Genomic DNA, 72,089 nt, shown 5'->3' on the forward strand with positions numbered 1-72,089 from the left:
ACTGCAGTGCCAGCAGGCCTGGATCTCCACGGGACTTGGTCCAGCTTGCTTTGCCTAATAGTGCCTGCCTGCCTTCGCTTTCTAATGCCTGCGACTGTGAGTCCACTGGACTTAGGAGGCAAGCCAAACAAATAAATAAGCTGGAGAAGAAATCATCTGGAAATTTAAAACAGCCTTTGTTGATTATTCGTTACTCGGTGTACATAGGCCTAATGTGATGATTTGTGGGGCGTGTATATGTCGGGGTGTGTGTGTTGGGGTTTGTGCACATAAACACATAATCTCCAACAGCAGTAGCTGGCAGGACTGGCGTGAAAATATTCCTCCACGTGTATCCATTAGGAAGATATTGGACTCCAAGGCTTCTCATGGGCCGTCCCCCACCAACTTCTTTTTGGTCCCCTTCGCTGTGGCTACACGCCGCTCACCTTGCTTTCTCACCCTTCTGCACCTTGCTCCTGCTGCTCCCTCTGCCTGGAGAGACTCCCTGTGCCTCATCCCCTTCTAGACCCTGATAATGTCTAAACACGTTTTGCATCTCAGCCCAGATGGCAGATCCTCTGGAAATCCCTCCCTGCCCACTTCTCAGCCAGACGCCCCTCCTCAACATCCCACAGTGCTCTGTCCATCTACACTGTGTCTGTTTGGATGCTCTGTCATCATTCATAATTCATCGTCTGTTTGTCTGTTTCTACCCAAACTGTGAGTTCCTTGAGGGTGGAGACTATACATATCACCTCTTATTCTCCAGCCCCTAGCACAATCCTTGGTGCATGATAAATATTTAATGGCTGGCTGGATGAATGAATGAATGAATGAATGAATTGATTGATTGATTGAAATGAAAAAATGAAATAAACAGTTGGAGGCAGAGCTTTCTTAATATGTACAATCTGGAAGTTTTGGAAGCCTCTTTATCTAAAAGCAGTACCAAAGTCCCTTACATATGGACAGATGCCCCCTAGATTCCAAGTTGAAAATGGTCTATGATCCCCAAGTTATTCTTGGGGCCAGATATTATTATAAAGTATAGCCCATTTCTCAGGATAATGCATCAATTGGTTTTTTCAATAAAAATCTGTTCTGTCAGTTAAAAATACTCAGTGGAGGTAACTATTGCACAAGCCACAGTGGAAAATAAAATTCAGTGCAGACTGCCAAAATTATAGCCTGCTAAGAAGAAATGGGCAATATACATAATATGTTCATTATTATGGTGCAGTGAAAAGTACACTGGAAGTAGAGCCAAAAGGCATAGGTTCAAACCTGGTCCTCACCGTTTGCTAGTTGGGTGGCACTGGGCAGTTCATGCTGTAAAGCTCACCTAACTTGATGGTCATCAAATGAAATGAAGCTCACTCAAGCTGCCTTATGAACTTGAAGTGCCATACCAGTATGGTGGGATGAAAATATATATTCCTTGAGGACCTACTATATGCCTGTCTTTCCATTTATTTATTTATTTTTCTATTTTTATTGATTTTAGAGAGGAAGGGAGAGGGAGCAAGAGATAGAAACATCAATGATGAGAGAGAATCATTAATCAGCTGCCTCCTGCACGTCCCACACTGGGAATCAAGCCTGAAACCTGGGCATGTGCCCTGACTGGAAATCAAACCATGACCTCCTGATTCATAGGTCAATGCTCAACCACTGAGCCACCACGGCCAGGCTGTCTTTCCATGTCAGCATATTAAGATTAATAAACCCAAAGGCAGATTCCCCCCAAAGTCACCCAGCATCTGCTTTTGTCTATTCCATCCCATTATCATTCTCAAATGTATGCTTTTACCAGTACAAATATCTTTTAGAAAATATTTCAAAATTCCCCAGAGAGTGACTGTTCCATGTCATTGTCACTGCTGTTATATCAACAGTTGTTCTGTATTATATAGACTGCTGTTATATAGACCACTCGCTATGAGATAGGATGATGTTGCTTACACCTCATCACCTTGTCAAGTGAGTAGATTTGCCAAAAAAGATACAAATGAGTGTTGTCTGGGTAACGTGTTCTACATGCCCGAACTCTTCAGAGCCCTGCTGGGATCTACACGGCAGCCATGCCCGCAGTCAGCCCATGCCCTTTTGTTGCCTTTGAATCAGCTGTGCGGGACGCTTGGCGTCACGGAGCCCAAACATTCAGATGTTGGACTCATTTTTTTTCATCTTCATATGGGTATCTGGCACCCGGAGAAACAGCTAACTTCAGCCTGGAATACAGCATCCAAGGATTGTTTAAACATGGGATTAGCCTGGGCTTTCTCGGGGGAAATGTGCTTTTCAACATCACTTTCTACAGCAGCGATCTGATCCTGTTTATGAACAACATTGTCAGTATTGTTAATAACAACCAGAATTCCTTCTCCTCTGTCGTAATCACACTCATCCCTCCACCCATCCCCCATTGCCCTAATTCACAATTCCTAATTCTGCTTTGGAATTCACTAACCCTTTGCCTGCCTCTGCCTTCCCCATGCCCATCTGCCCAGCACACTCTCACACTCCTGTCCCTGCAGGCTGTCCGTGGGAAAATGTGCAGAGGTTTCCTTTTGCCTCCACAATAGTTTCCATATATTCGGTCTCCCAGAATCTGGTGCATAGTATGGAGGGAAAAAGCACAAGGAAAAAAGTCAGGTGGTCTTTGTTCTGGTTCCCGTGGTGCTTGGATGGAGCCCTGCGTAGGAGGGAGCCCTGAGATCTAGGAAGAGTTGCTTTCCCTCCCTGGATCTTAGTTCCCTTGATTGTGAAGTGATTGGACAAGATCAGCGATGCCGGATGAGTGGCATCCGGGCACCATTTCTTTCCTGCAGTGCCCTGAGAACTCATTTTTTATTAATTCTGGGCTTTTCTCACTGAGCACTAATGAGCTGCACAATCATGCATGCAGTCACTCCCAGGCGACCAGACTTCACCCTGGAAATCAAAGCCCTTTGACCCCCTGGTTGGGTTGATCTCTGAGATTGCTCTCTGCTCTTATGTTCCCTAGTTCTACAATTTTCTTTCCATTTAACGTGTCTACTGCTCCCAACGCAGAGCCCACACTGTGGCCAACAGCATTTTAAACATTTCCTTCAAATGCATTTGGAACATTTTAAGCCACTGAAATGCCCTTTCACGTCACAATCTTCAATCAAAAATCCTACCCATCCTACAAAACTCAAGTGAGCTCCACTCTCCCGCGAAACCTTTGCCAGCAACCCCAGCTGGAAGTGATCATGCCCTCCACTCTTAAATCCCCACGATAGCTTTTCATTCAATTATAAGAATATATTGAGAACAAACTCTATCCCACCCCTCTGACCTTCTGGACTGCTGTCTTTAATGATATTTGTAGAGATCTCAGCCCTCTCCTACACCATAAACTCCTGTAATTTAAGAACAGACAACTTGTGTTCTGTTCATACACAAGTCCATACATGTGAGTCCATACACAAGTCATTGAATCTAATTCCTGAGAAGCCTCCACGGTGTACCAGCAACTAATGCAGTGTCTGGCACACCCTGGAAAATCAATAATTATTTAACAGAAGGAAGAAAGGAAGAAACAGATATATAGAGAGAAATCTACAAAGACAAAATGAGCTTAATGAATTGAATGAGCTTAGAATTAAATGAGAATATACATACACACACTCAAACATATACACACATAGCATTATATATACACACACACTATATATATATATATATATATATATATATATATATATATATATATATATATATATATATATATTTGAAAACCTTGGCTCAAATATCAAAAATGTAATGAAAAGATATGTTACCATTATTAGTAATAACAGATAAAACATTAATTGAGGGCCAGTTTTGTGACAAGAACTTTGTGTAATCTGGAAGCTGGCATTGTGTAAATCTTGTTCATAGCTCTACTCTTCCCCTTTTGGTGACTTTGGGTGAGTCACATGACTCTTCTGTACCTTCATTTTCTATATTAGGATAAAGTATACTATGGTGCAGTAACAACTCCCAAATCTCTCAGTGGTTTAACATGACAACAGTTTTTCACTCGCTCTACATATCCATTGTAGGCAAGCAGGTAGCTCTGCTCCATACAGTCATTCAGGGACCCGGCAGGGGATGGAGGCTCCACCATCCTGTAGCCCAGTCATCTGGAACACATGGAACCCCCAGTGCAATCGCAGGGGTAGAGAGTACAAGTTCTCACACCAGCACTTAATGCCCAACGCAGAAGTGGCCTGTGTGACTTATAGCCACAGACTCAACCTCTGTGGGCCTGGGAAGTGCAGCCTTCCAGAAACTCAGAAGGAGAAGTGACCCAGACATCAGTGACCATTAGAAATGTCTGATGAGGATAATAATGACTCCTCTGTAGGACTCTTGGGGAGAATTCAATGTAATAACCTCACCAAGCATACAGGACAGGCCTTCAGCAATTGTTGTGCCTTTCCCCTTTTCCTCCTGATGAACTGTGGCAAATTGAATATATATATTGTTATTCCTTTTCCATTTAAAACTTATGACTTTTCCCATAGTACTCAAGAAATATTTACTAAATCACTTTAGTAAGAAATGTGCAATTATATTTATAAGCTACCTTAAATGCACAGGAAATGTATTTTCCTGGTTATAGAGCAATAATCAGTTGCAAGGCTCATGTCACATTTTGAGTAATTGTTATAATCTAGAATGCACAGACATCAAAGCACTTGCTTTTGTCTTTTATTTGTTTGTTTTTGCTTCTTTACAAATATTTTCAGAATTCATAAAACATGTTCATAAGCTTATACTTCATTATCATTATTAGAAGGCATCTTGTTAGCAGGATAATCTTGGTTTTATACCGGCATCAACTTCTCTCTTCTTCCTGACTTGGTCACTGCCTTGTAGCCAGATGCCTGCGGCCAGCTGTGCTGCCCCAGCTCCAGAGGGGGCCTGCGGGATTGCTTTTTCCTGTGCCCCAACCTGCTCAGTGTAACAAGAGGGAAGTGTGCTGCGTGGCTAGTGCGGAAGATTTTCTCACTCTTGAGAGAGTCGCTGCCTATTTTTCCAATGACTGGGCTGGATGTGACTTGGGCTGAGGAGCAGAGAGACGCGAGGTCGACCAGCCAGCCCTGGAGCTCTTGCTCCCTGTTTCATGACATGATAAATTGCGTATTTTTTCAAGCTCATTTGAGTCAAGGTTTTTAATTACTTCCAGCTGAAAATAGTCTAATGAAAACCAATACCATCACATATTCAGATTTACTCATTCATGAAAGCAAAAGCACTGAGAGCCCACTAGGCAAGGTGTTTGGGGAAGAGCGATGAGAACGTGGAACCAGCAGCCACCCTCGTAGAGCCTGGAGGACCGAAGGGAATGCGCCATTCTCCAAAGGTCTGCCCTTGGAGTTCTGCCTGGTTCCGTAATGGTAGCACCATCTTCCAGCTGAACTGCTTGTAAACCTCGGAGTCATCTCATACTCCTCTCCATTTTACAATGTTTATTCAGCCTTTCACCAGGTGCAGTTGGCCATACCCTCAAAATCTATTTGGCCCTCACTGGTTTGGCTCAGTGGATAAAGCGTCAGCCTGCGGACTGAGGGTCCCAGGTTCAATTCTGGTCAAGGGCACGTGCCCGGGTTGTGGGCTTGATTCCCAGTAGGGGGCATGCAGGAGGCAGTCAATCATGATTCTCTCTCATCATTGATGTTTCTATCTCCCTCTCCCTCTCCCTGCCTCTTTGAAATCAGTAAACATATATTTAAAAAAAAAATCTATCCAGAGTTACTCCACCTCACGTGCTCTTCACTGTGACCCTCCTGGTCCAAGCTACTGTCATTTCTCAATGGTGAACTGCAAACTAGATCTCCCTGTGAGTAGAAATGGCAGTCGTCTGCCATGGTAGCCAGAGCTATGTCTTTACGGGGTGGAGGCCTGCTGGAGAGCTTGAGGAGTGAACAGGTACCTGGAGGTAGCAGACTGGAGACATTTGTGTCTAGAATTTTTGCTATGGAGAAAAAGAAATAGATGGTTACTTTGGGGGAATGGTGGTCTCAAGGGCGTCTTATTTGGTTTCAATTTTAATAGAGTAACAGCAGAGCCTGCTTGAAAATTATGGGGAATGACTCAGGAGAAAGGGGAGGGGGTGGAGATCCAGCGAGTGTGAACAAGCCATGGCTCCCTGAGAGAGAGGCGAGGGACGGAAGGCCTGGCCTTGCATCAGAGGAGGGCTGCGCTCTCCTTTGTAATAAAAGCAAAGCGGCAGAGGCAGAGTGTGGTTGGGAGTTTTGTGGACCCAGCAGGAGGGAAGAGCCTCCACTGGGAGTTTCTAATTTCTTTATGAAGGATGGGGGAGTGCGTCCACGGAGAGGGAGGAGGAAAGGATGGGAGGTTGCAGGGTGAGCGGGAGATTTGAGGAGAGCAGAAAAGTGAAACAACCACTGACTAGAGAAGCAGAGCCACTTCCTGGACCCCCCTGGGGACGTTGCCAAGCCTTGTTGAGAGCTCCTCGTGGGGGCGACGATAACAAATTGATGGAGAGGGGAGCTGCCCTGTGGTCCCTGCTCTGGGGGTGAGTATGTGCCCTGTTGGCAGCCTCGGTGCCGAACCCTGAAGGTACTTATGCTGGGAGGCAGCAGGGGAGAGTAGGGCTGCTCCATGAGGCCATGCTCAGTCATTCTGATAGAGTCGGCTCATTGATATTGGCCCGTCTAAGATCTCCTTGGAAGCTTAACTGCAGGAACTGTCTGATCAGGCCTGTCTGAAAAACCCATGTAGGTCAGCGCCAGCCATGCTGAGGAGATGAAACCCCCCTCTGGGTCCTGAGACTCTGGGATCTGTGCTCCTTCCTTGCTCCAACTTGAAAAACAAAAATGAAAGTATCTTTAAAAAATGATCTTGCAGGGCAAATACATCAGAGAGAACACCTGTTCATTCATTCACCCAACATGTATGGACCTCCTGCTATGTTCCAGGCGCAGCCGAAGGTTCCACGAGGAATAAGATGGGCTCCCGGTTCCTACAGGGCTACCTGCCCAGAGGTGGGAGAGATACCTAAGCAAATAATCACCAGTGCAAGTACAGGAGGAGGTGTAAGAGCTATGAGAACTTAGAGCAGTGGTCGGCAAACCGCGGCTCGCGAGCCACATGCGGCTTTTTGGCCCCTTGAGTGTGGCTCTTCCACAAAATCCCACGTGCAGGCGCGCACATACAGTGTGATTGAAGCTTCGTGGCCCATGCGCAGAAGTCGGTTTTCGGCCTGGGCGAGTCTATTTTGAAGAAGTGGCGTTAGAAGAAGTGGGGGGTGTCGGTCGGTCAGGCGGGCGAGGGGAGACATGGCGCAGGCGGGCGCAGGATACGCAGCGCGGGGGAGGTACATTGTTTTGAGGTACGTTCTCTGAGGTCGACCCCTTCCAACTCTCCCATCCACACTCGTCTATCTGAAACAAGTATACCAGACGAGCGTGGATGGGAGAGTTGGAAGGGGTCGACCTCAGTGAACATACCTCAATCAGATTGAGGATGTTTTTAGCAAAGTCCAGCTTAGGAGTACCCTAATTAAGTTAATAACAATGTACCTACTGATATAGTTTAAGTTTAAAAAATTTGGCTCTCAAAGGAAATTTCAATCGTTGTACTGTTGATATTTGGCTCTGTTGACTAATGAGTTTGCCGACCACTGACATAGAGGATAAGAGACAAAGTCTGCAGGAGGCAGAGAAGATGTGTGAGCTGGATGGGTCGTTGGAAACTGTAGGGCTTTGTATAAGGCCAGTCTTGCTGAAATGTCCTAAAACCATCATATCCCCATATATATATTTCTAGCTACCTTGCACCACCACACACACATCCCTGTTTCCTCATGCTGATGCCACTCGCTGGAAATAGGGATAGTTTCTCAGCTTATCTTCTGCAGTTGGAAGGGAGTAGAGAGCAGGGGGAGTTCCTGGGGACCAAGAGTTGTGAAACCCGAGAAAGATATTTTGAGGAGTAAGAAACTCAGTCCAAGCCCCTGAAGGAAGCAGGACTGTCACCAGGAAATGCACTTGAAGAGGCATAGCCTTGGGGGCTTCACTGTGAGGCCTCCTAGGAAGGGAGCAATACTCCAAGGCATTGCATTATGTCCCCCCCCCTACCAGCCCCCCGCACTCCGTGGTCTCTGTCCTTGTTGCCGCCTTCATTGGAGATGAGGGACTAGAGCAGGGGTCCTCAAACTATGGCCCACAGGCCACATGCAAATACAAATATTGTATTTGTTCCCGTTTTGGTTTTTTACTTCAAAATAAGATATGTGCTGTGTGCATAGGAATTTGTTCATAGTTTTTTTTAAACTGTAGTCCAGCCCTCCAACGGTCTGAGGGACAGTGAACTGGCCCCCTGTTTGAAAAGTTTGAGGACCCCTGGACTAGAGTCAGAGACTGGAGTGAGGTTGTGATTGATGCCAGGGAAAGAGCAATGTGCAGACAGAATCCTGTCTCCAGCATTGCTGCGCCTGGTGGACGGGCCAGGAGCCTGATCGTCCCTCTGACCTAAGCAGCACGCACCCCCCAGGAGGCTCTCTGCAAGCCAACTGTCTCCAGCCAAGGAGACAGCAGCAATGCAATGAGCAGCCGGGGGCGGTCCAGGAAGTTGTGTTGTTTATCCCCACACTAACCCTCCATTTGTGTGTAAATGAGTTGCATGATTCATTTTCCATAAACAGCGGAGTGAACAGAAGGGGAAAAAATCCAAAGGCTGGAGACTGGCATTTCACTTTGTGGAAATGGCCAAGGAAAAGTTATTTTCTTCATTTTGGCATCTGTCTGAGAGGAGGCCAAGTCTCTGAAACAAGAGGTCGTTGGCAGCTGGGTCACATCACCCTGAAGCTGCGTCTTCATGTGGACCCATTAAGACTGTCCAGGCTCAGACACCAGTGCAGATGAGAGGACAGGAAACCACGGGGTAAACATGAGATTGAAATGCAAAGTTTGCCCAGACCAGCACTTGAGGAGGAAACTCCTAGGAAGTTCTCTGCCCGGCTTGGCTATTTGTCACTCTTAGATTTCACCTCCTTGGTCAAGACCTTCCGGAATTTTACCCCCAGCATCCTTTTTCATTCGTTATTACCAGGAACAGTAAGCTGCTGTAACACAGTGTCATATCAATTTATTTCTCATAGTTCTAGAGGCTGGGAAGTCCGAGATCAAGATTCTGGCAGATTAGGTGACTGGGGAGGACCCCCTTCCTGGTTCCTAGACAGCCAGCTTATCCCTGTGTCCTCACCATGGCAGAAGGGGGACAGGATAACTCTCTGGGATCTCTTTTATAAGGGCACTAATTCCATTCCTGAGGGCTCCACCCTCATGCCCTAATAACCAAACCCAGCCTCCAGATACCATCTCAGTGGGTGTTAGGATTTAACATGGATTTGGAGGCAGACATGAATATACAGTCTATAGCAATAGCAAAAACAAACATGACTCTGATTTTAGTTGCATGCTTATGATGTTTTTGTCACATCCTGGTAGTTTATCTTGATTATCTATTTTGTCTTTTCTCGCCACTCTTCTGAAGCATAAGTGTTATTATCCTTATTTTACAAGTGAGAAAAACAGCTCTTCATGTGATGAAGTCCACTTAGCCGCTGATCACACCCTAAACATAGCAGAACTTGGTTTCAAAACCACATCTGTCTGATTAGAAAGAATGCATCCTGAGTAGACCATGCCATGCCATTCCTTCATTTACTCTTTAACTTTAGGGAGAAGGGTATACCCTCATTCTCTCCAAAACTACTGGCACTTCTATCCTCCCACCCTCTCACCCTCTCACTTATCTGATTCTTCATTAGCATCTTAATTATCAAGATGTGGTGCTGGAAGAATGGGATCCAACAGATTCCAGACCAGCAGCAAACATGTGACAAACTCAGATGAGAAAGGCAGGGCTGTGGAGGCGCCGAGGTCAGTGCTAGGAGGTGGCAGTGAGAAACAGGACAAGGCGGCTGCCAGCTCAGGACCCCAAGGCTGAGCCCAGGATGAGGGACCAGGTTGCTGCCGAGAAATTGGAGACAGGAGCATGGGGCACATCTGTTGGGACAAATGGTTTGGCCGGGCGGCTCCATCTGGGGTTTCTGGAGAGTGTGTGCGAGGGATTACCTTCTCAGCTGGCCCCTGTCCCATGCTGTCTCAAAGGCAGGACCCGACAGCAAACACTACCGGCCCGGCAAGGCCCACGGCAGGAAACTGGCCATCACCAGGCCAACGGAGAGGGACAGCTCCTTCCCCGAGCACTTTATAGCCTCTGTTGCCTGCAGCACACATTCAGCTCTTGGCCAGCGCTACGTGGTGCGGTGGGATTTCAGTCCCTGCCACTGTGAGGAAAGGTCCGCAGGGGCAGAGGCTGCCTCATTGCGGTTTCCATAGCCAGCATCTAGCCCGGAGCCTGTCCCAGAGCAAGAATCCCAATGACAAATGCTGATCAGCTTACTCTACCCATTTCCCTAAGCCTCCATCTGACCCCAAATGAAATCAGTGCAACGGGGGTCTTCACCAGAGCGGGCTGGGCAGTAGGCAGTGTCTGATCAGCAGCGCTAAGAACGCAGCTTTAGACTAGTGTCCTCCCAGGTTAGTGCGCCTGTGGGTCTGCCCCCTGCTACCCAGCGTGCTCACCTGCGAGCCTTCCCCATGGCTCCTGGACCAGCCATGGGCAAACTACGACCCACGGGCCGGATCCGGCCGGTTTGAAAGGAATAAAACTAAAAAAAAAAAAAAAGACCGTACCCTTTTATGTAATGATGTTTACTTTGAATTTATATTAGTTCACACAAACACTCCATCCATGCTTTTGTTCCGGCCCTCCGCTCCAGTTTAAGAACCCATTGTGGCCCTCGAGTCAAAAAGTTTGCCCACCCCTGCTCCTGGACTCTGCCAGGCTGCCACCTGGCTCTTCCTCCTGCTCACTCCTGCCTTGGGCCTTTGACTTTCTTATTCCCTTTGCGCAGAACCTAGTTCCCCCAGATATTGACTGGGCCCACTTCCTCACCATTTGTAAGTCTTTGCATAACAATTGCCTTGTCCATGAGGCTTTCTTTGACCTTCCTACTACCCTACCTCATACTGCACAGATCCCTGTCCTTCCCGGGTCTTTACAATCTCCCATAGAACTCAGCCCTTTCCAACTTGCCATGTACTTCACTCTCTCCTCTAGATTGTAGATCCCAGGAGGGCAAGGATCTTTGTCTGTTTTCCTTACTGCTGTGTCTCCAGCACCTGGGACAATGCCTAGCATAAAGGCACTCAATAGATATTTGGTGAATGAATAAATATATAAGAATGACCTGGGCCCTGGCCAGTTTGGCTCACTGGTTAGAGTATCAACCATCGGACTGAAGGGTTACAGGTTCCATTTCGGTCAAGGGCATGTACCTCAGTTGTAGGCTTGATTCCAAGCCCCTAAAAGAGCCATGTGTGTTAGGCAACCAATCAATGTGTCTCTCAATGTATATCTCTATGTTTTTCTCTATGTATATCTCCCTCTCCCTTCCACTCTCTCTAAAAAAAATCAATGGAGAAAAATATCCTCGGGTGAGGATTAACCAAAAAAGAAATAAAAATAATAAAAAAGCATGACCCGGGGAATGTAGAAATACAGATATCTGGGACCCACTGCAGGTATTCTTATCCCAGATGTTAATGACCTGCTGACATTCTCCACCACCTGCCCCAAATGCTCCTTTTTCTAGTAGACTCCTTCCTGCCTCCTTTCCCTTATATACCTGAGTCCTGGGGAAGAGCAGGTGAGCGAGCCGCTCTTTCTCTGTGCCACCTTCCAGGTTCTCTGTGCCCGCCCTGCTCTCTGGCTCAGATGCTGCCTTCCAAGGATCCTTGAGGCAGCCTGACCTTTGGGCAGTGCATTGGGGGTGGGGGGACTGCATTCCTTTCCTACAGGCATGTCTCTTTGCCTTCCTGGTCCACAGTGACCACAGGCAGCGGTCCTTCAAAGGCTTGGATGCCCCTCAGCCCTCCAGGGACACTTGTCCGCAGAGCCTTCTGGCAGCTCAGCCAGGGGACACTGGAGCTGACGCCACTTGGAATCCCCAGCAGGTGCGCAGGGCAGTCACATTCTGGGACGGCAGGATTAGAGACGGGGAGGAGAGGCTGAGGCTGGCTTCCAGGCTGCCTAAGGGAGCGATCTTGAGCCAATTGCTTGGGGCCTCTTTGGCTAGACCTCATGCCCTTGTGTGCATCCCCCCTCCTTAGGAGTGTCTCTGTGCCCTTGGGATGGCCTCTGCCCTTCTCGCCATCATCTTCGGTGATTCATGGTGGCTGTCTGCCCTGTGGATCAGCTGCTCATTCCTATTAAGGGGCCTATAATTAGACGGAGCACAAGACCTGCCACCCCTGGCTTAGATTTTGCCCAAAGGAGCCTCCAGGGGTGTTCAAACCCCTCCCAAATCTATTCATTTATTCCCAAATCAGAGAACAAGGATAACAAAGATTGATCTCCCCGGGTTGACTGTCCCCTTCATCCTTCCCTGCCCCCAGACTGAACGTCCACATCTGAAAGCCACGCTTAACGCTGCGGATTTAGCAGGTGGCGGCAGGAGCGGGTTGTACTCGGATCGAAATAAGTGTGAGACACATCAGCTCCCGTGGACCTTCTTGACTGTTCTTATTAAGTGAGGGGAGCTAGTTACCTCTCTGTGTGCCAGCGTTTCCTCTGCCAGGCCCTGGCAGCCCAGCCCACCTCTTACGGGGAGAGTCATGACAGAAAGAAGAGCTGTATCGCATTCATATTAGACAAGTATTTTCCCGTGTGCATACCCAGACTTCTTTCTACCATCGTTCTCTAAGGAAAGCTGAGGTCCCCTGCTGTCTGCAGGATTCTAGCTCCACAAAGAAAGCTGTCAAAATCGGTGCTCCATCATCGCTTTGCCCTTCATCTTGTCATTTTAAGTCTGAGAAAGGTGCTAAAGATATGGCAGGAAAGGAACTTTGAGTTCTAGTCTACTAAGTTTTTATTTTATAAGGAGGGAGTTTTAAAAAAAATACCTGGATATAACTTGCTGGGAGTGAAGACACTGCCACTCATGATTATTTGTACGTTTAAATTCCCTGCCCGAACTTTGTGGTGTCAAGAAGATGAGTGGCTGTTAGTTGGGTGCTGTGCGGGTAGGTTGGTTTGTTTGGGGGACTCGCTGCACACATTGTCATGGGTCATCCTCAGGGACAGATAGCTCAGTCCATGACGTCACAGAAAACCGGGCCAGTAGGCAAGGGTCAGAGCCCCACTGCACGCAACACCCTGTCACTGTCCATGTCCACCTTTCCCCACTCTCGGGCACCAGCTCCCACCTCCCTTCCCTCCTCCGGTCACTGGTCTCTGCCTGCTCCTGCTGCCCCAGCTGTAGAAGTTTCCAGCCCACGCGTTCAGTGATCAATCACCGGGGATCTCAGCTGCAGTGGGGCTGGAGCGGACAAACCAGCCTTTCTTTATGCCAACAGGGAATGCCTGGAATAACCAGACACACAACTCTGATTGATGCCACCCCGGCTCACACACCACACTTCAGACAGTCTGCAAGGGCTGGGATTAATAGCCTATTATTAGATAGCATGTGGAGGTGGGGGTGGGGAGCCAGGAGAAGGAGAGGCGAGGAAATACCTTTTTATGATCTTCTCATTTAAATCCATTTATTTGATTTTTGCAGGGTGTGATGTGACCGGCGGCGGGGAGAGCACACATGGTTGGGTGTGTGAGTGGGAGGGGGGTTGTTCTTACCACCCTGCTGGGAGTCCCCTGGGGGGACTCTAGCCGGCTTGGCACCAACCCACCCACCATATTTTTTCTATAAGTGATGCCAATCCGTGTGGTTGGACAGGGATGGGTTAAAGAGAGCAGGGTATGGGACTGCAGGGAGGGGGAGTGGAGGTGGTGAGGCTCACTTGCTCCCATGCCAGGTCAGCTAGCCAGCTGCAGAGAGGGGAAGTGCAGTTTAAAACCCCTGGTAAGACATTTTTCCTTGGTCTGAACATTGTTTAAATTCCTGAAGTGGGTGATCCCTGTAATAAATACCTTGGACTTTGCATGACAGATATATTTATTCAAGTTTAAAGTTTGGATGTGATGGATGTGTGCTTGGGAATGCATGGGACTGGAGTGTTTGTTACACGCTGGAACCCATTCAACATGCACAGGGCGCTAAGAGGACTCCATTTTTAGCCGAGCCGAATGTCTTTTGTTAACAGATGATAAAATTCTTTCAAAAAATGTTTTTCAATGACCACTGACATCAATATTATATTAGTTTCAGGTGTATAACATAATGATTAGATATTTATATAGCTAACAAATAGTCCAGTACCCAGTTGACACTGTACATAGTCATTACAATATTATTGACTACATTCCCTATGCTGTACTCTGCATCCCCGTGACCATTTTCATAACTGGCAATTTGCATGTCTTAATCCCCTCCCCTTTTGCACCCACCTCCTCTAACCCCCCACCAGTTTAATTAATTTGTTTGCTGTATCTATGAGTTTGTTTCTTTTTTGTTTGTTCATTTGTTTTGTGACTTAGATTCCACATATAAGTGAAATCATATGGTATTTATCTTTCTCTGTGAAAGTAGAATGTCTTAACCATTCTTTGCGGCCACTGTGTCAAAACCTGAGCTTCGTCTCATATTTGAAACATCATTGTCCCTCAGACGATATCAGATGGCAGGGATGAGGGGGCACTTTGGCCCAAGGTACCTTCTGTGCTCATGAAGCCCTGAACTAGATCACCTCTCTTCGCTAAGGAGAGAGTAGGAGAACTCAGCAAAGTATAGAGGCGGGACACAGAGTTGGAAAACTGACGTGCTCAAACGCTTGCCCTATGTGCCCATAAGGTTACTGTCATATTATATCTACCTCCTATCTTTGATATATGGATTTTCCCAGGACATGCCTCTTGCTCAGTATGGAACGCTTGATATTCCCCTAAATAATACCACCCCAACCTTCCACCCCTTGTGCAAAATGAGCAAGTTGAGTACTTCCAAGAAGACCAGCTGGGCGTCCCAGGGAATTCAGGCCCTACTTGCCTCCTTTGCCTAAGGAATTACAGATTTGCCCCTGCCCCCAGGTGAAATGGCCACCTGCCCTCCTCTCCTTGGTGAATGACAGTGTCATTCCAGAATGACTTTCAGAGCCAAGAGCTGACAGGCCACCCTGGAGCCCACTCAGCAGTTTGGTTTGGTTTTCCCAACGGGATCCCCATCCCCCACAGACCTGTGCCAGAGCTCCATGACCTTGCTGACCTGACGGGCCCCACGTTCAAGGGAGCCTGGCCCGGGGCCACCGTGTGCACTCTGCTGCTCCACAGCACAGCTGGGGTGGGTTTCCCAGCCGGGGAATAAGTTCCATCTTTTCATGGTGGGTATGTGTCCTGTGGAAAACCATTTCACCCGGGGCTTGACCTGACCCCGCAGAAGCAAGAGCCAAGAGTAAGTTGGCGATTCCTGAGAAAGGAAGTTACAAGGGGGTGTTTTTTAACATCTGCCTGCAATGAGTTTCCCTCTTTCGGCTGGTGCTCCAGCCCCAGGTGGGTGATTCCATCCTTGTGTCTGGACTTACTTGCTGCAATCAGAAGCTGCCTCCCAAGATAAAAGTCCGATAGAACAGTTGTTAAAGAAAGTGCTTTTTATAGGTTGCGGTACATGATGTTTGCAACAACAGGAATAAAGATGTGAAACTATTATTTTCTACAATGTTGGTGTTATTTTAGTCATTGCTGAAGCTCCTAATTTTAGCAGAGCTGCCAGTTCAGGTTCTGTTCTCGCTTTTGTTTTTCAGCTGCCAGGAATGTTTTTTTGAAGGGGGGCGTATGTTATTACTATGTACGTTACTCCCAAGGCAATATTTTCCAGTCAGGTTCAAGATTTAGTTGTGATTTCGTTGTCACTTAAGGAAGGTCACAGGGGGGTTAATTATAAACCAAACAACTAGTAAAGAAATTCCTACTTACAAGTTTGTCCGGGATGTCAGTGTAACCAGCCCTTAGTATTATCTGGTAACTGGTCTCTTGGGGGTGACAGGATGTCATCATACGTCCCCTGCAGGTGCTCGCCCACTTGGTTGTCACCAAGTAAAATGATCTGAAAGGTTGTAGGCGTCTTCAGAGGGAAAGATGCAGACTGAGGTGCCCTGGGCCTGGGTCCCAGCTGCCGAGACACAGCAGTCTGCACATTCCGGCCTCAGAGACCCTGGAATTGCGGAAGGCACCAAGAGAATCAGCAGAGCACCTCGAAAATGTAAAAGAAAGCTGTTGTTTGGAGGACAACCATTTCAACATGCCCCGCTATAAACCGTGTCATCGGGTATATAAATCGCCAACATCAGTAACTGACAGCATACTCCAGTTTTGCTGGTGTAAACACGTTTACAGTGCCCACTTGAGGTTTGTCTCTTAATTCAGCATTTGGTTATTAGAATGACCTATCAGCTGCTTAAAATATATGCTTAAGAAGGTGCTGAAAATTCTCTGGACTTCTCCTAAGTCACACTGGCTGAGGATGGGGTTGGGGAACTATGTGTTGTTGGAACTGGACCTTGAAGGACTGGAGGGATATTATCCTCAGAGTTGGTGGGAAAGCAATCCAGGGGCGGGGTGTTTGGTTTACTTGAAAGTCATGGGGTGAAGGGGATAAGGTGTTTTATTTGTTGTTTGCCTCAGAATGTCCCAAGCCTTTGATGTGCTGATGAGTGTCCTGCATCCTCATAGGGGCGATGTAACTGCACTTTGTGAGCTCTTAGTAACCCAGGGGAGTGGGAAGCAAACCCCCTGTGTTTCCTTAACCAGAAGCAGCAGGACAGCCTTCTGCAGGCCAGGGCGCCTCTGCCCTCTGGGTGCGGGCTGAGGAGGCCCTGGTCTAGTTGAAATGCTGCACTCGGTGGTCCTGGCAACTTGAAGGAGAGAAGCCAAGGCGGGGGTGGGGGGGATGGGTGGGAGAAACGGGCAAAAATTGAGACAAGAGACATTTATAGGGACAGGGGACAGAAGGATGGGCTTTGGTTGTGCCGCCACTACACCAGCTTGGGAACACACAGAAACCTGGAAGGAGCTGGAGGTGAAGAAGGGAGGCCCTCTGAGATTGGATTTTCATCTGCTCTGCCTCTTGCTCGCCCTGTGACCTTGGGCAAGTCACTTACCCAGCCTAATCTCAGTTGCTTCATTTGTAAAATCAGGTGACCTGCCTCCACGGGAATTGTCTAAGGAAAAAAATGAAACCACGTTTGTAAGAGGCCCAGTTCAGACACCAGTGCTTAGTGGATGGAGACTTACTAAGTTCAGAGACCAGTCCTTCCTTTCTCCCCACATCTAGAGATGACAGCACCTCCCCTGGCCTGGCCTCAGTTCGAGCAGCATTCACTGTGCACTCCATATAAAAGCCAGTGCACTGAGATCGTCCCATCGCATGATGCCTGACCAGAGAAGGCATCCAATAAAGAAATAGTTTTGTGTCACTGAATAGCTGTCTATGATTTTTTTAAAAAGAGGGAACTGTAATTCACAGAGGAAGAAGTGCTTAATATTGGATTCATGTAATCTTCTATTCTTCTCCTACATGCAGTGTTGGTGGGAATTGTTTTGACCTTTCTACATCCCTTATTTGACCTTCCCCAAGAGAGAAGGAAGGGTCCCTCTGATGGCTCCTCGGACCACCATTCCTATGGGGTATAGTCACTCCCCCACTCTGACAAGTAAAATAGGCAGAGCTAACTGAGCAGGACCGCCATCGTGGGCCTGCCTGCGACTAGGTGAGCGAGCTCATCTGTGGTCCTCATCCCTGCTTATGGGGGAGGAGATTCACAGTCTCCTCTGTAACCGCACTCCTATCTCTCCACAGAACCCAAATGTGCACACCCCATGATTCTGGTGAAACTCCAGGTCCGAGCCCCAGGCCTGCACAGGCAACTAAGCACTTACAGAGAACTTCATGGTAGAGATGACACTTTTGAAAATAGCCAGAGAACAGTAGTTAGCATCTAATTTAGGAAATGAAGCTATAGGCTCTCCCCGTATATAGTGTTTTAGTTGGTAAAACAATTCTACTGTTTTCAATCCTTATTAACTCTCCTACCAGCAACATTCATTCGTATCCCCCATGACAACATAATTAGTATTCTAAGGATATTTTTCACCAGCTGCTTATGTCTTCAAGTTAAAAGTCAACAGCTAAATATATAGCATGGCAAGAGCATAAACAGTGAAATTGATGTTAGCACTCAAAACGACTTGATTATCTATATTTATAGCTGTAATTAGAGAAAGGCTTAATGCCTGGTATAATCGGTTCTTTATTGAAAGTTTCACGACAGAGGACTTGATGCTAATTTACCTTGTAGCATCAAGGAACGCACGCCGATTTTTAAGCCACACTATTGGCTTTGGCTTCTGGGTTCATTAACTACGAAATACGTGGCCCTACATTACATAGAGCGCATTAAGGGCTCTTTATGGAGCAGCTTTCAAAGGAGTTTCTATTCCAATTTGCTAACATAATACATGCTTTCCCCCAGGGCCCGGTTGGTTATTTTAGTCTAGGGAACGAGTGATACTTTTTGTTGTTATTTAAAAATACCAGTAATGCTAATTCTGTGTGAAGTCGGTAACCCCTACAGCATGACATCACAAAGAATTTTCAGCTTTTCTACGTGAATGTCTTTTTATCTGGAAAGTTTTACACCCTATTTCTATTCTTTTGGTATCCTGGTCTCTGAAATAGGAGGATTCTTCTCAATGTTAAAAAAAAATTCCCATTAGAACAATATAGTTACCAGTTATTGAGCATTTACTGGGTGCCAGACCCTTTACAAAGGACTTTATATATGGTATCATTTCCTCTTTGCAGCAACCTCTTTGCAGACACTATTGTGTTTCCATTTCACAGATGATAGAATTGAGGCTGAGGGAGGGAGGTAAAATGACGCACCCAGGATGGCACAGCAGTCAGTTGTCCCTCAGGTAGTCTGGCTCCTCAGAATGATCTCCTAACGTCCATCATAGCTGTAGTCGTGTCAAATGGGACTCCCCTGCTCAGGCCATTGCCTGCTACCTTCCCATGGCTTCCTTTCTCTTGTATATGCATTTAGTTCTATATCACATATGTATATATATACAGGCATTCATATGCATGCATGTATACTACATGAAAGAACCTAAACAGTAACTTTGGTTTGGGTATTCTAAACACTTCACTAGATGTGTAGCTATAATTACTTAGGGGATATACTAATACACATGCTCCTTGGCGCGTCGATGTCATTTTAGAAAGTTTTTAAACATTTTCATATAAAGTGTCCTCATGATCCCCTTTGATGCTTAGATCAGCCCCGAGAGGTTGGCAGATGCCGTGTTCTTTGTCTCAGGTTGGCAGGGAAATGACCTGGCCCCTGGTGAGTATAGTAATAGTAACGATCCTCAAGTAAGAAACGTCACTTGCATCTCAGACACCGTGTTTGCTTAGCAGAGTTCCGTGGCTGAACTTGTCTTGTTTTGGGGACTCGGCCAGCTTTGTTTCCCTCAGTCCCTGTCCATGCAATGGACCATGCCTCCTTCGTACCTCTGTGGGGCCTGACCGGGACTCCAGTCCCAGTCGTCACCCAGGGTGCTCTGTGGCACATACATGTTGATGTGTGTGTTCACCTCTACCGTGCAATTTTCCCCACAGAGCCTGGCATGAGAAAGTGCCCACCTATTTAGCCCTTCATTTATTTGCTCTACATAAACATCTGCTGAATTTGCCATTGGCAATTGGAAAAGAGACAGGGAAAGAAAAGGGGGGAAAGATGTAGAGACATAAATCCCAGTTTTAACTATTTTGCCATAGGATAGGGTCCCCTGGCCCAAATACCAATCTTTGGAAAAATTCCTGGGAGCTCCACCTTCCAAGAACCAGCCAGGGCAGGGCTGGGGAGCCCCAGAAATGGCCGACAAAGAAGTTCTTTGGGGACTTAAGGTGCCCTCCAGAACAGCGGGCCTATAGAAGTCGGGGGAGGGAATTCTAGGGAGGAGACCAGCGTGGCCAAGCTAACAGCTTCCTCCCAGCACAGAGTTACAGACAATGTTCAGCCTTCAGGTTGTGGGGAAGAGAATGGTGAACTCATTCTCTGTCTGGCACAAGTCGCAGACTATTAAGTCGTTTGGGAAATGTGGACTTGTACCAATCTACAAGATTGGCCATGGCCATTTTAATATGTTTTTGAAAATCAGCGAGTGCTTAAAAACTTGTAGTAAAAGCCCTAATAAACTAAATTAGACCAGGACCCTGCCAGAATTGTATTTACCTCTTGAAGTCGAGGGTTAGGAAACCACCTTAAAAATTAAAGTGAAAAAAAGAGAGAGAGAGAGAGAGAGAGAGAGAGAGAGAGAGAGAGAAGAAAGGCCAATAGATCTGTGTGTGTAGGGAGTTGTTTGGGGAAAAGAATGAGCTGTCCCCTCTTGCTGAGCAGCTCATCAGCCAAGTGACAGGTGAGAGCTTTCCAGGACACACGGTCTCAGGACCAGTGCCACCCGCCATCCCCGTCCTTGCTTTTGTTTTGTTTTACGAGTCTTATTTGTTTTTTACAAGGGGACGTTTGGAGGGAGAGGGGCGTGTAGTTACTGTAGCCAGAAGAAGAATAAATGCTTTGTGCATTGTGCATACCCACATAGTATACTGAACAAGTACTAATAAGAATAAAATTATTGGAGCGAATAAAATCACATATGCTTTTGAGTCACCTGGGAGAGGGGCCGTGCCAGCCTTTTGGAGCGCATAAACGTAATCATTCTTCACATCTGAATAGCATTATAGAATTTATAAAGCCCCTTCACATATATTATACGTTTGATCCTCAACAACCTGGTGAGTCAGGACTGATCTGTGCTATTATCCCATTTTACAGTTCAGGAGAGGTTAAGTGGTTGGTCCAAACTGTGGCGCTACTAGGAGTCAGTCAGCACTTCCAACAGCATTCTGGCTCCACAGCATTCGGCTTCGCCCACTGGGGCGCGGGAGCGGTGGTACCAGTTTGAGCAAAAAACTCGAAGGTCACTGGGTCGAGGGAAAATAGTTGACATCGGATATGGACATACAACCAGGTTCCCTAGACCAGTGATGGCGAACCTATGACACGCGTGTCAGAGGTGACACGCAAACTCATTTTTTTGGTTGATTTTTCTTTGTTAAACGGCATTTAAATATATAAAATAAATATCAAAAATATAAAACTTTTTTATACTATGGTTGCAAATATCAAAAAATTTCTATATGTGACACGGCACCAGAGTTAAGTTAGGGTTTTTTCAAAATGCTGAGCTCAAGAGGTTCGCCATCACTGCCCTAGACATCAGAAAAATGGTTCAGGAGGGAAGCACAAAACTAAGGGCTCACATAGACCAGTTCTGACACAGCCCAGCTGTGTGTCCCCCTAAGACACATGCAAAATGAGGAGTCGTGTGGCATTGTCCTTTCTGAAGATGTCATCAAAGGTCCCATGAAACTGATGTAAGTGACAGTGCCTTCTGAGACTTCCTAAGAACTCACCGGCGTGGAGACCTCCTTTTCTGCCCACGAGGAGCCTGGTGCATTCGTTTCCGATTGTGGCTGTTACAAATAACCACAAACGCAGTGACTTAAAACAATGCAAATGCATTCGCTTACAGTTCTGGAGATCAGAAGTCTAAAATCAGGGTGTCACTAGGGTTGCATTCCTTCTGAGGACTGGCTTCTTCCAGCTTCTAGAGGCACCTGCATTCCTTGGCTTGTGGCCCCTTCTTTGTATCACTCCCATGATCACATTTCCTACTATATCAGGGGTGGGGAACCTTTTTTTCTGCCAAGGGCCTTTTGGATAGTTACAACATCATCCATAGGCCATACAAAATTATCATCCTAAAAATCAGCCTGCTAATTTTTGGTCAGACATTTCATTAACTCACTCCTAATGCCTTGGCAGGACCAGACCAAAGGATTTCACTGGCCTTGCCTGGCCCGTGGGACAGATGTTCCCTACCACTGTACTATATCCTCCTGCCTCTCTCTTATAAGAACCTTGTGATTCCACTGGGTCCACCTGCACAATCCAGCATGACTTAGCAAAGTTCCTTTGATGCTGGAAAGTAACATATCCCAGGTTCTAGGGATTCGAGCCTGGATATTTTGGGGGGAGCCATTATTCAGCCAACTACAGCTAGGATTAACAAAGGCTGAGATGGAATTTGTATTTTCTACTCTCTCATTCACAAGTAGAATGATGACACTCGGCAGTATAAACTAGGCATCCCTCCCCTCTTCCCTGTGGTCCCTGGTTGTCCTCTGTGAATACAGGTCATGCAGGCAGCTGATGACATTTCATGAGAGAAAGGAGCGAGACAGAAGACAACTTAGAAGCTTAGAGGCGGGCCCATGAGTTACATCTCCTAGCCTCTCTTTTTGTATTGGAACAAATATTTCATCAGTGCACGTCAACAGCCTACCCTGAGAGTGTTATGCAGCACTCCTTCGCCTTTCAGACTCCGTCACCGAGGTTGGCGTCCTCCTTCCATGCTCCCATGCACTTTGCTCCCAACGTAGATTGAGTACTTATCACTTTAAAAAACTGACTTGTCCTTTGGAAATCAGGTTTTTCTCCCTCACTAGACTCTGTGCTCATGAAAGGTCGTGTTTAGTTCATCTCTGTGTATTCAAGGATCCACCTGCCTCTTATAGATAAGCCCTCAAGAAATGTTGGGGGGAGGAGGAGTGAGAGTGTTTTTGAGGACTTTATTTTACATATTCATGATACTGGAGGAAAATTCAGTTCCTCCTGCCTGCCTTTCTTGGCCTCCTCCTCTAATTTCCTCATTTCCGCTGTATCATTATCTACTACCCTTTGCATCCTGGCAAACACCCAGTCTTTACTTAAACAACTGGCTCTGTATGAAGACCCCGAAGGAAGCACCCGCTTCTATGTTCAAAGCAAAAAGAGTAATTGTGAGCCTACGCCCCTCTCTCCACCAGGCAGACTGTGGGGTTATTCTCTTTGCTCTGTGAGTGCCTGTAGCTTTCGGCTTCCGGTCAACAGCAGGGCGTACCTCTCTACTGGTGGATGTTTCCAGGCACATCTTACTAAAATAAAGGGGGAAACAAAAACGCTCAGATGTTGCCTACAAAGAGTATGTAGATACATCACATTCGATTTTAATTAGTTCCTCCCTCCATGTCTTATTCACATAAAAATGGATGCTTAACAAGAAAAACTGGCATTGAGTAGGCCATCCCAAGTTTGTAATGATGACTCCATTTTGGGGGGCATGTAAGTGTAAAGAATGATTATTCCCTCCATATATTTAATCAAGAAATTGTTCTGCCCTAGCCATTTTTATTCAGTGAACAGAGCATTGGCCGGCGGACTGAAGGGTCCTGGGTTTGATTCCCGTCAAGGGCATGTTCCCCAGTTGCAAGCCCCAGCCCTGGCCAGGGCTCGTGTGGGAGGCAACCAACTGATGTGTCTCTCTCCCATTGATGTTTCTCTCTCTGTGTCTCTTCCTCTCCCTTCCACTCTCTCTAAAAACCAATGGAAAAATATCCTCTGGTGAGGATTAACAAAACAAGACAAAATTGTTCTAGGGAGTGAAGTGTGGGACCTTAAGGTTTAAATTTGTTTTTGTATTGATTGATTTGAAAGAGAGATAAACATTGGTTAGTTGTTCCACTTATTTATGCATTCATTGGTTGATTCTTGCATATGCCCTGACCTGGGATCGAACGCACAACCTCGCTGGGTCAGGATGATGCTCTAACCAATTGAGCTACTCAGCCAGGGCCCAGGACCTTAAGGATTCAACCAAGTCAGATCCAGTCTTTTTTCTTTTCTTTTCTTTTCTTTTAATATATTTTATTGATTTTCCACAGAGGAAGGGAGAGGGATAGAGAGTTAGAAACATCGATGAGAGAGAATCATCAATCAGCTGCCTCCTGCACACCCCCTACTGGGAATGTGCTCGCAACCATGGTACATGCCCTTGACCGGAATCGAACCTGGGACCTTTCAGTCCGCAGGCCAACACTCTATCCACTGAGCCAAACCAGTCAGGGCAGATCCAGTCTTACTGGACCAAGTGCCTTTCAGTTCTGAGTGGGAGAGCCCTGACACTCGTTTTCATGTTGAGCCATTGCTGCTCATAGATATTCAAGCCTCTAGCACCCTATGCCAATGGTGATGGTCTAATACACTGTTAAATACATCTGGAAGAAGTGGTGGACAATCAGCAGAGCCATGCATATTGTGTCACAAAAATTCCCCTTTCTAACCTGGCACTTTCAAATTCCGCAGCGAGCGGGCCACAGCGTGACGTGGTGGGACCTGGGAGGGTAGAAGTTCTGCCAGTGGTTGGCCAGCTACTCTGCCTTCGCAGGCCCCGCATGGCTGCGAAACACTCATATATGTTTGTCCAAATGAAAGAAGATTTGTCTCCCAGGAAAACCACTTACACATGTAGCGACTACAATCTCATTTTCGAAGATCGGGTTTCGTTTTATGGCCGATCATGCTGTTTCGTGCTGCGCATCTATATTTAAAAGCACGAACAAGTCTGCCTTGTTCGGTCCCGTTCCCGTCCCTCTCTAAGGTGCATTTATGAAAACACAGACAGATCTGCTTCCACACACACGGTACAATATTTTATCGATTACAGTGAAATGGACTTATATCGTATTTCCAGAGACTAAGAAAAGAAAACATAGCAAGTGGGAAACACTGACTCTGATTATGCTAGGCGTGGAGTTTAAAAGACCTGAATTGTGGGGAGGTCTTGTATGTGGGAATAATAAAATAGGTTTTATGAAGAAAAAAAAAAACACTACACTTTACAGAGATATCCCTGGCATATTCCTTTGTGTCTAGACGCATAGTATGCAGAGCACATTCCCAGGGAAGCTACTGTTAGTTTCTATATCCTTTTATAATCTCTCCCCATTGCCAAGCTTTAGTTAGACTCCTGAAATCTCTGGTCTGGATTATGCGGATGGTGATGGTCTAACTAGCCTCCAGGCGCTCTTTCCTCCTAGTTAGCAAACACTGTACAAAGGACAGTCTGCATTAAAAACCCCTAACGTCATCTGATTGGCTGGATTTACTGGCTCAAAGTCCTTTAGCCACATGGGGGAAATAATTAAAGCCCAAAGATCAGATACATATTTGCCCTCATTTTCTTCTGTTTGGTTTAATTTTCACATCTAAGTCTTTAACGCATCTGGAAATTACTGTTTTCAATGAGATGAAAATTATATCCCTCCCCCCGCCCCCCAAATAGATATCCAAGTTTCTAGCACCTTTTCTTGAGTGAGCCTCCTCTTTCCTGGTCTGTGTTTTCTCTCACATTTTCCTGCACAAGTAGGTGTTGGAGACACCAGGGTCTGTTTCTGGGCACTCAGTTACAATCCGTTGTCTTCTCTGCTTATTCCTTCCCCAAAACGCAACCAAGATGGAAGGAATGTTGCTTTTGGGATGTTTTAATGTCAGGTAGGGTTAACTACCCCCGTTGTTAATACTTTCTCTGAAATTTCCCTAGCTGTTCCTTTTTAAAAAATATATTTGTATTGATTTTAGAAAGGAAGGGAGAGGGAGAGAGAGATAGAAACATTAATGATAAGAGAGAATCATTGATTGGCTGCCTCCTGCATGCCCCCTGCAGGGGATCGAGCCCACAACCCGGGCATAAGCCTTGACTGGGAATCCAACAGTGACCTCCTGGTTCATAGGTCGAAGCTCAACCACTGAGCCATGCCAGCTGGGCCCTAGCTGTTCTTATTAGTTTATTCTTTCAGGTAAATGTTCGCATCCTTTTGAAGTTCCATGTATATCCTACAGAGATCTTGGTTCCAATTTCATTCATCCCATGAATAAATTTTGAGAAAATTTACCTCTTTATACTATTTGGTTTTTTCTCATAGGAATATGGCATGAGTCCGAGTCTTTCATCTGCTTTCATGTCTCTAATAGTGTTAACTTTGTTTTTTATGTCAGTCCAGCACATTTCATGGTTTTGCAGTTGCTTCATCTTTTTGATGGTACTCCAAAGGCAATCTTTTGCCATTATATTTTCTAGCTGCTTATTGCTGTTACAGAAGGCTACTGACTTTTTAATGTTCATTTCATACTTAATGATCTTACAGGACGCTCATCGATTCCAATATTTTTTGGCTGATTCTCATGGTGTGTTTTTTAAGACAATATTTCCTGAAAATAGTAATTTTTTTTCTCTTTTCCAATAGGCAGAGATCATTCTCCTCATTTATGTTCTGGTTCCCATTACATTGGCTTTAACTTCCAGAAAAATGTGAAATCACAAATTCAGTTTTGATTCCCCAACTTTGATGCACCTCTTTCCATACCCTTACTTCCAAATATCCTCGTTTTTTCTGGCATTTTTGCTCACCTCTTCTTCACAAACTCCAACATCTCCTGACGCCTTGGTAACTTTCCCACACTGACCCCGCGGAACTTCATCTACTAATTACTTCCGGTGCAGCGGCCAGGATGGCCAAATAAAATAGAGGACAGCAAGTAAATGTGAATTTCAGATAAACAACAAAAACATTTTTAGTGTAAGTATGTCTCATGGAATATCTGAGATACACATATAGTAAAACAATGATTTGTTGTTTACCTGAAATTCAGATTTAACCGGGTGCCCTGTGTTTTTATTTGGTAAATCTCACAACTCGAGTGCCAGGTCCAATGATTAAACCAACGAAGCCGTGTTCACTTCTGTGATCCCACAGCTCTATACACATACATCCTTTAATATTCTGTTCTAATTATGTGTTTACAAGGTCCTTCAGATCCCTACAACCTAGTAGTGGCTGACATATCAGAAGCATTTAATAGATGTTTTTCAAGGGAATTTTTTTTAAAAAAAGAATGAATAATGGCTAGAAGATCATCAGGTATTTATTGAGCATGGACTGTGAACAGTTTTGAATTTAAGTAAAGGAACAACCCGGTGTGTGGTTCTGCTCAGTGCTAAAGCCTCCAGGGGAAAGAGAGTCGTACGGCCACTTTTCCAGAGTTTCAGAACCGGAATGTTTCCACTCTAGCAGATAAGCGAATATATCACTTTACTTCTGTTAGTAGGAAGAGCCCCAAGTACTGACGTGGAGTCGAGAGAACCCTGGATCTAATTCTGACCCTATCACAAAGTGGCTGTTTGACCAGGGCAAGTCACTCCTCTTTCCTGGGCCTCAGTTTCTTCATCCGTGAAATTACCCAGCTGGAGTAGAAGTGGTTGTCAAACTTCTTTAGTGATGAAGTCATTTAAAAAGGAAAGATTTCATGGAACCCCAATATCTAGTGCAAATAATGGTGGAACTGATGAGGTTGAAGATGTAGTAGGTCCTCCTTGCCCTTCTGAGTGGCCCCTTAAGGAATCCTGTAAAACACTGAGCACCATTGGGCTAGCCAGACATCAAGGCCAACATCCCATCCTCCTTTAACTTTATTATGCATGGATTACTGTAGTACAGTGTCCAGGTACAGATTACCTGAGAGGGTATATGTGCACCATGTATAGAAAGTAACCTTGCAAGTAACTCATGCTTAACTTCCACAACCTTCTTTGATGAAAAGGAGGAAAACTACTAACTTGAAGCCATCCCTGTCTTCTAGTATAGTAGTGTCTTCTATAGCTACAGTCTCATCCAATGAGGATAGATAGTCATGATGTGATCTGGGATCATGAGCAGATTCTGAAAGATTAACCTCTGTTGTATATGCTGTACTTCCCCTTGCACCTCTTCATAGCAGCCCCGGTGTGTGAAATGGACTGCAGAAATCACCTCCTAATGGGTCTACCTCTGTATCCAGCGGGCCCTCACAACCCATTTTCCCAGCCTCCTCAAGAATACACACCTCCTAAATACACACCTGGTCATGCTTTCCCTCAACTACTGTTGCCAAATTGCCTTCAACGACGTCCCATTGCTCTTAGTATAAACAATTCTCAGTGAAACCTACCACATCCTGCCTACCATCCACTTTCTCTCTCTTCAAACCCACAGCCTTCCTCCCATCAGCAGGTCATTGCACATGCTGTTCCTCTGCCCAGAAGACTTTTCCTTCCCTCTTTCCCTTGTCAGCACATGCTCATCTTTCGGATCTCTGCTTTCTCAGCTCTAAGGCCATCCCTCTGTCATGAGCTGTCATAGAGTTCCATACCCTCCTCTTCGTCTCTCACCATCATTGTAAACCTACGTGTGTGTGTGTGTGTGTGTGTGTGTGTGTGTGTGTGTGTGTGTGATTATTTGATCAACATCTGTTTTCCTTACCAAATTGTAAACACCATCCATGTAAGGTCTATGTCCAGCACAGGGCCAGACATAGAACATACTTATAATAAATATCTGTTGATTAAATTACTAATAAACTAGGAAAGTAAATATGGTCATACTTTTCACCAAAACTTGCCGCAAGAGTTAAGAATTTATGAGTGCTTTGGTTCATCAAAAGTTACTCGTGGAACACAAAAACTTAACTAATCAGGATATATATATATATATATATATATATATATATATATATATATATATATATATATATATGATAGTTGTGACATGATGTTTTATTCATATTGGCCAGGAGTAGGGGTTAAACTACTCTAGGATTTTTAACACAGAGAATTGATTAAGGGAATGGTTTTCACAGGGATAAAACTGCTAAAACTAGAGCTAGTCACATGACCTCATGCATCCACAAAAGAGCCAGGAAGGCAACCCTCCATGTGCTTAGGAGGTGGAGAGCAAGAAATATTTCTAAGAGCGTGAGTAGGTACCATGGGGTACAATAAAAGCTGGATATTGATGCCCTGGCCAATGTAGCTCAGTTGGTTGAGCGTCATCCCATGCACCAAAAGGTCACCAGTTTGACTCCCAGTCAGGGCACATGCCCAGGTTGTGGGCTCAATCCCTGGCAGGAGTACATGCGGGAGGCAGCCAATCCATGTTTCTCTCCTACATCAATGTATTTATTTTCTCTCTCTCTCTCTCTCTCCATCTCCCTCTCCCTCTCCCTCTCCCTCTCTCTCTCTCTTTCTAAAAAATCAATAAAAACATATTTTTTTACAAAAAATTGGATATTGGTTTAGAATACAAGATAAAAACAACCTAGCCAGTGATATTTATCCTATCTAATAAAAGAGAAACATGGTAATTAGCCGTACGTCCGCTACCCTTCCCATTGGCTAATCAGAGCGATATGCAAATTAACTGCCAGCCAAGATGGCAGCCGGCAGCCAGGCAGCTTGAAGCTAACATGAGGCTTGCTTGCTTCAGTGACAGAGGAAACCAACGTTCCTGCCTGCCTTGCTGGCCTCTGAGCTTGCAGTTTGAAACATTGTTACAAATATGGAAACTAAACAAAACCCCAGAAACCTGCTTTCAGCCTGCCGGGATCTCAGAGCTGGAGTTGATACAGTGTTTCGATTATAGAACCCAAACAAACCAGATACCTGCTTTCAGCAGCAGAGGCCTCAGAGCTGGAGCCAGAACTAAAGCTGGCCCAGAATTTAAAAAAAAGAAAGAAAAAAAAGGAGCGGTTGGGAGCTTCAGTCACCCGCCAGCCTGAAAACAGCCCTCAGCCCCTCACCCAGACTGGCCAGGCACCCCAGTGGGGACCCCAACCCTGATCCAGGACACCCTTCAGGGCAAACCAGCCGGCCCCCACCCATGCACCAGGACTCTATCCTATATAATAAAAGGGTAGTATGCCTTCCAGCACCAGGATCAGCGGAGCCACGAGGCCTCCCAGCACCAGGATCAGCGGAGCCACGAGGCCTCCCAGCACCAGGATCAGCGGAGCCGAGAGGCCTCCCGGCACCGGGATCAGCGTGACAGGGGGCAGCACCCAAACCCCCTGATCGCCCTGCGGCTCTGTGTGTGACAGGGGGCAGGGCCACAACCTCCCTATCCGCCCTGCTCTGTTCGTGACAGGGGAAGGCGCCCCAACCCCCTGATAGCCCTGAGGCTCTGTGTTTGACAGGGTGCGGCGCCCCAACCCCCTGATCGCCCTGAGGCTCTGTGTGTGACAGGGTGTGGCGCCCCAACACACCCCCCCCCCCACCACAGGCCCTGCTCTGTGTGTGACAGGGGGCAGGGCCACAACCTCCCTATCCGCCCTGCTCTGTTCGTGACAGGGGAAGGCGCCCCAACCCCCTGATCGGCCCTGCTCTGTGGGTGATAGAGGGCAGCGCCCCAACCCCCCCGCCCCCCACAGGCCCTGCTCTGTGTGTGATGGAGTAGAGCCATAACCTCCCCATTGGCCCTGCCCTGAGTGTGACAGTGGTGGTGCCCCAACCTCCTGAACTGCCCTGCTCTGTGTGTGACAAGGGGTGGTGCCCCAACTCCCCTATCGGCCCTACTCTGTGAGTGACAGGGGGGAGCTCTTCAACCCCTGATCGGCCCTGCTCTGTGTGTGACAGGGGGGAGCTCCCCAACCCCCTGATTGACCCTGCTCTGTGCGTGACAGGGTACGGAGCCCCAGCCCCCCTGATGGGCCCTGCTCTGTGCGTGACAGGGGGTGGCACTGCAACCTCCCCATGGACCCTGCCTTGAGTGTGACAGGGGGCAGTGCCCCAACCCCCCAATCGGCCCTACCCTGAGCATGACTGAGGGTGGCATCGCAACCTCCCAATCCGCCCTGCTCCGTGCATGACAGGGGGCGGCGCCCCAACTCCCCAATCAGCCTCAGCCCTGCTCTGAGCCCGACCAGGGGCTGCACCTAGGGATTGGGCCTGCCCTCTGCCACCTGGGACCAGGCCTAAGCCAGCAGGTCATTATCTCCCGAGGGGTCCCAGACTGCGAGAGGGCACAGGCCAGGCTGAGGGATCCCCTTCCCTCCCAGTGCACAAATTTTTGCGCACCGGGCCTCTAGTTTTTAAATAAAAGTATATCACTCGCAAAGGAATCAGATAGATATACTTGGGCAGGGAAAAGGCCAAGCAATGGGTGAGCTTTATACTTTGCCTCACTTCTTCTCTGAAATGATACCTAAGGTGTCCTTCCCAGAAAACCAGGCACTGCTTATGATCACACATAACTTCTTGGAAACCACTGCCATGACCTAGACATTTCAAAGCCAATGGCCAACACCCCATGTGAGCTTTGTCCCTTTCTCTCCTCCCTACCCACTGTCCTAGCACCACTTGTTTTGACAATTTAATATTACACCCTCTCTGGCTGCATTCTCCTGGACCAAGAGATCCTTGGCTGCAGCAGGAGGTTCTCACAAGCCACTATTTTTGTGACTGAATAAAGAGTTTATTTCTCCAAGGTACAAAGGAGTGACTACCCAGAGGCTTAACCTAAAAGCACTGTTATGATCAAAGACCTTCGCTGAGCTACCGAAGTGTTAATTGGCCAAGTGCAATTGTCAAAAATTCATTTCTATGGGAACCAATTAAAACAAGATAATTGGGCGTTGTCAGCACTTTTAAATATTTATACCAGTTGATGCAAATATTTATTTACATAGCATCTGTTTGCAATTTCTTATCACGTCTGCTTTCTGAAGAGCTGCTCAGACTCTGTTAGATCATTTCTCGCGATGCTTCCATTAAAAGCTAAACGTATTCTAGTCGACTGACAGAAAGCTAAAATATTTTTGTTCAAATTCACGTGACATTGTGTATTTTTGACAATGTTTATATTCCTAATTTCCAATGGAAAGTGATACTATAGCCATCCTTTCAAAGGGAGATTTCTGATTTTTTTTTTTTATATAGCTGATTCATTCTGTTTTCCCATGTGGTATTCATTAAAACAATTCCCAGCTTTGTAGATTTTCATTTTACCTATAGAGTGTTAAAACTTTCACACTTCTGCAATCGGTTAGCAGTATCAGCCAGCTTTGCTTGACATCTTTTTTATTACTCTACATCAAATATATGCTAGTCTTGAAATATCAAAAAATGTCGGTCTCTTGGCTAATGACTCCTCCCCTATTGGAGGACTAACCCTCTCCCCCCCCCTCCTCCTTGTAAATTCTCCCTCCAGTCGCAAGTCTCTTAACCATCTCAAAGCACATCTCCACCCACACCATCACCCTCTCCAAATCTGTTTACCTATCTTCTTTTCCTGTCTTTTAGAAATAAGGCTCTCCATGACTTTCTTATAGTAATAACACTTGCATTAAAAAAAAACTTAAAATTGATAGTTTATGATTCCTGTTATATATGATATTCGAGTTAGTAACGAAAAACTTCAGAGAAAATTCCCACTATTTAAGAACAGCCCAGTGGGTATTTTAATGCATTTCCAGCTAGTTTCATCTGTACGTAGTCCTTTACTTGTTTTTATGTTTTCATGTAATTGTGATACTATATGTATCTTCACTTTAATTTTTTTATGTTCAGTGACCATTTTATGATAAGCATTTCCTCCATGTAATTACAGTTCTTCATAAAGTTTTTTTTTTAATGGGTACATGATAGTCCCTTAGTAGGTAATGGATCATGGTTTACTGGGTTGGAGAAACGTAGGCCTGAGTGTGGTGCCTGAATCTGACTATTCAATTCCTCTTCCTCCTGACAGAAAATATGCACAGTGAACAATAAAGAGGCAGATGGGATGCAAAGTGCCAAGCCCCCGTGGTGCTAATCAGCCATGGATCATAGCAGAGTGCGGAGTGTTATCTGGGGAGAGGGGCTGATGGGAAAAGTTGGAGGGGGAAAAAAATGTTCTTGGTTTCAGCTTTGTGAGAATGGCTACCAAGGATCCATGACCTGGGAGCATAAACAGTTGAGTGTAGAAAATTTGTGCCGAGAGATGTGGAGTTCCCTGTACCCCGTTCTTCCATGTACTTTGGGAATCTGTGCGTCCTGTTTCCTCTCTCAGAGACTGGCATTTGAGACACTCCTGCTCTTGCAAAATTAAGAAATGTCAATGCTGGGCCTCATCTTCAGATCTCCTTGTGGCTTGGTTCTACGCTGCATATTTTCATCTTTTCCATTTCTATCACAGGTGTGAGCCTGGCCTTTTGCCCCTCTCCCCAGTGCTCAATCCTGGTTGGGCTCATTTTTTTGTTTGTTTCTTTGTTTGTTTGTTGTTATTGTTTTTGTTAATCCTCACCTGAGGATATTTTCCCCATTGACTTTTAAGAGTGGAAGGGAGGGAGGGAGCAGAGAGAGAGAGAGAAAGGAACTTCAATGTGAGAGAGACACATTGACTGGTTGCCTCCTGCATGCTCCCTGACTGGGGCTGGGGAATGAAACTGCAACCCAGGTATGTGCCCTTGACTGGGAATGGAACCCATGACCCTTCGGTGCGAGGGCCGATGCTCTAACACTGAGCCACACTGGCCAGGGCCTGCTGGGACTCTTTACTATCACTCAGCTTCCTCTCCTGCTTGGACCAGGGTACTCTGGAGGGCGAGGCACCTGTCCAAGAAGGTTCACGCTCATGCCTTCCCCAGAGTCTCAATGTCTTGCTCTACTTTTTTGTGTGTCTCCACCTGTCACGGGATCCCAGGAGGCAGTGTCTACTGTCTCTGCTTCCTACACTGGAATTCTGTAGACCAGTGATTCTCCAAATGGGGTGGCACCTGGGAGCTTAGTCAAAATGCAGATACTCAAGCTCCACCCAGATCTATTGCATCAGAAATCCTGGGGGTGGGACCCGGGAATCTGGGTCCTGATGGCTTTCTGGGTGAGTCTAATGCCTGTGAGTTTGAGAAGCACTGCTGTCGACCTATCTCTGAGTGACGTAGCTCCTTTGCTTGCATATTTAGCTCAGTGGGCACCTGTCCTCAGCCGACCTGCACCAAAGCTCTTGATAATGCAGCTGCAGCTTGCCTGCTCAGATGGGAAATGCAGTCTTTACCTTGTGCTCTTCCCCCCAAACTTGCCTTGCTTGATTTTTAAATCTCCAGACCTTGAGTGAATTACGCTACTTCATGAGTAGCAAGAGCATTCATCTCTGCCACCTCCATCCCCTATTGCGTTAGCAAATGCTCCTAGTGTTCCCTTTGCCTCTCTTCTTCCCCAGTCTTCTCAAGCAAACTCAGCAGTTTTCGGAAGTATGCTCCACCTCCTGACTCGGCTCCCTCCCTTTTTCATATGTGGGCGCTAACCCCCTTGGCTGGAACCCAGAGCCTGCCTTCCTCTTCCTCTTTGCTCCCAGTCCCAGTCATTTGTTCTCTTCCTGACGTTGTTCCAGATTTGGTCCTTCGAGATCCTCCTTAGGAAGAGATGTGAAGTCAGCAATTTCAGAAGCTGCCAAACTATCCACCGTTCAAACACATCTTGTCCATGTCTCGTTGTCCAAGTTGGATAACTCTCCATCTGGACTCAATGTTGTAGCCCAGCCTGGCTTTTCCCTGAGGCAGTTTCTCAATCTCAGCACAATTGACATTTCAGACTGGATAATGCTTTGTTGTGGGGCTGACCTGTGCGTTGTCAGATGTTTAGTAACCAGTAGCACCCCCTTCCCAAATCATGATCATCAAAACATGTCCCTAGGCCATTGCCTATGTTCCCCTGGGGCGTGGGGTGCAGCTCACTTAGGCTGGCTGCTCATTCTCCATGGGCGGTCCAAGGCCTGACACAGGCCATCCCTCACGGCAGTCCCCTGAGTCTGCTGCATTGCCGCAATCGCCGTGTTATCTTGGCACGAGAGAAGTAATCCCTGAAGGATTCCACCCTAAAATCTTCCTATTCCTCCCTCAATGAGGCCCAGAAATCAGGATGTTAAAAAGATTCCCAGGTGATTCTAATGTGCAGCCAAGGTTGAGAACCACTGCTCTAGGGCAAGCATGTCAAACTCAAAGGCTAGCATGGGCCAAATAAGGCTTAAGTTTAGGTGGGCCACAAAGGAACAAAAGCTTCAATTTCAAGAAACGTAGGTTTATTGCGATAGAGACACGCTGAATACAAAGGGCTGAAATAAATGAGTAATCGTTAACATAAGATAATAGGACATTTTATAAAAATTAATATTTTTTCTTGAACATTAACTTACCAGACACTGAGTAACTGCACAAATTAATAAGCGTAATGCAAATAAACCTATTTTTCTTGTTCTTCTGAAGTGAAATATTTCCTGTTGCACACACCATACAAGTCAGTACAAGACTAATGACATGGCAATCGGTTGCTAAAGTATTCGCTGCTAGTATTAGTGGAGAGAAATGGTGTGCCTGCATGTAAGGTGAGTAAGGGAAATGAATGCAACACAATTATAGTAATCAGTCGTTAGTGAACATTGTAGTTCGTTATTAATAATTATGTATAACAGGATATTGTAAAAATTAAGTTACAAAATTTTTATTAAAGCGTTTCTTACATACCGTTACATTGGCTGGGCCGCAACAATATTTGTTGTGGGCCGCATGCTGCCTGCGGACTGCAAGTTTGACATGCTTGCTCTAAGGCAGTGGTTCTCAACCTTCTGGCCCTTTAAATACAGTTCCTCATGTTGTGACCCAACCATAAAATTATTTTCGTTGCTACTTCATAATTGTAATGTTGCTACTGTTATGAATTGTAATGTAAATATCTGATATGCAGGATGGTCTTAGGGGACCCTGTGAAAGGGTCGTTCGACCGCCAAAGGAGTCGCGACCCACAGGTTGAGAACCGCTGCTCTAGGGCATTGGTCTCTTTGGTTTTCTTCCTTTGATTTTGTTGAATTTTTAAAAGCCTCATCATGCCTTTTTTCAAACTTCAAGAGCATTCAAAACATTTTAAGTCCCTATCTGTCCAACCTCACCTCTCAAATCTCACCATTTCTCTGAACGAAATTCTTTCCTTCTCCTAGCCCTATGCCTAGACTCTAGGCCCTAGAGATAATGAAACCATTCCTCTTTAACTGATATCTGGGTCAGAGTTCCTTAAATCCATATCATGAAAGATATGGCTGTAAGAAATCATATTTTATTTCAGAAATAAGCTTTATGGAAGAAAGCCCTTTTGGGACCATTGGCAGGGAGCCCCGAGCCTGAGGGGCAGGCTGTAGGAGTCAGGAATTTAGTCTTCCCACAGCCCCTTGGGTCTGTGCAATTCCAAACCAGATACAGGGTCCCAGGTTGGATCAGCTAAGCTAGAGTTCTCAGTGTCTGGCAATAAACCTGATGGCCAAACCCTCACCTTTCTTCACTCTACTCTGGATGGAATCTAGCAGGATTTTTCATTTTTAAAAATTCTCCACCTTATCTTCCTCTCCCCCTCATCTTCCCCTTCCCCTCATCTTCCCCTCCCCCTCATCTTCCCCTTCCCCTCACCTTCCCTTCCCCCTCACCTTTCCCTCCCCCTCCCCTTCCCCCTCCCCTCCCCCTCACCTTCCGCTCCAAAAACCTGCTTCTGCTCTCTTTCAGTCCGCAGGCCAATGCTCTATCCACTGAGCTAAACCAATCTGCGCTCTTCTCCTCTTTTTTTTTTAGGGCATAAGGTAGAGGGTTTTAAAGCCATACCAAATGGAGGGATAAAAAACTCTACTTCTCTACTTGGACACAGCACAGTCCAAGTAAGACCCCACAGGCTTGAAATACTGTACAAGTTGGGGAATTATGATGTGTTCCAAACATAGAGTGAAAGAAAGGATGGAAGGAGATGAGGTTGGAGAAAGGGCTCCCAGGCTGTCCTCACATGGAAGTCATTACCAAGCCTCTCTTTCCTGCACTCCCTCTTCACTCTCTTTCTCCCTTTCACCAGGTTCACCTATTTGCTTTAAAAGAACCCCTCAATTGAAAATTGAAAACAATTCAGGCCTTAGTCAGGATTTTCACCTTTATCCTGAGAACAATAGGAAACCATTTGGCTGACTTAATTAAATGAGTGGTCAGAGCAGGTTTCCTTTTTAAGTTTATTCTCGTTGCTGCATTGAGAATGGTCTGAGAAGGAATGGACAAGAAAGATTTGGACAGAGCAGTCAGGTGGTGATAGGTAAGAGAGATCATGGTGAACTGAAGTGGTGGTAGCAGTAAGATAGAAGGAGGATTGGACAGGTGTGGAAAGTATTTCTAAGGTAGAATGGATAGGTCTTGCTGATGGGTTGAATGATCTTTTACCCGCTCTGCATCCACCCCCTTGGGCATTTAACTTTGAAGTGTCCTCTGCCTCTGTCTCTGGACTTGACCATGTGCCTGGCTTTGGGTAATAGAATGAAGCAGAAGTGCAAGTAAGGTGCTTCTAAGTCTACAACTCGAGAGGCCTTGCTCTTTCTTGTGTTTCTGTCATCTCCATGAGGACCTTCCTGAGGTAGCCTACTGGCATGGGACAGATACGTGGCAGAGACTTGAAGTGCCCAGTCAGCCCAGGTGAGACTCGTCTAGGAAGTCATCCTCTTCCTGGATACAGGGGAAAGTAAGGGAGTGGAGAGAGAGGCCAGGTGTGCTCAGTCTATACCCATCACTCATGGGTATGGGTGTAGATGCTGCCTCCACCGAGAAAACACGAAGGCAGAAGAGATTTCTCTTCTCTACAGTGACTGTGTAGACTATCTATACCTTCTCCCTGTGTTAAGCAAGCGCTTAAGTGCTTCCCTGTGTGCCAGGCGCTATTTTAAGTGCTCTCTGTACAGGAACATTTAATCTTTCCAGCAATCCTAGGGGAAGGCTAATGTAATTGCTGATTTGCAGAGGAGGAAATTGAGGCTGAAGTCAATAAGTTAGGATTTGAACCCAGGTAATTCATCTCATTGTATTCTTACTCAGTGGCTTTCTTTTAGGTTTTCAAACAAGACATGCTCTTCTCTACCTGAGGAGCTTGGTACAAGCGGTGCCTTCTTGCCTACAATGACCTTCCCTCCCCTTCGATGAGCTTCTCCATCCCAGCTTTCTGTTTAAATAGCACTCCCTGGCACACAGCCCTAATCTGGTGCCCCAGACAAAATCCATACCCTCTATTTTTGTGGATAGGACTCATCACAAACTCTTACAGTTTCAATTTTCTATGCATAGAAAAAAAGACTAGGGGCAATGGTTAAAACTGTAATAGGACTGTGGGTTCTTTTTCTGTTTGGTTGGTTGGTTTGTTGTTATTTGTTTGCTTTTGCTTTTTGTATTGTTCAAGCTGTCCAGTGGTTAGAATGTACATCTTTTAAGTGGAGTAGTTCCAGGTAACAATGCCATTTGAAGTATGCCAGGGAGCGACTGGAGGGAGTGGAAATGAAGATCAGTGGCTGTGTGGAGATCATTGCACTGCAGGGTCAGCGTGCCAGAGTGGTCATCAATGCAAACGTGACAATGACCAAGAAAGGTGGGAGAGGAGAGGCAATCTGAGGGCTGCATGCCAGAGGCAGAGGGAGGCAGAAGAAAGCCACGTGAGCAGTGGATGCGGAAAAGGAGGTGCAATTAAGTACGTGGGCAAGAGCAACATAACGTGGTCTGGAAGGATCGCTGGGACTCAAGCACGGAGAGATCCTGCACCTTTATGCAGTTGTGTTTTGGAAGTAGATACAATAGTGGTGTGTCCTTGGAGAGAACTGTGCAGATGGGAAAGCCTCTTCTCCATTCTGGCGAGGAGAAGGACTGAGGAGGAGACAGAGGTGAGCTCTCACCTTAGAACAGGGTCCAGAAAGCACAACAAAAGGGACAAAGACAAGGAGGATGGAAGGGCATGGACCCAAGAAGAAGGGGTCTTGTTGAGACAGGAAAGAAGTGGCCAAGGACAGCGTAAGTATGGCTTTTCGGTTGGCACAGGCACAATTAGCAGGCATCAAGGAATCAGAAGGCTAGGACGCTGGCTGGGCACAGACAGGACCAGCTCCGTGGGCAGGCACCTGAAGCTGTCTTGCAAGACCCTGTGCTTAGTTTCATGCTCTGTCGTCACTGTCTTGAAGTTCTTAGTAATTTCAAAGCAAGAGGCCTCGCCTTTTCATTGTAGACTGAGCCCCACAAATTCCATAGCTGGTCTTGGACATGGGTATGGGTGAGAGGCAGTGTCCGTGTGGATAGCTGCTGAGTGGACAGAATCCGGTTGCTGGAGAAAGATGAAGGTGTATCTCTTTAATTGCCATCTACTGGTGAGCCACTGGGTTGAGTATTTTGTTAGATGCTGCAGAGATAAATCCTATATAATAAAACTCTAATATTCAAATCTACCGAACAGTGGAATGACTGGTTGCTATGACACGCCCTGACCACCAGGAGGCAGATGCTCATTGCAGGAGCTTCCCCCTGGTGGTCAGTGTGCTTCCATAAGGGGAGCGCTGCTCAGCCAGAACCCAGGCTCACAGCAGGTGAGCTCAGAGGCAATAGCAGGAGCCTCTCTTGCCTCCGCAGCAACACTAAGGACACCTCGCCGGACATCCCCTAAGGGATCCCAGATTGTGAGAGGGTGTAGGGTGGGCTGAGGGGGCCTCCCCCCCCCCCACAACCCCCCAGTGCACAAATGTTGTGCACCGGGCCTCTAGTAGGTGAATAAGAAGTTGCCTGAGCTCATGCTCTGATTCATGTAGAATTTGAGCCACTGCTCTTCTGTTGGAAGAGTTTTAGAGCAACATCAACTGAGGCCACCTTTTGTGAGATGGAACTTCAGTGTGATTTTCAGATTTTATGTATAGGGATTTCATCAGTTTTTGTAAGTGACTTAAAAGGAAATTATTTATTAAAATTGATGGCTAGGTAAGCACTGGCCAACGATCAGCTTTCATATTATCTGCAGCAGATTTGAAAGATACTCTGTTCCTTGCCAAAACCCATCTCTTTGACATTTGAATAATTAATTCTTAAAAATCTATGATTTAATTATAAAGATTTGGACAGTTGCCTATGAGGCATGAAAGCGTTTTATGAGTCTCTAGACAGATGATAGAAATTGGAAAAGAAATGTTTGGAAGTAGAAAATATTTGGAACCAGATAATATTTGAATGATGTTGTGGAGGAAAGAGTTGAGTATAAGTCAGCAATAGCGAACCTTTTGAGTTCCACGTGTCAGCATTTTGAGAAACCCTAACTTAACTCTGGTGCTGTGTCACATATAGAAATTTTTTGATATTTGCAACCATAGTAAAACAAAGACTTATATTTTTGGTATTTATTTTATATATTTAAATGCCATTTAACAAAGAAAAATCGACCAAAAAAATGAGTTCGCGTGTCACCTCTGACACGCATGTCATAGGTTCGCCATCACTGGTATAAGTGGAGCCTTAAGATATCCTCGGAGTGAACCTTAGCTATGTAGCTTTATTTTATTTCATTTATTTAATTTATTTATTTTACATATATATTTTTTTTATTTCAGAGAGGAAGGGAGAGGGAGAGAGATAGAAACATCAATAATAACAGAGAATCATTGATCAGCTGCCTCCTGCACACCCCCTACTGTGGAGCCTGCAATCCAGGCATGTGCCCAGACCTGGAATTGAACCATGACTTCTTGGTCCCTGGGTCCGTGCTTAACCACTGAGAAACACCAGCTAGGCTGTAGCTTTTATTCTGTTTTTTTCTTTTCTTTTTTTAATTCCAGCAGGATTATTTCCTGAAAGCTGCTGGCACAGGAATCAGAGACCTTTCTGGACACTAGTGTCAGCCAATCAGAGAGAGGTGGTTTCCTCAGCAGCACTCTCTTAGGAAAGCACAGAACTAAGAGCCAAAAGGTCTAATTCTGCTCCTAGAACAAAGCACTGTGGCCCTCGAGCCTCAGTTTACCCATCTGCAAACAAAGACATCAGGTGAGAAGGATGTTAATGATGCAGAATTCCGCCTAGTCTGGCCTAAAATGCGTCTTTGGCCTCTTACTACTTCAGAAATTCAGCATCCCACTGGGAAGTTAAGCTTACTGGCAATTCCTATGCAAGATATTAACACCCCCCCCCCCAAAAAAATGGTTTTTATTACAAGATGTGAAAGGAAAGGGAAAAATAGGGACCTATAAGAAGAAAAGTGGATGACAATGGTGAGGACAGTGACAAAGCTTTAAAATTTCTGCAGAATCCTGGCAGATAACCCTCCCACAGAGTCATCTGGCTTGAGGTCCCCCTTTAGGACTTGAGGACAATGGAGGCATCTTCTACCACAGCCCAGTAAATAGCTCAGGGTTAAACGTGGAGCTTGTAGTCGGAGGCCCCCTCCTCCCAGCCACCAGGAATCTTTCCTGCCCTCCTTTCTGTAACATGGCCTTCCTCCTGCTCAACCAGCTCCCTTGGCTTTATTTGAGGAATTCACTTCCTCCTACAGCAGAGTCTCTCCCACACCATGCACTCCCAGTCCAGGCCATCGTTGCATTTCCAAATACTCATGAATATATCCTGCTAAACAAAAGGCCACCCCCTCTGGGTTCCACCCTTTAGTGGCACAAAGGAATTAGTAGAGCTGTTCCAAATTCCACCACATACGACATTATGCCAAAGGGAAAGCACAGGGGCGGGGAGGGGGGTGGGCGGGCAGGCAGAGGTGCACTCAGGGCAATGGCGATGTTTGGAGATAGTTTGGTTGTCGCGACTGGGGAGTGGGAGGGAGGGTGGGTGTGTAATACTGTCATCTAGTGGGTAGAGGCCGGGGATGCTGCTAAACATCCTAGAATGCCCAGGGCCATCTGCACAGCAAAGAATTATCTGCCACCAAATGTCAATGGTATGAAGACTGAGAAACCTTGATATAGAGATTTATTTTCCCACTGATGCACATAATTCATCCCCCTGTAGAAGGCAGTTTGGATTTTAAATAATATTTTTTTCACCATGTGATGTTTGTTTAAAATTAATCCATACTTATCTTTGTCAGTTGAGGGAGTTTGGGTATAGAACTTCTAAATAGGACCTGTATTTCCTGAGGAATAATTACTCCGCTGTTCTCTCTAATAGATTTACCTATTAGGGTCTTAACAGTTACACATCCTAACAGCTCTTCAAATTCAATGCCTAAATGTTGGCTACAGCTTTGGGTTAGGCCTACATCTCTTCTTGCCTGAATTCTACCCCCTAGACTGCAGTGATGGCGAACCTATGACACCTCTGACACGCGAACTCATTTTTTGGGTTTATTTTTCTTTGTTAAATGACATTTAAATATATAAAATAAATATCAAAAATATAAGTCTTTGTTTTACTATGGTTGCAAATATCAAAAAATTTCTATATGTGACACGGCACCAGAGTTAAGTTAGGGTTTTTCAAAATGCTGACACGCCGAGCTCAAAAGTTTCGCCATCACTGGGCTAGAGAGTCATTAGGTTCAATTCACATACATTTGGAATGTTACCCCCTCTCTGGAATTTTTAATAAATAGTAGACTATTAAAAGCTCTGCAAAAATGTTATAAGAAAAAGAACAATTGAACTATCTTTAGTGTTTCACAAACTTACTTGATTATTTAACTTCTTCACAACCTCATTACCAGCCTTCTTTGAACAAATCTACTTAAGCTGATTGAGGAAAAACATCTATTTTCCTGATACTGTCCCAGGTGTAGCACTGCCATAGTACTTACTGCATGTTCTTGGAAATTTGGAGTCAGTCATTTTCTTAAAATACTATTAAGAGAATAAGTTTCTCATGCAATAGACAGACTGCAAACATCTCGGTGGTAAAATAATCACCACATTTTGTTATATGTCTAACACCTGGAACACATTTTCAATATGATATGTACTTGATAAGTAAATACATTATTGGCCAAAAGAGTACCTACCATCTACTTTATTTGCTATTGATAATTAACATATTATTTGAATAGTGTGCACAATAAAATTATTTTGCCAAAATATCCCCATATGAAAGACAGAATACAATTCATAAGATTCCTGACATGCTTTCTGGGGGAGCCACGCTTTTGGGGTTTCTTAGTGTCCTCGTCCTAAAGACTAGAGCAGGGGTGGGCAAACTTTTTGACTCGAGGGCCACAATGGGTTCTTACACTGGACCGGAGGTCCGGAACAAAAGCATGGATGGAGTGTTTGTGTGAACTAATATAAATTCAAAGTAAACATCATTACATAAAAGGGTACGGTCTTTTTCCCCCAATAGTTTTATTCATTTCAAACTGGCCGGATCCGGCCCGTGGGCCGTAGTTTGCCCACAGCTGGACTAGAGTCTGTGCTTGCTCTGGCGTGTCAACTGGGGGTCAGTATGGACACTTGTTTCTTGATTTGGGAGTCATTTTTTGGACTCGCTGCTGTTGCTTTGTGTTTGGCGTTTGAGAAGGCCATAACTAATGAATACATCAATTGTCTGTAAGTTGAAGAGAGAGCTTACACTCTGTATTTGCTGGGAGGATTCAGAGAACTTGGAGGCCTCCCTCATTCCACTCAGTTGAAGGGTCCTGGCCAGTGGTCGGCAAACTCATTAGTCAACAGAGCCAAATATCAACAGTACGATGATTGAAATTTCTTTTGAGAGCCAAATTTTTTAAACTTAAACTATATAGGTAGGTACATTGTTATTAACTTAATTAGGGTACTCCTAAGGCTTAGGAAGAGCCACATTCAAGGGGCCAAAGAGCCGCATGTGGCTCGCGAGCCACAGTTTGCCGACCATGGACCTAGCCTATCAGTCCATTCACCAAGGAAAGAGCCTCCCTTTACTGTTCACCTCTTGCAGACCCACTACTACTTAGGAGACCCCAACAGCCTACCTGCATATGAGCTGAGGACCCCTCCTCTCTTACGAGTCAGGAGATCTGGGTGTGTGCAGACAAGTAGCCATGGGGAAGAGAAAATGCACAAAGCATTATAGGAGAGTCGGCAGACTGAAGGAGGAAACAGCAACATAATCAGAACAGATGACTCTTGTGAGTACCCTTAAGGGAAGAAATAAAAAGAACGCTAAAAGAAAATAATGTGAGTTCCTAGGGAGACCAGAGAACTTATTACAAAGGAGCAATCTGAGAAAAAGAAAGAGTTCTTGGAACTCAAAAACATTGTTGGAAATGGAATTGAGTGTCCTGAAGCTCAGATGGAAGAATTATGCCATAAAGAGGAAAATCTCAAAGCAATGTAAATTATGAGTGCAAAGCAAAAAATAGATGTGGAAGATGCATCTTATTGTTGTTAGAGGATAAATGAGTTTGACCTTCTTGAAGAGTAATTTGGACTCTCCATCTAGTAATAAGCTGTATACACCCTATTATAAAGTTCTCAGCATTCTAAGAAATACCCTACAGTGTAAGAGCGTGAGTCCAAAAAAAAATGTTCAATATGCTTTCTGCAAACTCGTTGAATAGCAAAAATTCACAAGCAACTCAAATGTTCATCAATATGGCTGGGTTCAATACATTAGGGCATGTCCATGAATGGATTCTACTTAGCCCCTAAAGAAAGAGGAGATCCATAAATAACAATTTTGAATGCATGGCCATGAAAATATCAAGAGAATAATTTCTATATTATAGAAAATCATATAGCATGACCTTGTTTTGTTGAAAAAATTTTAATATATGAATATGTACAAAAGTGTATGCATACATGTGTGTTTTCATAAGCTTAAACAACAATTGCAGTCAGCAATGTTAGCTGTTTTTATTGTTAAACATGAATTTTTCTTCCAATATTATCCCAATACTGCCCCAGTTAGACTTCCCAGAATTCGTTTTCTAGATTGGAACATCAAAAACCACCTTCCCTCCTCACTGACCACCTTGTAATTTTGTATTAAATCATCATGTGCTCTGCCCTGGCCAGTGTGGTTCAGTTGGGTGTTGTCCTGTGCACTGAAAGGTTACTGATTCCAGTCCCATTCAGGGCATATGTCCGGGTTGCAAGCTCAGTTTGGTAGGGGGCATGCAGGAGGCACCAACAGATGTTATGCTCTCACAACTCTCTCTCTCTCTCTCTCTCTCTCTCTCTCTCTCTCTCTCTCTTCCTCCCTCCCTTTCTCTCTCTCACCTTCCTTCCTTTCCCTCTAAAAGTCAATAAAAAAATCTTAAATAAGTAAGTAAATCATATGCTCCCTCCAAATTGTCTACAGGTCTCTCCAACCAGACAGGCATTATCCTGAGGGCAGGGAATGAATGTATTATTCGGGTCTTGCTCAATGTCCTCCGCATACCAGGCACTCAATACACATTTAGCAGATGAGTTAGTAAGTTTAAGGACCCTCTTTCTCCTTTAAGAATTCAGGCTTTTCTTTTTCTAATGTAGAAAGAAGCCTAGAAGAGCAAAGGTGAGTTTTTCTGTCCCTCTATACCCTGTGAGACCTCACCACCCCATTGTCCGTAATGGCTTTATTTATTTTGTGACCCAAGAAAAATCGGTACCAGCGCATTTAGCTACATGATGCAGTCTCAAGGGCAGTGCTGAGTAGTGTTCAAAGTAATCAATGATAGTGCGGTGAAACTTGCCCCAGTGAAGAGCTCTTGTCCAATGAATTTGTGGATGGATAACAGACGGTTTTCTTTGTTAATACTTTCATGGCTACAGAAGAACCGGCTATCGGAGGCAGTAGTGAAAACTTTCCTTAGGTGAGAGCATTCTACATTTGTTTCCTAGCAACAAGTCCCTCCAGGGAGCCAAAGGGTCCACAATTTCAGAGGAGTTTGGAGGGGCGAGTGGGAGGGCTGTGTATATCCTGCAGGGAGGTCAGACCGATGTTCCAAATTTCTTCCAGTCAGTGCCGCATAGAACACCTTGCTAAGCCACACCATAGGATTCAGCTAAAAAGGTCAGCTCGATAGAAATGTATCCAAGTGAAGAACTTGTGTAAAATACTGTGAAAGAAAAATTACCCCTTTTCTTCCTGGGCCCAGCAGTTCCGTAATTTGGCAGTTGGTAAGTCTAGGAGCCTCACCCCCAACCGTGTCCGTGGATAGTAAATGAGGAGCCACGTGGCTTGTGAAAGCATTTAGGGACTTTTCCCATGTGGGATGATGCTCTGACTCAATTATACTCAGCAGTGGGAGGCATGGAGATGAGAGGTAGGCAATCTGGGAGAGAAATGTGGGACAATATTAGGGCTTTGGCTGCCAAGAGTGGAGATTCCTTACCCAAGCAAGACTCTCTCCATAGCCACCTTCCTAGCTCCAGTGTCATAGACTTATCTTCTTATTTGGTTTTTCCAAACTGGCCTTCTGATAGTAAGAATAACAAGAACAGTAGCAACACCAGGAAGCATTTACCCAGTCCCCACTGTGAGCCAACTTATGCCACTACTTTACACATATTATCTTCTTTAACCCTTCCGTGATTCTTTGAAGTAGCCACCAACATAATTTCTATCGATGTGCTGGTCACACTATTACTACAAATAGCAGAGTTTGGAAAAATATTGCCCGCCGAAGTGACCAAGCTGACTTATCCAGACCCATGTGGGTCCCATGACAAGAACTTTTTCTAGGTCTGAGGACCCTGTGACCGAGTGTTCAGTCCTGGAGATGACCTGAAATTGTCTGAGTTCACACCAATCATGGGGACTTACCTGACATCCCCCGTTAGACCTACTCCCCTGAAAAGCACTCCTTTGGATATAACTGTGGTAGATTTAAAAAAAATAATGGATTTGGAAGCAAGTGGAGTTGTGGTGGGATAACGCCACACTGAATAATTGCCTACACCAGTGGTAGGCAAACCGTGGCTCACGAGCCACATGTGGCTCTTTGGCCCCTTGAGTGTGGCTCTTCCACAAAATACCACGTGCGGGCATGCAGGTACAGTGCGACTGAAACTTCATGGCCCATGCGCAGAAGTCGGTTTTCGGCCTGGGCGAGTCTATTTTGAAGAAGTGGCATTAGAAGAAGTGGGGGTACATTCGCTGAGGTCGACCCCTCAGATTGAGGACTTTTTAGCAAAGGCCAGCTTAGGAGCACCCTAATTAAGTTAATAACAATGTACCTACCTATCTAGTTTAAATTTCAAAAATGTGGCTCTCAAAAGAAATTTCAGTCGTTTTACTGTTGATATTTGGCTCTATCGACTAATGAGTTTGCCGAACACTGGCCTACAAAATTGGCAAGTGCCTCTCAAGCACAGACAGTCTAATTGTTTCTCTCTTTTCACTGCCTTCTGGAAACACCACTCCCCAGAAACACTCTCTGTTTCTTGGAAAAGAAACTTGTCCACTTATCCCAACAAGCATGAATTGAGAAAATCATAGCCTTTAGGAGGAGTTTCATATAGTGGAACAATGTGTTAGAACTGGGCCTACAAGAACATGTCCAATGTCCGTGTGAACCAGAAGCAAGAGAAGGATGATTCTAAGCCAGCGGTCGACAACTGGTGGTCCGTGAGGTCCAAAAGGTTGGAGACTGCTGCTTTAAGCCATTGAATGGGGCCCTAGGCTCTCAGGTTTCCTCTTGCCAGGATCGCACCTGGGACACAACATCAGCCTCGAGTGATCTTGAAATTCTAGGATGTGCTGGGCAGGTAGCTGAGCATGAAATGAGATGCTACCATTACTCCCGTGTTTTCTCTCTGGGCTAAAGCTTCTTGTACCTCTAAGAAGTTTCCCATTAAATATGTTTTCATCTCTAGATTTCTCATTTTTCTCAATCAGTGGCTGGACCTTCAAGGGCAATTCACTCTTTTTCATTTTGAGGTGGTGACTGTACAATTTTTAATGCACTTTTCTCTCTCTGTTTCAGAGGCTACCCTTCAAAGACAGACACTTCACCTGCAGCAAAATGTAAGTACATTTCCTCCTTGCAATGTCTACTTCTCCACTATCATCCTGAAAACCTCCCAATCATTAAGGCTCCCTCTCACATTGTTCCACTTGTGAAGTCCGACTTCACAAACACGGCCACGATTGGAACTACCTTCCCTACCCTTGACCTGTAGAGCACTGCAGAGCATTTTATAAACTGTTTGAGAAGCAAATTGCACTTGATCAGGGCTGCGCCTATACTGCATCTAAAAAGCTAGTAAAAAGTGCAGAGGAGCCCTAGCCAGTTTGGCTCAGTGGATAGAGTGTTGGCCTATGGACTGAAGGGTCACAGGTTCGATTTCGGTCAAGGGCACATGCCTGGGCTGTGGGCTTGATCCCTAGTAGGGGGTGTGCAGGAGGCAGCCAATCAATGATTTTCTCTCATCATTGATGTGATGTTTCTATCTCTCCCTCTCCCTTTCTCTCTGAAATCAATAAAAATAATTTTAAAAATATTTTTTAGATAAAGTGCAGAGGACAAATTAGGCAATATTCTTTTAGACATTATGACCCTCGGACAGCAAACATTTGAACATGCAGGTTCTCTCCCATGGCTGCCGAATTTATTACTCTCTGCCCAGCTGCTCCTCGCAGTCACAGGCTGTTTCAGGTTGAATAGCATTGTCGGTATCTTGATAAATCCTTCCCGTGGGTATTGCATTGAGGCTGCTCTGTAAACCAGTGTTCTTTCTAGAACGAAACTATTATGTTGCTTTACTCTTGGCATTGCCAGTGTCCGTACCCAAATTCCAAACTTCCTCTATTCTAAAGACCCAATAAAATGACACCGGGTTTGAGCAGGGAGTTTTGAGCATTTTAGAGGTTGGTCTACGTGATTGGAAATAATTGGGAATGAGTATGAGAATGTTTCTTGCCTCTTTTTAATAAAAATAAAGTTTATATTCTCTCTAGAATAAATTGATCCCAGTGCTACAGACAGATATTCAAACATCAGCACAAGAAACATTCATCCTTAAAACCACTCAAATATTACATCAAAGTATTAAGCATTCACAGGGATATTTTGGAAAGTCAGTCTCTGCATGATATTGCTGTGGTCTGTATTGCATTGTCAAGACACCTGCATGTTATGAATATTTTAAGCGGCTTTCATGGATGGAGTCATGTTAGACTTTTATGAGCAGCACTATCATGAGTATTTTATTTGTACAAGTGTTAACCTTTGACCATATTTTCTCTTTTGAATGTGGAAACTGTTCAGGAGAAAATGTCTGTGTTTACTTTGTTTATTTCGTAGCTCTTTCATCACACAGTTTCTGCTTATGTAGGTTTACCACTGCTTTTTAAGGATTTAATTTTAAATCCTAAAAATAGTTGCTATGTGTTCACGGCGAACATTAGGTGGATGGCAATTTAAAGCAGCATTTTAAATCATTCTATGCAAATATGCAACTAGAAACACATTTAGGACAATTACCTCAAGATCTCTTTGTCACAATTTCAGTCGAAAACACCTTTATTGTCCTGGATTTGAGGGGTGGGGAGGGGAGAAGGCCAGCCATTTCACCTTAGAGAGGTGAATTTGTGATTGCTTTATTTTCACATTTTTTTCTCAGGGAAATGCAAAGTGGTTGGTGACCTCTTATACTAGTGAATATTCTGAGAAGAACATGTGGGCTAGGAGTTTACACTATCCAGACAAAATGGGTCAACATACCTCTTTCTCATCATCTCTGCACAACTGGTAGAAACTTGGTCTGAGCCGTGGCATCATGGAAACACATTCAAATCACCACGCAATTGTGACTTGGGTTCGTTTTGGCAACCGGACTGGATCAGCCCCTTCTGGGGGTGACATTATTCCAAATGATGATTGCATTAGACAACCAATGCAAGTGTTAACAGCCTCATCAGCGCCCCATTCAGACGAGCCCTCATCTAGGTGAATGGCTGGAAGCTTTCAAAGTAATTGCCCTAACCGGTTTGGCTCAGTGGATAGAGCGTTAGCCTGCGGACTCAAAGGTCCCAGGTTCGATTCCGGTCAAGGGCATGTTCCTTGGCTGCGGGCACATACCCAGTGGGGAGTGTGCAGGAGGCAGCTGATCGATATTTCTAACTCTCTATCCCTCTCCCTTCCTCTCTGTAAAAAATCAATAAAATATATTAAAAAACAAAAACACACAAAAAAACAAAGTAAAGGCCCTGGAAAAGTATACGGGCCCCATAAAACCCCGAGGCCACTGAGGGAGGATAATCTTAGCCAAGTCAGGAAGGAATAGATATAGAGCAGCGGTTCTCAACCTGTGGGTCAAGACCCCTTTGGGGGTCGAACAACCCTTTCACAGGGGTCGCCTAAGACCATCAGAAAACACATATTGAATATATAATTACATATTGTTTTTGTGATTAATCACTATGCTTTAATTATGTTCAGTTTGTAACCATGAAAATACATCGTGCTTATCAGATATTTACATGACGATTCATAACAGTAGCAAAATTACAGTTATGAAGTAGCAACGAAAATAATTTTATGGTTGGGGATCACCACAACATGAGGAACTGTATTGAAGGGTGGCGGCATTTGGAAGGTTGAGAACCACTGATATAGATGTACCTCCAGAGAGAAAGAGGGCGGGTGATGGAAGGAAACTCATGACCAAACAACAAAAGGCTCCTGTCTGAGTCCCTGATCAACCCCTTAGAAACTGGATGCTTTGGGGGAATGTTACTAACCCCTTCGTTTCTAAGAGTCTTCATTATGGGTGGGAGGAGGGGAAAGGAAAAGGCTGGTCCTGCTTCCATCGAAGGGTTGCTGTGATGATCTCATCAGATGATGTTTCCGAAAGATTTTCCCATCCAACGATGTTTTGTATCTTTTAGGGATTTTTGATCAGATTACTGGAGGCTCCCTCTGTTTTAGTGGGAGTCCCTGGGACTCTGAGGGCAAACGTTGGGCCTTAACATTAATACTGCATCATAGAAGAAAATAGAACCGCACTGGGCCACATTGGGCCCCTGGAAAGACTCGAGCCCACATTTTTTTGTTTCTTTTCAACCACACATAGTCTTTGGGGCCACGGCCTCTGGTGGAGGAGGATTGTCTTCTGGGTGGTAGGGGTGAGAAAGTTGCCAAACGAACCTGAATTATCCAGAGGCCCGTAAAATGCGCAATTGCTTTTTAAGAGGCCTGGTGATATTGTGTGTTCCTTTCGAGTTTTGGCAGTAACGATTTTCTGCAATTTGTGGTTTTGCAATTTCTCTTTACGCAGACAACACTCTGGCTCTCATTCAATGCCCCACTGGTGGGGGAGGGGCTGGAGGAGGGAGGAGAGAGAAATTCTCTGGGGCTCCGACCACTCCAGAAAAAGAAGGAAATGTTAATGAAATAAGTCAGACAGAATGCCTGAGACTGGTGGACGCTGGTTGGTTAGCGGGGGAAGAAACAACTGTTAATAAATTGTGTGGCGTGGTAGGGATTCCATCGGGGCTGCGGTCGGCTAGGCCAAGGTCTGTTCCCTTGAAGCCTTCTTGACTCTCCACTGAGCTCTGCTTGGATTGGGTCTCAGTCCCTTCCTCTTCCCCCTGCAGTCAGCAAGGGTAGAGCCTTGTCCAGGCTAATATCCCAGCTGCTTCCCCTGGCCCCTGTGGCTGCCTCTGGCCTTGGTGAGATGCTCTCTAAATATCCCACCTCTCGGTGTTCGCCTGCCAATGACATCAAGTTGGTTTCTGTAAACTACCTGGAGATCCCTGTCCCAGAATGTTCTTGCGCTCGTCCCGGCTGCATTACTGTGTTTTCCTCAAGGCCGTATGCTCTCTGCAGCGAAGTCCGAGGTCCGTGGCCCACACTCCAGAGGCAGGGCTCCCTCTCAGCGTTTAGGCCACAGTCATTTGTCCTATTTCTAGTCATCAGCTCAGGAAAGGGTTTGCCTACTGTGTTTGCTTAGTTTATGACCGCTGCGCATTGGGCTGAAGGACTTAAAAGTTGCACCCAGCCCAAGCCAGTGTGGCTCAGAGGATAGAGCACCAGCTCTAGGACTGAAGGGTCTTGGGTTTGATTCTAGTCAAGGGCAGGTACCTCGGTTGCAGGCTCGATCCCCAGCCCTGGTCGGGGTCCATGCAGGAGATAACCAATCCACGTGTCTCTTTCACACTGATGTTTCTCTCTCTGTGTCTCTCCCCCTTCATTCCACTCTCTCTAAAAATCAAGAGAAAAATATCCTCAGGTGAGGATTAAAGTTGCATCCAGCATCAATCTTGTATTCCTTCTCTGTTCACTTCTTTATATCAACACAGCCCCCCGTTCTCCCTGGAGTGGAATCCGGGACTCAGGCCCATAGTTCATGGCTTTCTATGCATCCAGGCCACTTCTTTCTTCTCCTTTCATGACCTAAATGTCACTGTTACGTTTGCCTCTAAGAGAAATAGAAAGATAAGTACTACGCATGTTAATTGGATAGTTTTTGCATATTGGGGAAAGGATGACCTTCTTCCTGTGTGTGTGTGTTTTAAAGCTTTCGGGAACTGTTGGTGCCTTTGGAAGTCATGGGATTGAATGTTGGAAGATGCTTTCAACCTGGGGCAGTTCCAAAGCCCGCCCCCTACCCACACATACCATCCTCCTCACGACACCCTCGCTGAGAGTTCTTTCTGGAGCCCAGGGAAGCCAAATCCACTTGTTTATAGCTCAACCTTCAAACTTTCTCCTGCTGACCTGAGATAACCTTCAAGGGGACTGGTTGGTTTGCCTCTGAGGCAGCTCCGAGGTTGATATGCCAATCCTCCAAGTCCTTTGGAATCTGATTCCCTATGCTCTCTGAGTCGTCCTTGTCAAGGCTTAACATCCCCATTCCCTCAGACATTCTTCCTGTGACTTGGTTGAGTTGTCCTTTTTCATTTGTCCCAGTCACTTTCTTCAATGTCCCTCTTTTTTTTTTTTCAATGTCCCTCTTAATGTCACAGCCTGAACCTAAGAGACGGCTGCCCCGATGGCTGACTACCACAGCGCCCAGAACAAAAAGCTCTCCTATCATTCCGGTCCTGTTATTTCTATCACTCTAACCTACGAGCACCTCACAGATTTGAATAGCGCTTGAGTCCCGAGGTTAACCTTATAACCTCTATATATGTTATATAAAAGCTGCCATAAAAGCAGATTTTTTTTTTCCCCAGTCGCGTATTTATGCACTTGGTTTTGAATGTAATGCAAACCTTTGCATTTGTCTCGGCGATGCTTCTTAGTTTCCAAATCTTGGTGAAAACTGTTAGGAGCTTTCTTATTTTGCATTATTTTAAATCCTGTCCCAGTTTTATGACATATTTGACTTGTCTCCTGACTTCATTTAAAAGAGTGATAAAAACAGTGAGTATCTGTATTTCAAGCTCCTCGGCGGTCGAGTCATGTTTTATTCATCTCCGTCTCTCCTGAAATGGCGGTGACATTCCGTTGAACAACCAGATGCTCAATAAATGCTTTTATGGAATTAGACAACGAAATCAGATACAGGCCGCGTTCCCGCCGCCTGACAGAGAGCTATCTTTAGAGCACTGTCTGTGATAGCAGTGAAATCAATTCTTAGAAATGAAGAACAAGATGAGTATTATGCTGTGTTGCTACTGCTTGGTGATTTTGTAGCTTAGCACTGTTAACACGCTAACAGGGCCCCCTTCGGACCTTGAGTGCCCGGCTTCGGATCTTACCAGACTTTGCTGGCTATGCGCTTTGGAGCAGGTTACTCCACTTCTCAGGTTTGCTTTCTGATGTGTAAGATGAAGAGATATTATTCCTGTCTGCCTCATAAGGGTGTTGTTATGATTAAGTTCATTAATCCATGAAAAGAATACCAATAATACCAATTTAATCGTAGAAACGGTTGTATTACTGTTTCTTTTCTTGTTATTTCAAGGTATATTGGTGTGACTACCCTATCCTAAGGTGAGTTGGGCGTAATTTGTTTACAGTGGACCCAGATTAACTCCACATAATTTCATTATCAAATTACCTTGTGTAATGTAAACATAATTCAACGACTCCATGGCCCATCTAAGTTTAGGTATTTATTCGAAAGAAACACAAACATCTAAACAGATGAAAACAATGTAAATTTTTATTAAAGTCCCTCAAAGGGGAATTAGAGTACATCTCACAGCAAAATATACAAAGATTTCTTTACCCAAATCCCTCCTGGTAACTGCACAAAAACCTAGCCCCTCTCCCACCACTGCTCTCTATTAAAAAAATCCTAGTTTGTGTTGCCTTTTTCATCACCTACCTCTTCTCTTCTAGCAATGCCCAATTCTCCAGGATTAATAAATTACTAGACTACTATTTTCTGTCTCCAACAGTTTCATTTCCTATGTAATTTCAATGTGGCCCTTCCAGGTTTCTTCTGGAAAAATAATTACATATGTAATATACTTATAAAGTTTATTGATTAATGGCTGTGTGGCATACAACTTACAAATAATATAATAAAATAAAATATGTAATTAAGAAGAATGAAATACCCTTTCTTGTAAATTCCATTTGGCCAACTGATTCTCACAAAATGCTTTCCTTGAGTTTTGCTGAACTCCTGAATCCGTAGCCAACCTATGGGTGCAGCGGATGAGTAAGTGTAGTTTACACATAGATGTGGTGGATATTTTTATTTATGTTAATAAGTGGGACAAAGTGAAATAACCAAGATGCATGTTACAGATCCACTTGCTCATCTGTAATTTGAGCGACTTCTTTGCTAAGTTGGATAACAATGTTTAATTCTATGGAATACTTCCTCGAGTGTCTATGCTAGTCACAGCATAACAGCCATAGACACAACACTCCTTTTTGCTTAATATGCATTATTAATGTTTTCTACATCCTTTGTTAAATTCTAAACAACCAACAAGACACTAAATCAAGCCTTGATTTGTAGTATTTATTGATTTATTTGGTGTAAATACTCCTGCCATGGCCAGTTCCCAGTAACCAACATGACATCACTGGACATGGGAGTAGGAAGGGATGGTCAGTACCTTTACATGATACTTCCACCATGTAGATACAATAAGTGTAACAGATCTTTTTAAAAATCAAGACTGTGTGTTGAAATTTATCAAGTATTCTGCATCTATTGAGATAATAGTTTAGTTTCGTTCCTTTAATCTATTTGTGTGATAGATTATACTCACAGATTTTCTGATACTGAATGATCATTGCATTCCTAGTGGTCTTTGCAAATACATTAGTAATACAATTTGTACCTATTCTATTTAAGTTTTTTATCTTCAGTTATGAGAATGAACTATAGTTTTCTCTTTTTTTGGTTCATTATATTCCTCTTTACATTTACCTAGGATTAGGTGTCCTTGTACTTTAAACATTTAATGTATACTTACTTTTCTTCAGACTTTCCTCTCTTTCTTTCCCTCCTTCCATACCACTCGCTTCTCTCCTCCTTATCTAAAGATTCCTATGGTGCTTCTGCTCAGCCCTCCACCCCACCTAGGACTCCCAGTCCAACCAAATCTTTAATAGGGGCTTATGCTCCTGCTCCATGGTGATATTGGGAACAGCCAAGATCCTAGCCCCCACGCAGTGATGTTGGGCTCAGTTACAGTTTATAAGCTGAGTGTGTGTTCTCCCTGGGCCATAACTGTAGTCCCAGGCAATGGGCGACACAACCTTTTTGTTTCTCCTTTGACAAGCTGAGAAGACTCACATTCCCTCCTGGGTTCAAGCAGGGAGCCCACCTTCAGATTGTAATCCCCAGTAAACCACGGGTGCTGACCTCCTCGCCCTCTCTGATCCTTGTCCTTCCTTGTTCCTGTTCCAGATGGACGCTCCCCTGGAGGGTTCACCCCTCCACTTACCTCTTTGTTTTTGATGTTCTACTTGTAGTCTCTGGAGTTAATGATTTTGTTTGTGAACAAGGCTAAATCTTTTGAATACTTGATTGATTTCACTGAGTCCCATAAACGTATATGGTCTTCTGGGGGAATTAATTGAGATAATGATGTGAATTAAAAACACACAAAGGATTATAGCAACAAAAGGAAACACTAGTGTAAAGGTACATGCTCTCAGCCAGAAAACCCTCCTTCTCTTTTGTGCCTACTTAAATCTTAACATTATTCCCTGGCTACATATTCTAACCCATATTTTATCTTCCTGCAATGTAATCTCATAAATCAATATTTTTGAGCACTATACTAGCACTGAGAATACAGTCATCAAGGAGATAGGTGTGGTTTCTGTCTTCATTGACCTTATGTCTAGTGTGGAAAGAAACAAAAATTTACAATATAGCATAATAAAATATTATCAATGACTCTAGCAATTATAATTAGAGCATCTATTTAATGATTGATCACGTAGTCATTTTTATTTTTCTCTAATTTTCACATGTGGATTGATCATGTTTTCCCAGTTTTGAAGACAGTGAATGTATAGCCTATGTTTCTCTTACTGGTGTCCATGATTTCACACACAGAGGCAGGGATCGCTGTTCATCCCCCAGTGGGGTTAAAGTGGGTTTCAAGCCACCACAACACACAAAGAGGTAGCTTTAAGGTCAGCTATTACTGCTTTTTGTCAATGGCCATTATAGAAGTTATAGGACAATTTGTTGGTACAGTGAGATCTTTAATGTCTCCAAGTTAGAGTATGGTTTAGAATAAGACTATTTACTATTTTAGAGTTAATTTAAATAAGAAGCACCAGGTTATTGTGTCTTTATGTTAATTTTAAGGCTGAAATAAAGTAACTTTAAAGTGGCTCAAGTAACTTTATTCCTGATTTATGAAGCATCTTGTCTTTTAAAAGGAGAGAAGAAGTAGACAGGGAGAGACTCAATGCTACTTAAAAGACACTGTAAAAGCTCACTGCGCAGATCATGAAAAGATACCAGTTTAAAGTACCTCCAAGGAATTTCTATCATCTACCCCAAATATTTGGATCAAAATAAAAGATAATGAAATGATATCCACAAAATGGCTAGAGCAAGAGACAGAAAATGCAAGTGCTAGTGAGGAAGTAGCACAATTGCATTCTCACACACTGCTGGTAGATGAGACATTTGGTACAGTTACTTTGGAAAACTGGCATTATCTCCTAAAAAATGAACATATGGATACCCTATAACTTAGCAATTCTATTCTGATGTAGACACCCAACAGAAATGCATGTGGTATAAACACAGTGAAATAGTGGACAGCCATGAAAATGTAGAGTCTACAACTACCTGCAACCACACGAATAAACCTTAAACAATGTTGAATGAAAGAAGCCAAACAATGGAAAGTGCTAATGTAACTGGGATCATTATGAACTCACCTTGAGAGTTTTACAACCAGACCTAATCCAAATTTGGTGGATGGTAACCAGTTGAACCTTTTCCATTGTATCTTTTCCCCCTAAATGCTATCATGTCAGCATCAGATGGAACAGATTCAAATGACCATCTTCCAGATCCAAGGGATTGAAAAGATAGCAAAGATGCATAGCTAAGAGGTCAGTGAGCAAGGGTAGAACATTGAATGCATCTTCAGTGCATGATGTCAACTTCTCAGCCAGATACTTTATGACAATGGGAATGAGGCATATGAGAAGCAAAGCTTGAAGGAGGAGGCTGAGGGTCAACAGCAAAATCCAAATCAATTAGAAGGGGTCATAGTGAGTTAATGTCACCATTGGTACTCAACCACCCAAAGACAGTAAATTAGAGGATCTGATGCTGAGAGAAGGACCACAACAGTGGAAAAATAGGAGCACACCTTGATCTGAGGCCAAGGTTATAGTTGGACAAAGATTAGAAGGTATGGTGTGAATTGGAAGCCAGAAATATGGGACCAGCTTACTAAAACTCCACAGCTAGCTCCAAGAGGCTCTCAGGTAGATAGACTGACTAATTATACCTAAGAGATTAAGATGGTTGTGAGCCACTGTCTCACCATGAGAACTAATGTTTAAAGGGCTTATTTTGTGACATTATCCATACATATCCATCTTAACTCTGGAATTAACAGTTTTAACCTCCAATTGCATACAGGGGTATTTAAAGAATGTTATTTTTTTTTAATTAAAACATAAAACCTTTGCAACTATCACATTCTGTAATTCAGTGCCTTTGAATACATTTTCAGTGCAATGAAACTTCATTGTACTGTGGTGAAGTCAGTGGGCCCCAGAGTTTAGCCCTAGACCAGTGGTCGGCAAACTGTGGCTCACGAGCTACATGCGGCTCTTTGGCCCCTTGAGTATGGCTCTTCCACAAAATACTGACTTCTGCACATGGGCCACGAAGTTTCAATCGCACTGTACATGCGTGCCCACACGTGGTATTTTGTGGAAGAGCCACACTCAAGGGGCCAAAGAGCCACATGTGGCTCGCGAGCCGCAGTTTGCTGACCATGGCCCTAGACTATCAGAGATGAGGTGGGGCACTAGCAAAGAAAGCAGGGAGATGCTGATTGGAGGGAGGTTCTGAGTGGCACACATACAGTGTGGTAGGAAGGGAGTGGTAACAAACTACTGTGAAGTTATTGTCTTTCCTTCTCTGCTCATAACCTGTGCCCTTCAACATGCTTTTAAAACGTGCAGCAAGCATGTACCATTGGTCAGACACTGAGCAAGGTATGCGAGGTGGAGATACAATACCTAAATAAAAACAGGCAACGCCTATGCATTTAAGGAGCTCATATTCCAGTGGAGGCGACAAGGCGAAGATAGGGAATAACTAAGGGAATACCTTCTTCCACAACATTTGCCCTCAAATGAGGAGAGACTGCCTTTAGTCATTTTTCCTGTGTTGGTATCTTTTTCAAGATTTCTCAGCCTCCTACCCAAAGTCTCCCGCCCGGAGTAATCTCTCTCCGTGATGCAATGTGATTGCATTATGACAGTTCCCAGGCCTTCTCATGTAGGGTCCCACAGCCTGGGGTCCTGAGAGAGCTGAATGAGTGAGTGACACTACACTCATCGTTATGTTTCTTGGATCTTTATACATGGAATTAGATGCTGAGTCATCTCATAAATGCAGCCCATCAGGGAAGGGCTGAACATCACTGGATCCAAGGAACCTCAGTAGAATTGCTAGATCCATGGTTGCTAGATACCAAGAGTATTAGCAGCACCCAGTCAGTGTTGCTCAATGGTTGAGCATCAATCCATGAACCAAGATGTCACAGGTTTGATTCCTAGTCAGGGCACATGCCCAGATTTCGGGCTCAATCCCCAATAGGGGTCATGCAGGAGGCAGCTGATGTTTCTCTCTCATTGATATTTCTCTCTATCTCTCTCCCTTCCTCTCTCTCTAAAAAAAAAAAATCAATAAAAACATTTTTTTAAAAGAGTACTAGTAGGGAATAGAGGGTAAAGAGATCAAGCTCCCCAGGATTCCCAAATCTCTGAATTAGCAAACAGTTGCTCAAGTTGTTTACTTGCCTGTAGCCTCTTGAAATTTGCTGGGTATAGCTCCAGAAAAAAAAAAAATCACATTTGTTTTTAAATTCTAATAGTCCATGGTTCATTGTTTTTGCAATCTGTATATTTAATGGTACACTATTCTGCAAAATTCAAAATAAAATCAACAGTTAAACTGTGTGAGCAATGGTAGCCACCTTCCCAGTCCATCATCCTTTGCCAGGCCCCAGGGTCACTGGGAGGCCTGAGCTACTGGTCCCTCAGGCGTTCATTTCACCCTCTTTAAGACTCTCTTGGGTGAAGGTCTCACAAACTGGAGTGATCCCAGTAGTTAAAGATGCTCTTATTTTTCTAACACCATGGCACCTAAACACAAAATAACTGTTACTTGGTGATCACGGTGATCTTTTCTGCCACCATGGTTATTCTGGACTTATGGTAAGATGATCCCATAGTGTATCATGAATGTGCACTGGTAACTTTGACAACTGGTACATTTTACACGTCAACTTTGAAAACTAAATCCCGTGTGGACTATGACTCCCTGTGATTCTTAAATTTTGTCAGTAACATTTTAAAGCTGATAGCAAACGCTTAAAGTACTCCTGTTTTATCTGTTATCAAGATACATCATTCTATTTACACTGTTTTAAAGGAGAAGACCTCCAAGGCCCTTTTATGATGTCATTAAAATGAAGACTAAATAGAAGTGGGGGCTGAGAGACAGTATCAAGAGAAAAGCGCCTCTCAGGAAACTGGAGAATCCTCCTTTTATTCTAAAGTTTTCACAAACCTGCAAGAGCTGTGCCAGTTAACTAATTTTTGTCGTTTTGCTACAGCACTAAGTCATGCTTAATGGATTCTTTTAATAGAAGAGCTGTGTTGCAATTTATTAAAAGAAAAGATAGGCAGCATCAACCCACTAATGGTCAGAGAGGAAAAAAAAGCAGATGGGCCTCTTCCCCTGAATCAGGTGAAAATGGTCCTGCCTGTCAAGATAGCATCACTCTGTGGAAGAATACATTATTGATCCGAAAAGAGGCATCTGAAATCAATGCTGATCCTTTCTATATTCCCCACCACCACCTCTAATCAAATGAGGGGGGAAAGGCAGTAGTACCTGCAAGGTGATGCCAAACTATATAGGAAACATAACTTGGGGTATAGGCTACCCAGACAGGGGTCTGCTTAGAGCAAACCTACTTCATTCACAGGAGCATCATGGGCACAGGCCTCAGTGAAGACTGAACTGAGACCTTTTATCTCAAAGAGATCAAATTCCTACAGAGACATAATTGCACCAGTCGGCCCTGACCCATCGCTGTAGCTCAAGTTAATAGCGGAGGATCGATTTACAAAGTTGCCCGGCTAGGTTTGTTGCTGTGCCCAATTGGTTTCCAATCTTTTCTGATTATTTTCTTTACACACAAACTCCTTTTGTATCCCCCCCTCTCTCCCCTCCCACCCACGTTGGAACTCATGCTTTGAATAACTTAGTCTGCTACATAAATGGTTAATTAATGAGAAATGCTACAGGTTTTATGAATCAAAATGGGGAAATTGGCCATCAGAACTTTGACTTAGTTGACGTGATCCGTGTTACCACGGGAGTTGTTCTAATTCCATAAGAAAATCAAGAAACTTCCCAGTTTTAATTAGGCTTTTGAGAAATGCAGGCAGTTTCTTTTTTTTTTTTAATGTATTTTATTGATTTTTTTTACAGAGAGGAAGGGAGAGGGATAGAGAGTCAGAAACATCAATGAGAGAGAAACACTGATCAGCCGCCTCCTGCACACCCCCTCCTGATTATATGCCCGCAACCAAGGTACATGCCCTTGACCGGAATTGAACCTGGGACCCTTGAGTCTGCAGGCAGACACTCTATCCACTGAGCCAAACCGGCTAGGGCGTAGGCAGTTTCTTATTGGTAAATACAGTACATCGCCAAAAGTGATGTGAAAGCCTAACACGTGAATGTCGAGTAGTAGTCATACATATTATACGGGAGCTTTCATTTCAAGAATTTAAATAATATTATAAAAGCCGCCGGTACCCCTTGCCTTTAAGGCCCAAGAGCCAAGTGTCAATTACTCATTTGAGTTCTGTTTCATTCTCACCATAGTTAACCAGCTTAAGTCAATACAACGCCAAGCCAAGGTTAAAGATCTGCTGCTTTCAGCGTGTAGGATGATTTTTCTTCTTAAATCTGTGCTTATCACGAGAACCATATATTTTTTCCACTTTCTGTTCCTATTTATAAAATGTGGAGAGAAAATACATTAAGCTGCTCAGGGCACTGATAACTATATGCTGCTTTGCAGACAGCGATGTCATTGCTGCTGAAACCCATGGGCAAGCAGCACCATATTTAAAAAAAAAAAACAAAACGATGTGGCTCTTTGGTACAAGTCTGATTTGGTACAGGAAAGAAAGTTTATGGATTTTAATAGATATATAAAATATATAAAAATGCAGGTTGCTTGAACATTAAACTTCTAGAAGTTGAGCACCACAGTATTGGAAGTAAAACAGATTTCCCACAGATACTCCATACCTTAGACTAGCAAGCCTTAGGTAAGGAAAGGCTAAAGTAAATATTTCAAAGTTATACACTAGCTGCATAATAGTAGTTTATTACCATTTACTGTCATTGCCTATTAGTATTGATTATGTGCTAGGCACTAAACTGGGCATTTTATACACATGTTTTCTGAATTACCTGATTTAATCTTACTAATACTGCAAACGGGGATTATTTCAGCATTTTACCGGAAAAAAAACCAACAACTGAAGGTCAGTTATTAAGCACTCTGCGCAAGATCACATGTAACTAGAAAATGACAGAACTGAGATTAAAATCAAAGCCATCTGACCCTAAAACCCATCTTATTTCTTCCACACTTAATTGTTGTTGTTTTTTAAATATATTTTATTGAGTTCAGAGAGGAAGGATGGGGGGGGAGGAGAGAGAGAGAGAGAGAGAGAGAGAGAGAGAGAGAGAGAGAGAGAGAGAGCGCGAGCGAGAGAGAAAAACATCAATGATGAGAATCATTAATCAGCTGCCTCCTGCAGGCCCCCTACTGGGGAATTGAGCCTGCAACCTGGGCATGTGACCTGACCAGGAATCAAACCCTGACCTCCTTGGTTCATAGGTCAGTGCTCATCCACTGAGCCATGCTAGCCAGGCAGTTGTCTTTTTATTTATTTATTTATTTATTTATTTATTTATTTATTTACTTACTTATTTTGATTTCAGAGAGGGAGAGAGAAACATAATGATGAGAATCATTGATTAGCTGCCTCCTGCACACCCCGCCACTGGGGAGCCCACAACCCAGGCATGTGCCCTTGACCGGAATCAAACCCAGAACCCTTCGGTCTGCAGGCCAACGCTCTATCCACTAAGCCAAACTGGCTAGGGCCAGTTGTCTTCTTAAGATTGCTTAAAACTGAAAGAATTGACCCATCCTCCAACCCTCAAACTTGGCCTCAGTAGGTTTTTTCCTAAAGCTACATTCTGGAAATTTTCCTAGACAATGGATAGCAAGATCCTAAATTAAATGTGTAAAAAGCAGTATTCTATGAATTCTGGAGAATTGGACAGAACAGTGTCTACTGATCAGACTTTTCTAAATACCCTTGGATGGGACATGTTGTCTTGTCAGGAGAAAGTGATGCCATGTACTCAGTAGGCAGCAACCAGGAGCTCCTCAGGAAGGAAGATTTTTAAAGGAACATTGCTGAAGGCCTGGCCTGCATGTCCATCTTCTCGTTGGCTCCTCACCAGTCCTTTAGGCGTCATGATCCCCATGCACAGATAGCCCCAGGGAAGTTTACAAGGTCATTCAGCTGATACACAGGGTTTTTGAACCCAGATCAGTCTGCCTTCAAAGGTTCACCCCAAGACAAAGAGCATGAAGAGCCCAGTTGTACACCTATGACAGATGCATGTCCCTACTACCAAAGGTCACTGTTTGTCCTGAGGCTGCCAAGATTTGTTCTGCCTCTGATTCATCCGGGTACCGCAATTAACCATAGTTTCCATTTATCATAAACCAGTTGGTGTCAGTTACTTCATTATGTCCCTTACATGAGTTAAGTCTGGAAAAATAAATATCTGTGGAATGAATGCAAGAGTTAGCACATCATTTAGTGATCAGAACAATGTGATGAGGCTTAAATTACTATTTTCACGTAGGTGAAAGACAGGTGTATAGAGGCCATACAGTGAAACACTTAGGAAGCTAGACCTCAAGCATCTATCAGGCCCCAAGTCCCATGCCCTTCCCCCAAATGACCCCACCCGGATGTTAAGGCGGATGGAGTTTTTTTGTTTCGTTTTGTTTTTGCCTTCAGATTCTGAGAATTCGATTTTATTGCATTTGGCATGGAAGCAGATTTAATACTAGTCAAAGATTTTCCAGAAGCAGACCCTGAGGCAAGGATGGAAGTACACATGGTTTATAAGGATGCGATCGCAGGAAAGATGAGTAAGAGAGTGAGAAAGAGAGCCCCAAGCAGGTTAACACTGTGGACCGTGGGACTTCATCCCACTGGGGAGACAGCGAGGAGAGCACCCCCAGGTGGGAACAGCATGGAATGGAGCTGAAAATTCCCAAGTCACATACTGTCTGGCTAGAGCAGCTCTGAGTATCATCAAGCAAATAATTCACCTGTAGCTAAGGTCACCCTAACCTTTGAGATTCTCACAAGGAAAGGTTTTTGAAAGACATAGGAGGAGATGTGATGAGTGGCCAGATATGTCATGTTCATGCACAGAAAGTCTCAACATTATAAAATGTAAATGACCTCCTAATCTGTACGTTCAAAGGAAATCCAATCCAAATACCAACAGGATTCATAACAGAACTCGACGAACTGATTCTAAAGTTCGTATGGAAGCACAAAGCCCCCAAACAGCCACGACAGTTCTGAAGAGGACAAAGGTTGGACGAACTTGCCATGAACAGATAGGCTTATAAAGTTGCAGTCAGTAGGATAGTATGCTTAACACAGGGGTAGACAAAGAGACACTGGGATGGGGCAGAGATTCCAGAGAGGGACCCACAGGGGCCCTGGTGGGTAAGAGGGCGGGTGGGGAATGTGGGTTGATCACCAAGAGCTGTGAGTCTGGCGGCTCTGCATATGCAGATAAAGGAGAAGAGGAGTTTTGCTTTTTCATGAGGAAGCCAATAGTCCCACAGCCCTTATTGAAATTAATCACCGGGGCTGCTTCCAGTGCTTCTGGATCTCCTGCTGACGCCATGTTAGCATATTTTCAAGGAAGAAAATAAGAAAATTCTGTGAAATAGTTTACTGTATATATTTACACAGAGATTGAAACACAGGTTAGACAGCGGTTCTCAACCTGTGGGTCGCGAACAATGAAAATACATCCTGCATATCAGATATTTACATTACGATTCATAACAGTAGCAAGATTACAGTTATGAAGTAGCAACAAAAATAATGTTATGGTTGGGGGTCACCACAACGTGAGGAACTGTATTAGAGGGTCGCGGCATTAGGAAGGTGGAGAACCACTGGTTAGGACATCGAAGCCCCACTTGCTTGGCTCCCCTCCCTGCCCAGCGTCTCCATAGGAACAACAGGCCCATTTACTCATAAACCTGGAGCTAAAAAGACAACATAACCCAGGCCTTCTCCATTCTCTGTTTTCTTTGAAAATGTAGGATTCAAAAAAACCTAGTTTTACCCTTCACTTAAAATCCAGGCATTGTTGAGACATACCTACTTACAACATCCCACGGAACCCTCTTGCTAGATTCTGCCTGCTTCACAATGCATGGGGAATAAGTTTCATCTTACATGTGACCTACAATCTATTGAAACTGTAGTTCAAAAACTCATCAAGTCAAGTGGCAGCTCATGACACAGAAAGGCAGAATGAATGAGTAATGTGTGCCATGGGCACAGTAAGCGAAAGTAAGAGCATGCTTGCCAAGAATTCATCATTCTTTTTTTAAATGAATTCAGAGAGGAAAGAAGAGGGAGAGAGAGAGATAGAAACGTCAGTGATGAGAGAGAGTCATTGATTGGCTGCCTCCTGCATGCCCCACACTGGGTATCGAGCCCACAACCCGGACATGTGCCCTGACCAGGAATCAAACCGTGACTTCCTGATTCATAGGTCAATGCTCAACTACTGAGCCACGCAGCCCAGGCAGAATTCATCACTCTTAAATTTGCCATGTTTTTGTCCAGAAATATAAATTTTTATGTCATTAATCTAGAGAGCTTGGTATTATTATTCAGGAACAGTTGCTCAATACCAGTTCTGCCCACAGTGCCTTTTTTTCGTAAAGCGTCTGGATGGAGGAGGCCCACAGACTGGGCCATGCATCGTGTTACAGCTCTTCTCAAGTCAAAGGGGACAGCAGACCCTCGAGGGTTAAGTTATTTGGCTTCAGCAAGCCAACAGTTGATTAGGAAATAGGATATGCAGCCCAGGGTTTCCTTTCTAAATACAATAGACAATTATGTGTGATCGTGTATCTAAAATAATAGCGCCATCTTTGATTATCACTTAAAAGTTTATCACTCTTGAGCAATATGGACAATTTTTCTCATTCAGGAAAGTTGGAAGGCAAACTAAACCTGACACATTATTTTATTTAGTGAATGTAGTTATACTACATCTCTGTCAAAATAAAACGGAGCTGCTTACAAGAGCCATATACAATCTGATGTATAAAAAAGGATAGTCTTGTTAATAAAATATTAAGTCATTTTTTCCAAATAAGGCCAAATTTGTTTACTCGGTATTTCATTAATTGGTCTCCTTTCATAAGGGAGCTTTGCATTGCTTTGCAATGGTGTGAAATAATGTTTCAACTGTAGCTTATAAGAGGAGCTCCTAAAAGCATGATCTGTTACTCAAGGAGTGCAGTGCAATAAAGGAAATTCTATGAAAGTGTATGTAGGTGGTTTTTAAAAATTGAAAGCTCTGTTTCTAGGGCAGTTTTCATTATAGTTAGGCTAACATTTGACTTCCTTGCATTGATATCAACAAAGACTCTTGTTGTGCAATTAGCAGAGAATGTAAATCTCTTGCTGCCCAAAAGGTTTCTCTCCAATGTCCCCATTTTCAGATTAGACATCCATGTCAGAACTGCACAGTTTTCATTTCCACTTATTACTTTGATGATAAACATCAACCACTTGACCTCATTTGTTGTAACTCCCATCAGGGGTGAAGCTTGAAAGCTAACATGTTCTATCAGAATTAGTCAGGGAAAGATAAATACCACATGATCTCACTCATTTGTGGATTATAGAGAACAACATAGAATGATGAACAGGGACAGATCCAAAGACAGAGAAACAGTGATCAGACTATCAATCCTCAGAGGGAAAGTAGGGGAGGGAGGGGGTAAGGGGAAGAGATCTACCAAAGGACTTGTATGCACTCATATAAGCCAAACCAGTGGACAGGGACAACAGGGGGATGGGAGCATGAGTAGGGCGGGCGGGGGGGAGGGCAGGATGGGGGTTTAATGGAGGGGATGAGGACACATTTGTACTACCTTAACTAATCCTATCTAATAAAAGACAAAAAGGGTAATTAAAAAAAATTTTTTAAAGTAAAAGGTACTCTTAACTTCTGCAGGAAGAGATCTTGTGGGTCTCTACAAAGGATTCCTGGAACATGAACATTAATAAACTAAAAATGGCCCTATCCAGTTTGACTCAGTGGTTAGAGCGTGGCCCACCAACAGAAGGGTTGAGAACTTGGGTTTGATTCCGGTCAAGGACATGCACCTCCGTTGCAGGCCCGATCCCTGGCCCTGGTCAGCATGCATGCACGAGGCGACCAATCAGTGTATCCTTCTCACATCAATGTTTCTCTCTCTCTGCCTCTCCCTCTCTCTTCCACTCTCTCTGAAAATCAATGGAAAAAATATACTCGGGTGAGGATTTTAAAAAAAGAAAAAGAAGAAAGAAACTAAAAATAGAAAAAGGGAGCAAAGGGTGAGAATAGCTTATGAAATTAATGCCAAGAAGTCCTATTGAGAAGCTAAATCTGTCTCTAATCCGTGGTCTATAGCTTTGTATTGATTTATGAGCCTTTTAAAGATCTGAAGCATTCCCTTAGAAACAAACAAAAATATTTATCAATAAATTGCTATCAATAAAAATAACAGAATTTTTACACCATAAAAATTTCCTAACAATTTAATTTTAATAACATGAATAGATAGGTGTTTAGGTGCTAATAAAAATAACTGGAAATATTACTTCCAAAGTACCATCATAAATATTTAGAAGTATTTCCCTCGTTCTGGAGTTGGGGAGTTAGAGGGAGATGCTATAACAAGAAGACTGGGAATCCCAATGACCTCAGGAATTATTGGTATACTGAATCAGTAGTAACTCTTATAGAAATATAGCATTGTTTATGCATATAGATGCTGTTTTGATAAGTAAAGTGTATTTAAAAGGAAAAATATCCAAAATTTGGATTCATCCTTTCATTTGTTTACTCAGCAAATATGTGCTGAATGCTTATACATGCCCACTCTTTGGGATATCGAGAATGAATTTCAGAAATTCCCATTAGATTGGGGGAATCTGCCAAGTTGACTCCTTGGGGGAGGAGGAAGGTACCAAGTTGGCTCAAGGCAATTAGCTGTCAGGTGTTTCATTGTGAATTGCACGCTCTGTGGCATAGTCATGGAGCACAGGCTCCCACGCTGGCTTCCATCTGGCATTGAGCGTCTTCATGGGTTGCTGATAGATGCTTAGAGAATGAGAACTCCTTTATATATTCACTTCTTCCCAGACAGAGAAACCGAAGGCCTGTGAGATAAGGTGGCTTCCCTAAAGTTACACAGCTAAGCATTGATGCAACCAAGACTAGAACTCTCATTGTTATGCTATTTCCCTGAAGACAAATGAGGGCAGTAAATCTGCAAAGGAATTCTTTCACTGTGTTCCCAGACCAGCTGCCGATGCTTGTTTGTGTGATTACTTTCCTCCTGCTTCTTCAGAGGTTTTGTTTTTTTTATGAATTTGAAATACATGCAGTGTAGTAAGATAAAAATAATGATTGAGACCATCTGGAGTGAGAAAGAGGAGGTGAGAAAAATTACATGAAACAAGAGGTTACTTTGGTAACCTAACTAAATGCACCTCTAAGGTTCTACATGGTTGCTAAAAACGGGTCACCACGTAATGCTGTGCTTCTCAACAGCCAAGTAGGAATGAAAACAAAATCATGATGGGCATCAGATGAAAATAGTCTAGCACCTGAAAAGGCTCCATACTGTGTGATCCCAACTATATGACAGGCTGAAAAAGACGAAACTATGCAGACAGTCAAAAGATCAGTGATTGCGAGAAATTAGGAGGGAAGAAGGGATGCGTAGCTGAAGCACAGAGGATTTTTAGAGGAGTGAAAATACTCTGTATGATCTTATAGTGTCTTTTATCCAAACCCATAGAACGTACAAACCAAGAATAAAACCTTATCTGCAGTTTCACTTTCCATGGTTTGTTACCTGCAAGCAACTGTGGTTCTAAAATATTTAATGGAAAATTCCAGAGCCCTGGCCAGGTAGCTCAGTTGGTTTGAGTGTCATGTCAATGTGCCAAGGTTGTGGGTTTGATCCCCTGTCAGGACACATTCAAGAGTCAACCGGTGAGTGCATGGATGGGTGAAACACCAAATTGATGATTCTCTCTCTGTCACTTTCTTTCTCCCTCTCTCTGAGATTGTGATGGTACTGACTTCAAAGGGTTATTATAGAACTAGTGACCTGGTGCACGGATTTGTGCACATTGAAAAGAAATTAATTAGAAGGTGACTGGCAGGGTGGGACTGGGCAAGATGGGCCAGACACGCCCTGGAGCCAACCTCCCGTGGTCCCTCTCCAGCGTCTGCAGAGTGAGCGGGGTCCCTCTGGAAGGTGGGGTCCCTTGGCCTGGCCTGCAGGGATCAGGCCGAAACCAGCTCCCTGACATCCCCTGAGGGATCCTGGAGTGTGAGAGGGCACTCTGCAAAGTTGCTGTTGTACAGGGTGTGGAACGCAAACGCAAGTGTGCAGTAAACCAGATTCAGGGCCGACAGTGCCCCAGCAGCAACATACCCATGGCCAAAGGTGGAATCACACGGCCCCCCCAAAATTGGGCTCCCTCCTCTCTGGTTTCGGGGTGTGTCATCTGAGAACCACCGCTGCCAAATTACTGCAGCTTGGCAGCTCCTGCATTGAGTGTCTGCCCCCTGGTGGTCAGTGCATGTCATAGAGACTGGTCGGATGGTAGGAGGGACACTTAGCATATTAGCCTTTTATATATATATATATATATATATATATATATATATATATATATATATATATACATATATATATATATATATATATATATATGTATGTATATATAATGAAATGATAACTTAACATCCTTGGTTTGGTGCCTGGATATAGTAAGAAAGCCATAGCTTTATGTGGATGGTAGTGGTGGTGGTGATGATGGTGATGATGGTGGTGGTGATGATGATGCAGTAGTCGTGGGGCAGAGATGTCACTTCTTCACTAGGCATCGCTGGCACTGGAAGGCTATGGTAATGGTCAGAGACCCTTGGAATCTGGAGCCCATTAGGACCTTCAGGATTCATCTGTTGCTGGCCTCTGGCTACCAATGGAGCAGCAAACAACAGGGCTCCATTAACGCGATGTGCTACATGACTGATTTATCCACTGGCCCTTAAACATTAAGTCTCTCTCTTGCTCATGACTCTGGAAAAAGAGGGTCAGTCTCAGAAGCGCAGGGCCTGCAGACACCCAGATGACACGGTGGTAGCATTTTCCAACAGTGTGTAAAACCCTCCACGTGGACCCGCAGCCTCTCTCCCAGGATGACGGCCTCCTCAGAAACCTTGCCAGTTTACTCACAGCCGCCGACCCTCCAGGCCACAAGCAAATGAGGACACGGGACTATTCAGGGGACTCCTTCCCCCCACCCTCCATCCAGATGTCTGGCACCAGGGAAACAGGCATAGCCACAATTTCCTTTGGGCAATTTAAGAAATTAATATGAAACGGTGTGTCACCCTGGACCTAGGAAACAGGTCGCCAGAGGCTTTCTTGGGCAGCACTTGGAGCTCCAGGAGAGGCTCTGGGAATCAAAGGGGAAACTCACGGGTTATGTCACCTGTCTTCTCCCTGCTCCTCACCAACCCTCCTCTCAAGAGCACTTTGCCAGTGCTTGCCCTGGGAACCTCACTACCACTCCTCACCTGAGAGAGGAAAAAAGCCACACATGGCCACAGCTTCTCTAGCAGATTGAGGTGTTGCTAGTGAAGGTCCCTTCTGGAAGTTTAGAGTTTTAGCCAGAGTGAGGTGAGCTCGGGTGAGGGCTCACAAAATTAACTCTTTCCTTGCCTCTGTGTGCACTCGCACATGATGATTTTGTTGAAAGGATACAGTGTTTTTATTTGCCGTGGAATCGCCGACTCACAGTTCTAACAGGATTCAGATGGCTTTACCTGAGAGGTGAACTTTTAGGAATTTTCACCACTCGAAGTCCAACCTAGAAACAGTCATGCCCCGCTATGCCTTAACAATCATAGTTTAAGGACAACACTAGCCTGGAGGTGTGAAAATCATAGCATTCATAAATGATTACTCTAGTGGCCCATGTTCCCCTCTAAGTTGTCTCCATTTTGCTTTCACATTCCCACAGGATGGGAGGGTTTTGTTCCAACTCCCATGTGGGGAAGGCGCTGGCCTCACGTGATTTCCCCACAGAGCTGGGCACTCGTGGAGCCTGTCCACTGCTGGACAGGACTCGAAATAAAGGGCTGGAAGAGAGAGGGGACTGCAGCGCCCACTGGCCTGCACATCCCTCTGCCCTGAGCGCAGCAGCTCAGCTCTGATGGCGGGGTGCCTCCTGTGTCTACCCTATTAGCTGGAGTGTCTCATGTTCTCATCACAGCAGCTCTGTGGAGTGGGTACTACTGCTATCCCCAGTGTGAGCGCACAGAGACATCGCAAGGCTAAGTAACAGGCCTGTCACCAACAGCGAATGGTGGAGTGAGTGTTCCACCACATGTCCTCATGTTAAACCTCATGTGCAATTTGACTTCGGGAGTCAAATTTTCTGGTTGGAGTTTTGTCACAAACTCTTTTTTTGTGTGTTTTTTTTTTTTTACTTAATTTTTTCCCCATCACCACTTAGACCAGTGATGGCGAACCTTATGAGCTTGGCGTGTCAGCATTTTGAAAAACCCTAACTTAACTCTGGTGCCGTGTCACATGTAGACATTTTTTGATATTTGCAACCATAGTAAAACAAAGACTTATATGTTTGATATTTATTTTATATATTTAAAAGCCATTTAACAAAGAAAAAATCAACCAAAAAAATGAGCTCGCATGTCACCTCTGACACGCGTGTCATAGGTTTGCCATTACTGACTTAGACCCATTCTAGCCTCTCCCACCTCCCTCTCCCCCCCCACAATCACCACACTGTTGTCTATGTCCATGAGTTCTGTCTCTTTTTTGTCTGTTTCGCTCAATCCCTCCACTACCCCAGTCCCCCTCCCCCAGACAGCTGTCAGCCTGCTGTCTATCTATGAGTCTTGAACTTCTGTTTTCTCCTCTGTACAATGAAAAGGTTGGAGTAGGTGTTTCCAGAATAACGTTTACCATGAGATGCAGGGAAGAGACAAAAAGGATTTTAAAAATAAAAGTCCACTGGCATCAATTCCCACAGAAAAGAGAAATAAAGGAAATGGTAACGATTGGCTCCTTGTTTGTCAGTGGGCTTGAGGACACTGGTTCAGTGGTCTTAACTAGTCTTTAACCAGGACTAGTTGAAGAAGACTATCTCCCATGTGTTTCCCATTAATTGTGGCAAACACATAAACCATTTCATGCCGGTCCTCTCCTATTTCTCAGCATGCAGTTCCTCTTGCAGACCCATCTTCCCAGGTACATGTACGGTCCAGAAGATTTGGCCTCATGCACGCACACACGCTCCGTTCAAATTACTTAAAGGAAGTAACTTATTCACAAATGCAATTTAGCTGATTACATGCAATTAGGAGCGTGCATCTGCCATCCGAGCAGAGCCCTGCACCGAGTTTCATGCGAGAGTAGCCAAAAATAGATTTCTCTACACCATGGTGGCCTAAGAGTGATCATACCAAATTTAAACTTTTGGGTATTCAGCTTTCC

The sequence above is a fragment of the Myotis daubentonii genome, chromosome 16 (genome assembly GCF_963259705.1).
Source record: "Myotis daubentonii chromosome 16, mMyoDau2.1, whole genome shotgun sequence".
NCBI lineage: Eukaryota > Metazoa > Chordata > Mammalia > Chiroptera > Vespertilionidae > Myotis > Myotis daubentonii.